This window comes from Hermetia illucens, chromosome 2 (genome assembly GCF_905115235.1).
Source record: "Hermetia illucens chromosome 2, iHerIll2.2.curated.20191125, whole genome shotgun sequence".
Taxonomy (NCBI): Eukaryota; Metazoa; Arthropoda; class Insecta; order Diptera; family Stratiomyidae; genus Hermetia; species Hermetia illucens.
In genome coordinates this window covers 15,506,304-15,576,843 of record NC_051850.1, presented here as the reverse complement: position 1 = coordinate 15,576,843, position 70,540 = coordinate 15,506,304, and the positions used below count along the sequence as shown (strand labels likewise).

Here is a 70,540-nt window from a genome sequence, read left to right as displayed (position 1 = left end):
GTTTCCCAAAGTGATAATGTTTTTTTCTTGTTACCAAATCCATAGAACAATGAACCGGTTATAATCAATGTAGCTCGGTACTTTGGGAAGTACATTTTCATTTTCCGTATTTATGTTTGCTAGTAAACGTACCGATGACGACTAAATTGTTTTTAACGCCTGTGGATCTTTTTCATTTGATACTATATGCCTAGCAATTCTGATACAATTGATGACGTTTCCAAAGGATTTAATTTTAGAGCTTTCGAATGGCGAGACAGCACTTCAATTGTGTGCCGTATAAAATCCCGGAATGAATTAACAAATTACTTATAGCGACTACGACATTTTCCACTTGGCAACTAGGTCTTAGGCTTCAGCATGATTGCCTCTAATAATTTTAATCTTTCAACGTAAAAGACAGTAGCTCCTTTAACTGACCCAATACCATAAACTCTACCAAATCATACCCATGGCTTCTGTACCAGAAAAATAAAAGGGCATTTCTGCGGCTTTGTCAACCATGCCGTCAGTACAAAAAGCTTTGGCATGGAGCACCTTGGTTTGACCAACCGTTTAACGCCTTTTTTGGTTCGCGGGTTCTGATTCGCCGAGAGCCAATTCCGCTCATGTCTCTTATTCAGCTCAAGGTGTAGAAGAGGTTACTAATATTGATAGACAAGGGTAGCTTCCTCCAAACTACAATTTTTAGTTTTCAATGTAAGTATATACTTCGGGAGCAACTTACCTCTTTCATTGGTACAAAGCTACTAAAAATAATTGCGATTATACGTGAACTTCGTGATAAACCGTTGTAGATTCTCAAGGCGGACAAGGGGAACAACGTCCTGGTTATGGACAAAGATAAGTATGACCAGGCTATTTTTTAGAAACTGGAAAGTGGAAACTTCTCCGAATTGCGAAAGAACCCGCTTCCCGAATCTGCCAAAAGGCTCGATCGAGCGTTGAAGGAAGCTAGTGCGGTATTCCCGAATATTGGGCGAATCCGAATGCCTAATCCAGCGCTTCTAAGAATCAGATTCCAACCGAAAATCCACAAGGAGGAGGACGAGATGCGGGAAATTATTGTGGACTCGAACTCACCGATGTACAACACCGCCAAGTGGTTGATCAATGAGTGCCAGGCCCTTGGGACGACGAATAGTAAGCATTTAGTGGCTAACTCCCATAAACTAATACAAAAGCTGCAACGCAGTGAGAGGATGGGTGAGGTCGAGGTGATGGTGTCATTCGACGTGAAGACTTTGTTTCCCAACACACCACTGAAAGAGTTATTTTTCGAACTCGAGAGATGGCTGAACCAGTTTGGATCTAGTCCGGAATGGAGAAGAAATGTTCGATTCTATGCAAACCTTGCCAAGCTCTGCATGAAGGAAAACTATTTTACGTTTCGGGATAGATTCTACAAAAATACTTCGGGAGTAGCTCGCTGTTACTCACCGTAAGGCTCATGTCATCAATCAAAAATGAAATTGAATCGAGGGGAATAATACCTAAAGTAAGGTTTAGGTATGGAGACAACGTATATGCTCTTCCTCGCATTCATGAACTTCACCCTCCAGTGTCCACAATCAATGCCCGTTTTCGGCTCACTGACCATGCCAATGAGTCCCATGCCCATACTTGGCCACCGGAGGATCGAGTCTCCACCATTCGACATTTTTTGTCCTGTACACAAATCAAAAGGTGAGATAACTTGGTGAAGCCATTTTGAAACAACGAACGGAGGAGCCTATTGCGAGAACCTCGATTAATTCGATTTGTTTTCCAAAGGAGTTCGTAAAGGATGGCAAATTATACCTCTAACTCCCGCAGCAGCGGTCGGATGTCAAGCTAGGGCTTCGTACATTCTCGGATGTCAAGCTAGGGCTTGTTCGTACATTCTCTTTTCCCCGCGTTGATGTTTCCACTCACATGGATGGGAACAGCTTTTTTTCAATCTTTCTCGCTGGTTCCTTCACCTCCTGGCACATCGGTGTCAGTTTTCCCTCCCCCGCTCCGCGGGAAGCATGGGGAAGTGGCCTTAGTGTGGAGCACAGCGAAACGCGTAACAATAGAGGCGAGTTGATCTTATGTTGTTACATCGCTATGCTTTACAGAAGCAAGATAGTCAGCTTGTCTAGCCAAATGGTGTCAAAAAGCTTGTCCTTATCATTCTCACCGGATGTAGGGAAGCTTCAAAGCCGCATTCATCACAAAGTTATTATTTTATATATACTGCGTTGCACCATGAGTGTCAATAATTTAAACAGCGGAGGGCAGTATTCCCTTATTATTGAGTTTAACTTTCAGCGCAGTTACTCAGAATTTCATGGGGAATAGTATGTACCTGGTGAAATGTTAGCTCACCTTACTCACATGAAAGCTCATAAATAGGTAGTCCAATTTTCAAGCCCTTTCGTGACTTGGGTTTCTTCATCATCGACGGCGTAACAACCGGTTTCCGGTATACGCCTGCGCCAGTAAGGAACTCCAGACATTCCGGTTTTGCGTCGACGTCCACCAATTAGGTATCCCTAAAAGCTATCTGGTGTCCTGACCTACGCAATTGCTCCATCTCAAGCAGGGTCCGCCTCGTCTTCTTTCTATACAATAGATATTGCCCTTATAGATTTTCCAGGCTGGATTATCTTCATCTATACTGATTGAGTGACCCGTCCACCGTAACCTGTTGAGCCAGATTTTATCCACAAGCAGACGGCCGTGGTATCGCTCATAGATTTGGTCGTTATGTAGGCTACGGCATTGTCCATCCTCATGTAGGGGGCCAAAAATTCTTCGGAGGATTCTTCTCTCGAACGCGGCCAAGAGTTCGCAATTTTTCTTGCTAAGAACCCAAGTCTCTGAGGAGAACATAAGGACTGACAGCAAGTGCTTTGTAAGTTTTTGCCGTTTTTATCAGCTGAACTAGGCTCTGTTAGGTGAAAACAACCGTGCGCGGATTTCATCATCGTAGCTGTTATCGGTTGTGATTTTCGATCCTAGATAGGAGAAATTGTCAACGGTCTCAAAGTTGTATTCTCCTATCCTTACTCGTCCTGTTTGATCAGTGCGGTTTGATGTTGTTGGTTGGTTCGTCTTCGGTGCTGACGTTGCCACCATATATTTTGTCCTGCCTTCATTGATGTGCAGCCCAAGATCTCGCGCCGCCTGCTCGATCTGGATGAAGGCAGTTTGTACATCTCCGGTCGTTCTTCCCATGATGTCGATACCGTCAGCATAGGCCAGTAGTTGGGTGGACTTGAAGAGGATCCTACCTCTTGCATTTACCTCAGCATCACGGATCACTTTCTCGAGGGCCAGATTAAAGAGGATGCATGATAGGGCATCCTCTTGTCGTAGACCGTTGTTGATGTGGAATGGTCTTGAGAGTGATCCTGGTGCTTTTATCTGGCCTCGCACATTCGTCAGGGTCAACCTAGTCAGTCTTATTAATTTCGTCGGGATACCGAATTCTCTCATGGCCGTGTACAGTTTTACCCTAGCTATGCTATCATAGGCGGCTTTAAAGTCGATGAATAGATGGTGCAACTGTTGTCCATATTTCAAAAGTTTTTCCATCGCTTGCCGCAGAGAGAACATCTGATCTGTTGCTGATTTGATTGGAGTGAAGCCTCTTTGGTATGGGCCAATGATGTTCTGTGTGTATGGGGCTACCCGGCCTGGCAAGATAGCGGAGAATATCTTATAGATGGTACTCAGCAACGTGATACCTCTATAATTGCTGCACTGCATGATATCTCCCTTTTTATGTATGAGACAGATAATGCTTTTTTGCCAGTCTTCAGGCATTGATTCGCTGTCCCATACCTTGAGCACAAGTTGATGAACCACTTGGTATAACTGGTCGCCTTCATATTTAACCAATTCGTCCGTAATTCCATCGGCTCCTGGAGACTTATGTTTTTTTAGCCGATGAATTGCACGGACTGTTGCTCCTAAACTTGATGGTGGCAGTATTTGTCCGTTGTCTTCATTTGACTGGACCTCCAACTCGCCGATGTTTTGGTTGTTCAGTAGCTCATCAAAGTACTCAACCCATCGCTCCAATATGCCCATTTGGTCTGAAATCAGATTTCCCTCTTTGTCTCGGCAGGATGAGCATGGTGGTGTGTAAGGCTTCGTCCTGCTGACTTGTTGTTAAAACTTCCGCCCCTGGTGCTAGCCCAACTATCCAGCTTTAAAGACACGCTGCTGATATGACAATTAACAGCTTCTCTGCGAACGATTGAAACTTATTATCATGAACTCGCTTGGGCACCTTTCCACGTAACCTTACTCACCATTTCAAAAAGCACCCCCATTTTTCAATTAATATTTTATCCGAATTTATCAAAAGCTTGGCGAGCGACGGCAATCGGCACTTTTTTGCTTGGAGGATCGCTAAAACGTGATTGGCAAAGAAAACCTTTCCCACAGGCGCATATGCTAGCTACCGAGGGCACAATCCGATGCAGGTTTATGTAGTCAGCACACAAAACCATATTCAGCACCCTTGCTTTATGTTAATGTAGGACAATGCGGATATGGAGTGACTTTCGGGTGCTCTTCCAAATAAATCTGAAGGTTGATCTTGGCACACGGGTCTATATTTGCGGATTTGCTTCGGTTGTTACTCGCTAGAATTAGTAGTGCAGATCAAATTCGACCCTCCAAGTTAAATATTCACCAAGTTGTAACATGTTCATACTTTCCTTCGGGCATAACTTTGGTTGCTTCATGTGGATATACTAACGGAGTTTATGGTATCGTGAGAGGTCCCAATATCCACTGCTGCAGCAACTCGGGCCGAAAATTTGCTTCGAATCAGCACTGGGCTGACACAATACTGCCTAAGGGACGTGACACCCTCGCAACTTTTTCAAATCACCAAAACAAACACTAATGATGTTTCTCCTTTTCCTGTACTACTTTCACTATAGTTTCCTCACGCTTTATATTCCTTGAAAAGTACAATAATTCCATTCCCCTTTGCTTTGCGTCACTAGTCACAAACAAAGGACCTTGTGAATGCCATACGCAATGACAAAAAGTAGAGGTTTCATTTACCTCCACGCAAATATTACCGTACATACTAATAGTCTCACAGTTGTACATAAGCAATTGGTGCCCTATTGACGGCAACCGACTGTTTAGTAAAAATGAACTCCATTGAATACTAACAGTGGAAAGTACATAAAATGATGATGTTGAATAGAATAAAGAATTGCATAATGATTAGGTGGTCTTTTAGAATTAAATTGAAAATACGTTTGATTAGAGTGAAATCGAAAAGGAATGTAGAAAACTGGAAAGAGGATAATGGGAGGGATGAAAAATGCTTTGTAGTAAAAAAAAGAGGAAATGCTGTTGCAGTCAAATGGAGTCCCCAAGCCCCAAACACCAGGAGATAAAGAAACGAACGAATTGCCATGGCCTATCTAGCCCATCTTCAAATGCTGGGAATCATACAGTAATGTCAATCTTTTCTGTCATTCTGTGACAGATTTCTACCATGACAGCTGTTTTTGAGATACGTTAGACTCTTCAGTTGATCATGTTGGATTTGAGGAAAAATATTTGAATTTCCCTGGTTTTACCGAATATTAATTTAAAATGCGGTTTCAAGGAAGAAATTGAGTATTCAATTAATTCATTAAGTAAAAGATTAAAAAAACTTAGAATTTATAAACATATCGAATTATTTATTGAATACTAATAAATTAAAGAAATTAAAATAAAAAGTTAAAATATAGCTACTTTTAGTTATTCAAAAACGATGTGTGAAAGTTAATCCACCGCCTACATTTGGCCGACTGTTACCATATGGGCCACCTAAATGTTGACTATAAGAAGCTGTTCCATGAAGGCTATTTCGTTGGTTTTGACTCTCCCATAATTTTGCTCGTCCTTGGGCATAGATGTCATATCCTTTTCCTGGACTTCCTCCACCTTGTGCAAAGATCTGTCGTTTGGCACGACCGGATTCTACATTGTCGATGAGACCTTCCGATTCAATTGTTTTTTGTAGTTCATCCAAACTCCTTGGAAGTCGAAGTGAATCAACCTCTTCATCTGACATTGGGATGTAATAGGCATCTTCAGTTTCAAAAGCTTCATCTAGACTACGGTGTGGCCGCTTATGTTTATGATGATGCTGGTGATGATATTCAATGTTTGGAATACTTCTTGGTAGCCTCAGCTGCTCGGTTTCCCAATCATCGCTTGCCTTGAAGGAATATTCTGACGTTAATTTAAGAATTTTATCTGCAGTTAGTAGTGTAGTGGAAATATTTTAACAAATCTCATCTCAATAAAAACATAAAATTGTCTTTAATTTGAAGTAATCTTCAATTTTATTTTGCATATTTAATAAATTAAAATAAATAAATGGGGAAGCAAAATAAATCCAGAAATAAAAATATAAAAATTTTCTTTTGTTTTAAAGAGCATTCACTTTAAAACTGACAAAACTACTTACTGTATCTTCCTCAAGCTGGGGTAGCCTCTTCCGGGGTATGTGGGAGCTTCTTGGCAGTCTTAGTTGTTCGGCTTCTACGTCGGAGATAGGAATATAGAGAGAGTCTTCAGTTTCAAACGCCTCGCGGAGATCGTCTACAGCTGGTATATTAACAGCTGATACGACTGCCAGGCATACGCAAAGAACAACAAACTTTAGATTCATCTTTGCAATTGATTAGATTTTGATGAACTTAACTGATTGAGAGACAGCAGTGTAAATGATGCTGTAATCTAGCCACCCTGGTGTTTATATAGGCAAACAATCTGTCTAGAGACGATGCTGGTGAATTACATTTTGAATGGAGTTTCCCAGACTGATAAGGCTGTTTATTTTCCAAATTAAAATTTTACTTTGCCTGATCTGATTGTCGCTACGTAACAGCGTACTTTGAAAATACATCTTATTAAATTTAGAGCGGCAGTTTTTATTTTTAATTATTTGCTTACTACACTTACTTTTAATATATAAATTGCGGACACAATTCGTATTCATCTTTAATGTCCCAGCGTTACAACAGACCTTTGCACCTTATAATAAGCTTATCTAAAATTCGTTGAAAGATCCAATTGGTAACAAAAACTTAGAACCTTTTTAGAATACCATTCGAAACATTTATTTCTGCTTTTTCGAAAAACCTGAACATTCCAACGGAACTCAATAAGCCGCGGAGAAAGATACCTTGTATGAAGAAAGATCGCTGGAAGATAAGACGGAAGGTTATCAAACGTTCCAAACGAGGTAAAGGCTCACGGGCTGACATGCTCAGCAAAGTTAAGACCCCGAACTCTCCAATTACACCGTCCCAGAAAGGAGACCAGCATAAGTTGGAGCTCAAGAAGTACGAGCATCTAACCGCGGACATATTTTTGAGCCGAATTGGAAAGTCGTTAAGACACGAAGTAGATATAAGGGGGAGTCTGGTGATCAATATAGTCTGCAAGGACGTGCATGTAATCACAGCAAAGGAGAACGCTAGCAAGGCCTTAAATAAGTGGTCTTACAATCTTATCAACTACAGGACTCAGGGGTGAAAACACCAAGAAAAGCCTACGGCCGAACACAAACCGCCATCATCAGTCTACCAGTGGAGACAGTACCTAAAATGTACTTACTGGGATAGTAAACATGGCTAGATTATGTGCCGGTTTAGGGAACAGATAGTACTATTCTTGATTTCGGAGACCTTGTCTTCATTGTCACATTGCGAAGGAATGCATCACACCACATGACAGGTCGGAACAATGTAGAAGATGTAGAGCGGTAGGCCATTATAGTATGATAAGAACTGTGAAGCTGACCCTAATTGTTTGCTGTGCAAAAGGAAGGAAGGTATGATGTTGCCAGGAATAAAGAAAATCCCTCAACGCAACGCCACCGACTTAATACGAATCAACCTTAATCACTGCTATTCGATGTAGTGTGTATGTGGCTATAGTTATTGAGCCATATTGAAATAACAGTAGTGGCATTTGGGTAAAAGACGAAATCAGCCAAGTGGCGCTATGGGTTTCCAGAGAACACGCCTTCCAGAAATTATTAGAATTAATAAAGGAATCCATCTACACAGCTGCCATGTGTATCGAAGCGCTACACTTGCCGAGAGCGCTTTGGTTCGGGATGAAATAGGACGTTGGCCAAAAATAATCGCTTGGGATTTCAGAGCGAGGGCTATGAATAGGATAGCCTTTCACGATGTGAAAGGAAGTGTTCTCTACGGGCTCTGTTCTCGGGCCGAGAGTTTTCGAGGGGGATACGTTTTCCGCAGCGTTGAAGCACGGCATTCCCCTGGATGGTACGGCTGGACAAAACGTTAATACTACTATGCCCAAAGAGCCAATCTAGCTCCTGGTGGCATAATCAAATCGCGAGTTTACAAGCCACTTGTATCCGGGCAGCAAGGTTTCACAAACGCTTAGAGGAAAGCCCGAAAACGGCCGTCGAGAGGAGACACACAGACAACTAGGTAGCAAGTTAAAAGAAGCTATTCGGAAGTATAAAAAGAACTATTTCAAGCAGTTGTGCGGCCCGATATAAACCTTTGGGGTGGAGACCGCAAGGCGGTACCAAATAGGCAGGAAAGATCAGATTGGGATTATTGCTACTTTGTTTCCTTAAGCGCGAAAACAGCAGCAGGCAAATGTTGGCCCAGCTCAACGAGTACATAATACTCCCAGTAACTCCGGAGGAGCTGCGGGAAATATGTAGTAGAATCAGTGGCAAAAAGGCCCCAGGTTTGGAAGGCATAAACTTCTAAACTTGCCTAAAAGAAGGGATAACTCAGAGTCAGAATAAAAAGCAAAAGTTGAGTTGTTTCCTAAATCCACCACCTGAAGATCCAACATTATATCATCCGATCTGCCTCCTGGACACAATGGGGAAGACGCTGGATATTTTGATGAATGGTGGTAAATCTGCTAAAAGGCGCATTAGTTTGTGGCCGTTGTTGTGTCGCTTTGGCAGTGAATGTCAAAAAAGTATTCAACTCCACCAAATAGAACCGGGGCCATGGGCTGACATTGTTGTTCCCGGATATTCAGCGAGTCTTGTCGAAAATAACCTCTCAAAGTGGACCCCGCCTGGTCGATGTTAATAACGAACTGTAGAAATATTAATATCGTAAAAATGAAAGTCGATGGACATGCGTCCGTCAAAAAGCCACCTATCGAATACGTAGGAGCAATGCTTGACGCCAGACTGAGCTCTAGGGGCACCTTGAAGACGCACACTAAAAGGCAGCCAGTAGTACAGAGGCACTTTTAAAAATGTTTGCCAATTATTGAGAGGCATAAACACTATCAGAGATCTGCTTCTAGCCAAAGTGAGAGATCTGCTTCAAAAGCGCTTGTGGTTCTTTGTACTTTGGCGCTGACGTTGCCACCATGTACTTACACCAATTGCCTCCTGCTCGATCTGTATGAAGGTAGACTATACACCTCGGGTTGTTCTCCCCATAGTGTCAATAACGTCAGCGTAGGCCAGCGTTTGGGTGGACTTCAAGAGGATGATGCCTCTTGCATTGATATCTGCATCGCGAATCACTTTCTCCAGGACCAGGTTAAAGAGGACGTATGATAAGGCATCGCCTTGTTTTAGATCGTTGTTGATGTTGATGGTCTCGAGAGTGATCCTGTTGCTTTATCTGGCCTCGCGCATTCGTCAGGGTCAGCCTAGTTAGTATTATCAATTTCGTCGGTATACCGATTTCTCTAATGGCTGTGTACATTTTTTTCCCGTAGAGAAAAATGTAATCTATGGCTGATTTGCCTGGAGTGAAGCTTCGTTGATATAAGCCAATGATGTTTTGGGCCTAACAAGATAGCGAAGAATATCTTATAGATGGTATTCAGCAAGGTGATACCTCTATAATTGCTGGACTTCATGATACCCCTTTTTATGTATGAAACAGATAATGCATCGTTGCCAGTCGATTCGTTGTGTCACACCTTGAACCGCTTGGTGTATTTGGTCGCCTCCGTATTTAACCAACTCTGCTGTAATTTCATTTTCATCTTTTTTCATGTTTTTAAGCCAGTGGATTGCACAGAATGTTCCTTCTATGTTTGGTGGTGGCAGCATTTGTCCATCGTCTTCAGTTGGCAGGACCTCCAATTCGTCGATGTTTTGGTTGTTCAGCAGTTCATAAAAATACTCAACCCATGGTTCAAATATGCCCATTCTGTCGGAAATCAGATTTGCCTTTTGGTTTGGCAGGATGAGCATTTCCCCTTTATAGGTGTTACTGGGACCTGTTTGTGCATGGCTTAAGTATTCACTCTCACCTCGTTTTTAGACATACTAAGAAACCTACTCCGAGCACATGATTTACTGGATAGCCGAAATAATAGACGGTCCAGTGGTTCTTATCCAGGAAAGCAGTTCCTGCCCAGGCCACCACTTGCAACGCTGTTACATAAAATTTCTATTGGGGATCGGCTAGCTGCTGAACAGCATTCGGTTTGTGCAGGGAGCGCACGTTCCATGCGAAAATGCACAAATAGTTGTTCCGTTTTCGATGCAAGGTTCGTCGTTGTAAAATCCATCCTGTCCGAGGTTCCTTCCGTGGCTTCGTAACTTCGGGTTTCCGTGTTAGGTTGTCAACCCTACCCAACCGCCAACACGGAGCCTCGCCTTCATCCTTCTCTGTCTGCGGTTTTTTGTTAAGGAAGAACTCCCGGCGATCACCACGGGGAGATGGAGATAGAGTTTAGTACTAGAGCTGTTGGTGTTGGTTCACCATGTGTTTCCCAGGTTTTATGCTCCATCATGGGTATCAATCCGCGTTTCACCCTGGAATCTTCGCTTCTTTCTCGTGGTAAAGTTGAACCAATCTCAACATGATTGCAGCGTCTGATCAAAATTAGATCATGTACTATAATCGTTATAAATGAATGAAGATGAACTAGGAAAATATTGGCCGAACTGAGACATTGACCAAACTAACCCAATAACGCTTGTCTTGTGTCATCCATATGGCTTCAAAAAACACTTATCATAGTCACCACATTTTCTACCTACTGATTACAACTCACAACTATTAAAATTGATGAACGGAAATATTGGCACTTCTGAGTATCAGAAAAGAGACTGAGTTTTATCTTTCCGGAAAAAAGCAACCGATACTCCTGTATCGTTGGGCTGAGTTCTCGGCGGGTAAGGAAGGTCTCTCCTCGATTGTGTTTCGTAGGGTAATTTGAAACAGCCGCCAATATTGTGTCGTGAGAAACCTAAATCAATTTTGCGTGTGGTTCATGTATGGAAGGGAACGCAATACGCATGCTGGAGTAATGGTCATGTTCAGGAGCACAAAACGCACAGTCGCAAAAGTCAAAACGGCTTTCTCTAGCCCAAACAAGTTTTCAAGTTTCCCTCGCAGTTACAGAATGTCACGCAACAATATTTAGTTGCCAGCGTAATCGTAACAGCGGGCCGCACTCCTCCATTATTTCAATCATTATTTCGGCATTATTTCAATCAATTAAAACACTGACGATAACGCTGACTAGGTTGACTCAGCATAGAACTCCTCGGGGACTCCGAACATACTCGTAAATGTCAGTAGCATTCTTTTAAACGGGATGAAAGCAGGCTTGTGCTGCTTCACATAGTGTACGAAACGCTGATGTTAATTCCAGATCATGACTCCACTGATGAAAATTGTCAAGAAACCTACGCATAAGAAAAACGAAGGCTTATATGAAATTCATTCCCGTCAAGCCTTCAACAACTCCACGAGTTCTATTTCCAGTACAGGTCCTGTTCATGTTGTTTTCATTAACCCCCACATTGAACTTGAAATTTAATGTCGGCGAGTACGTCGTAAGTCGTAATCATTCTGAAAACAAGTTCCATTCGCCCTAGTTAGAAGCAAACTTTGGGATTCTATATAATTATATGCAGCATGGGCAAGCTTATGTGAAAGCAAAAGGTCAACGAACATTTCGCAATATTAAATTGAAAGTTAAGTTCCTTAAATAAACCCTGAGGTATCTAACAAACAATAAATATTTTATTTTCAACATTTACTGAACACACACAATTAATAATTTATAAAGGAAGAATAACTTAGAAGCGATGGGTGAAAAGTAATCCACCTCCAAAGTTGGGTCGGCTATTACCATAGGGTCCACCCAAGTGTTGACTATATTCACCAGTACCGTGAAGGGTATTGCGTCCATTGTTACTTTCCCAAATCTTTGCACGACCTTGAACATTAAGGTCAAAACCAGAATGAGGACTTCCACCACCTTGAATATTCAACTGCCTTTTCTCACGCTGTACTTCGTCATCTGTGATCTGAAAACAGAGCAATATTTACTGGAATTAGATGATCTGAATGTGATCGGAAACACTAGAGATGAAAAACTAGCAGGACAATGTTCAACCAAATATCTTTTCAGGATAACTTACAATTTCTACATGATCCTCCCCATCTTCTGATAATGCGAGATCATCAATACTTCTGGGCAATCTGAGAAGTTCAGCTTCCTCATCGCTCACTGGGACGTAGTATGCATCTTCAGTTTCAAGAACTTGCTGAACATCACGACGTACACGACCATGAGAGGACGATGGTTCTTCGATCTCTGCTTCCGCAGCATCTGAAATATATGACTGGAATTGGCAAAGAACAAATTAATTCCAAATTTAATTTGCAAATAATGTAGAGGTCTCACCAAGGCAGATTCTTCTTCCAGCTTTGGAGCACTTCTTGGTAACCTTAGCTGGTTCGCTTCCTCAATGGAAATTGGAATGTAGATCGCATCTTCAGTTTCAAAAGCTTCACGAAGATCGGCTTGTTCTGGAATACTGGCTGCAGACGCTACAGCCAAGCAAGCGAAGAGTGCTACGAGTTTATAACTCATTTTGGAGATGTGAATGAAAGTTGGGTCTTTCTTTCTAAGATTGAAATTGAGATTGATGCTACGGATTGGCGACTGCGAGTTTATATAGTCAGAAATTTATGAATAGACAACTCGGGCACCTTGTGGACTGATAAGGGGATTTTGTAGAGATAAACAAAAAATCGTAATTTCCGATGATTAGGTGCGTGGAACAAATAAAGAAATTTCTCTAGGGGATTTTCTTCAGACCATTTTGCTTCAAGCAAGGCATTTAAGAGGGAAGCACTTTTATTGGGATTTTTAGATTTCGAAGAGACCATGTCATGAGCAGATAGAAAATGTGTTATGTATTTCACAGTGGTATATGGTACTATTGTGAGTAATTGGCAGTTAAAGTATTATTGCTGTGATAAAGTTTGAATTGGATCCCCGTCACAACTGAGAACTTTGTGTACATTTCAAAGTCATTGAAGAAAATCACTCAATGTCATTTGTTATGTTTACATAATAGATGCATAATTTATTTATAAACTTTGAGATCTATTGTTTGTATGCGGTATTTACGGGCAAAGAATGAGCAATTAGGATTCTCGATAACTTTATGATCATTTAGATAAGTTCAACCCAAACTTGTTACCTCAGGTTAAAATACCAAAATCACCACTCTATAAAACCCTTCAGGCAAACAAAATTTATTAAACTCCTCTACTTTGTTTTATCCTTACTCATAGTCCTTGCTGCGACAATTAAATTGGATTAGACCCTTGACCTGTATTAAAACACATCATTTAAGACCCTAATGGTGCACTACAGGATTACAGTGCCCCCAAGGAGGCAATGTAGTCAGCATTGCGGTCGCCCGAGATTATTATCCTTATTTAACTCAGGTACTTCACAGCTGAGTCGACTGGTATCAGACGTCAAATCACGATATAAATTCAACTGCCACCAGTGAGATGTGAGCCACGACCTTCCATATGATAGTCTAGTTCTCCTTATTACTTCCATTATTTGTTAGTTTCTTGAATCTGTATTTCTTCAGTGTACTGAAAAAGTTCCACTTTTCTATGGTATTGCAGAAAATAGAGTTCCTTTAAGCTTATAGTAAAGTCAACCATTACAATTTGTTACTCATTCAGAAGTCTAGAGAAAAGGCAAATCACGACGACCATATTTGTTGGGGAAGATTTAAAATGAACGCGTGGTAATCCTGGTTTCTACAATATTTTGTAATGGAAATTGCCGACCCTACCAATGAAATTAGGCGTAAAGTCATTAAAATCATAGTGACATGTCACCCTGCTGAATAGGGGCTCTCATCGAGGAATGGCAATTATCAAAGGATATCACACTCAGCGCCTAAACTTCACGTTCAGCCCCTCAATTTCGAATTCTGCAGAAGACAAAATGGCCGATTTATAAACGAGTACTGAGTGCCCGAATAGCAGTCCTTTGGAGCGTATCAAACCCACTGTTTGAATTCAGAATGGTATTTCTAAGTATGCTAGGGACATGCATCTGACGAACCCTATAGTCCAATCAAGGGCTTACCCTAATTGGAAACTGATCTTCTCTACCTCAATGATGTGTTCTGAAGCAGTTTGGTGTTCAGATGAATTTCGACATTGAGCAATACACCGGCAAAAAAAACTTGTAGATAGGGCTTTTTAAGGTTTTGTTTGAAGAATATAGACGTGTTCTGCGTCCTCTGGAATATTTAGACACTTTGGGCAATATGGCGAATCATCACGCCCAAATTGATACAGATATGCTCGATAGCCTCCGTGTCCGTTCAAGAATTGAGTTAGGTCGAAACCTACTGCGCCGTTTGGTCGCTCGATCCATTTCCGGATATCCCATATGATTTTGTGAGTCCAACGGCCTTTTTCTGACTCGTCCCACTTCCCTTGCCATTCCGCGACAGTTTCAGCTCGTGCGAACTGTCGCCGACGGGCAGGACATTCTCCGGTGAGGTACGTTCGATCGTAAAGTCATTGTATTTCTTTCGCCAGAATCTCAATCGGGACTATTCCTGTTATCACGCAAGCTGCTTCATTGGATATGGTTGTGTAAGCGCAACATGTTTGCAGTGCACTTATGCGCTACGCAGCTCTAATCTTTCTCTTATTTGCTATATTTTTCAGCGCATCTGCCATACTGGGGCTGCATACAGTAGGATCGAACTGACCACCCTCGAGATAAGGAGTCGACGGCTGGGCCTTGGGCCACCTATATTTGGTAGCAATCTTGCAACCAGCCCTCCGATGTTATATGCCTTGGTTGCTGCACCCTCCCCATGCAATCTGAAGTTTAACCTCTGGTCAATCATTACGCCGAAGTACTTAAGTACAGGCTTGGAATGAATTGTTTGCGTTCCAACTTTGATCTTCATGGAAGTGCAGTTTCTCCGCTTGGTAATAAGTACTACTTCCGTCTTATGCTCTGCGAGTTCCAGACCAGCATTCTCTAACCAGGATTTAATCTCATAGACTGGTTCATTTGCATAAAGCTCGACTTTTTCGAGAAGGCGTGCAACAACCGTCCCACCAATATAGTCTGCGAAACCAATGGAGGCCACACCAGTAGGAAGGTGTCACGTTAGTACCCCGTCTGTCTGTCTGTCTTTTACAGGCACTTTTCTCAGAAACGGCTCTACCGATTGACACGAAATTTGGTGAGAAGGTGGGAACTGTGGACCCTCAGATATGCAGTGAGTGATATCCTTTTACGTTGAGATTTAGGGGGAGGGGGGGGGGGGGGGGTCCCCATACATGTAAAAGGAGGGTGCAAAATTTTTTTCAACAAATATAGTCATGTGGGGTATCAAATGAAAGGCCTTAATTAGTACTTTTTGAAGCCGGTCTTAGTTTTGAGATTTGTTAAAAAGGCGGGGAGTGGTGATGATGATGTGTTTAACTAACCCATTCACAGAAACTACAGAGTTATACAAGTTGGTAGTAGTATAAAATATAATATGGAGCATATTATCTTCAAATTTGATGAAAATCATACTATTAGTAACAAAGTTACAGTAACTCAAAGTTGTCATTACTGTGTAAATTTACAACCCGAAGTACTAAATCTAACATGTTAAATGCATATACATAACGGGCTACGTTCTACACTCAAATATACTCACACAAGAAGCAAACAAAACCTTTCATACCTGAAGCGTGCAGCTTCTGGTTTCCCGACTTGTTTGTGACTATCTGCGTTTACTCAAATATTCTCTGCTTGCTTGAGAAAACAATGTTATATTTGTTACTGATAAAAACGAACTCATCTTCAATAACGGCATCCGGGCTTCCCGAAAGACCTGCTTTCCTGAATTTGAACAGGAATTTCATCGAAATAGGTTGAATATTTCATGCTTCAGCGAGAAAAAAAGGTAGGAATCTTGAGGAGATTCGATTCTATACAACTCCTTGATCGGTCCATCTTCCTAATGCTACTGGCGAAACTTAAGTTCAGCTACGTCAACTAGTGATTTATTACCAATATCTTTAAATACAGACTCGACAAAATCCAATTTGCATCAATAATATCATAGATCGCACAGCTCGTTAATATACTGAAACAATTGAAGAAAAGTGTGCCGGTACGCACCGTCAATTACCGCAAACTTATATTCCCTCCACCAAAAAAAAAATCTTCTGTGGCAACTACTAAGAAATTGGTATGATCCGCAGCATTCCTTTCAATGAAGCACCTAATCTAAATACATACATGCTAATCAACTGGGAAAAAGTGCGCAATAACAACCTGCCCCAAAGCATCTCCTCTCCCGAAAAAGCAAATGTCATTATGAACCATTCCTTCAAACCCTAACAATCCACACCTCATAAGGATGAACAATCCTTCAAAACCGAAGTCAATGCATCAATATCCTCTCTTAAATCCAGAACATCATAACCTGGAACTACCAGCCGGACTATGCCGGCACCAGCTTATCCTAACTCCTAGGTTCGATTTCTCCAATAAATTTCGTCGAGCCCAAAAATGTGGTGATCGCCATTCACAAAGTCTTAATCACAATCCAACAAAAATGCTATGCAACCATTTGTAGCTTTTTGTACTCTTACATTAATCATTATTTGGTGAGAGCTCACTTCTCTGTGTGCTCGAGGTGTGCATAAATCACATCGGTCCTTTGAAAAACGAAATTCGTCTCCTTCATGATAATTATAGGCCTATCTCTACCCTCGCATCACTTGTAGGGACCACCAAATTAATCATTTATGAGCACTGTGACAAAAACAATTCTATCTCATTCTACCCCAAATGAACAGATTACTCAGATAAACCCTCCTTTGTTTAAAGGCACCCCCTTGATATGAGGAGAGCTGTCAACTCCGTACGACAATATCGGTTCTTTTGCAGGCTGGAAAGCATTTTCTACTTCCACTTGCACCTCTGAAAGCTAATCCATTACTTCAGCTAGATGGGCGACAATTCTATGTTGAACAATACACCGTCACAAAAGGTATGATATGTCATCAGGCTCCCCTTAACAGTGGTCAGGCTTGTTTTAATTTACATTTAGATGAACTTCACCAACACTTCACGAAGCAGAAACGTGCCCTCAGTTCCCAAAAGTGTGGTGACAGAATAAGGATGACTCCTAAAAGGACTTCCATATCAAGAACCGGTCCCTCAATTCAATGTCTTTCCCGATTGTTAAATAGTTTCTTTTATCTAGATTTTACAATTAATTCCCCCCTGTCCAATATCCCACATGTCAACCAGGTATTAAGCCGTATAAATAGTGCTTTTAGGTCAATTATTACCCGATTTAACAAAACAATGGCCAAAATTATCTGCCACAAGCAGTCAATTTGACCTTTTGAAAATGATGATGGTACGAAGTACATCTTCAAACAGATCCTTTAAAATTCAATTCACACACTGGACGCTGCCATAGTTAAATATGCGATGAAATTTCTTGAAAGGTGTCTGTCACATCTCAACCTTTAATGACTGAGTGAACAAATTCTCGAAACTCCTAATTCACAACAACAGTGATAATCGTCGCTGCAACAGAAAAAGTGAGGAACTCAATTCATCGCGTCCACTCATCGGCAAAAGAAAAAGAAATATAAGATAAAGTATCTTCCAATACACTTCACTCTTCCATTGGAGTGGAACTCTTAATATAAACTCAGAAATATGATATAAATAATAAATAATTTATTTTCAACATTTGCTGGACACACACAAACAATAATTTAGAAAAGGAATATAATTTAGAAGCGATGAGTGAATAATAATCCACCTCCAAAGTTGGGTCGGCTATTACTGTAGGGTCCACCCAAATGTTGACTATATTCACCAGTACCGTGAAGGGTGTTGCGTCCATTGTTACTTTCTTTACCCGACCTTAAACATTATGGTCAAAACCAGAATGCGGACTTCCACCTCCTTGAATATTCAATTGCCTTTTCGTACGTTGAACTTCGTCATCTGTGATCTGAAAATAGAGGAATATTTATTGAAATTAAGTGGTCCAAATGTGATAGGAAACAGCAGAAAAAGACAATCTCCAACAAAATATCTTTTCAGAATAACTTACAATTTCTACATGATCTTCTCCATCTTCTGATAATGCGAGATCATCAATACTTCTGGGCAATCTGAGAAGTTCAGCTTCCTCATCGCTCACTGGGACGTAGTATGCATCTTCGGTTTCAAGAACTTGCTCAACATCACGACGTACACGACCATGAGATGACGATGGTTCTGTGATTTCTGCTTCCGCAGCATCTGGAATATATGACTGGAATTGGCAAAGAATAAATTAATTTAAAATTTAATTTGCAAATAATGTAGAGAACTCACCAAAGCAGATTCTTCTTCCAGCTTTGGAGCACTTCTTGGTAACCTTAGCTGGTTCGCTTCCTCAATGGAAATTGGAATGTAAATGGCATCTTCAGTTTCAAAAGCTTCACGAAGATCAGCTTGTTCTGGAATACTGGCTGCAGACGCTACAGCCAAACAAGCGAAGAGTGCTAAGAGCTTATAACTCATTTTGGAGAAGTGAATGAAAGTTAGATCTTTCTTTCTAAGATTGAGATTGAAATTGATGCTACGGATTGGCGACTGCGAGTTTATATAGTCAGAAGTTCGCGAAGAGACGCGGCTCACACCTTCCGTACTGATAAGGGAATTTCATGTAGATAGACAAAAAATTGTAATTTCCGATGATGAAATAAATAATAAAATTTTCCTCGAGGGAGTTGTTACGGAAAAGAAAAAAATCTTTTTGTCCAGACCATATGGTAGGAAAGAATTATTATTTGGTTTTCTAAATTTGGAAGAGAAGTTTGAGATGTGTTTATGGTTTTTGCAGTGGTCATTTTGATGAGTAACGAATAGTAAAAGTATTATTGACGAGATAAGGAATGTTTGGATCAGCTAAGAACATTGAAATAAGCAAAATGTACATTTTGACGTCATGGATATAAATGATTCTATATCCTTTATTATGTTTACATGATTGATACATATGGAATGGAGTTCGGCGTTGAGATCTCCTTTAAACACTGTAAGGATGCGAATTATAATTAAATTATCTTATATAATAAAGTAGGGGTCCGTGGACTAAAAAACGAAGGAATAAGTTGCTCTCCATTTGGTTCGGTCCTACATTACGTGAATGTGTACTTAGGATCCCTCATATCCCAAACAAGAACGTAGCTTCAGCCTAGCTTAGACTCAGCGGTTTAATAATAACAATAATTCGCACCCTCTTCGTCTCTCTGCGATTATATAAAGAACCGTTTTCCACCTGTTGCCACTTTCGGTCACACTGGCAGAGCAGAGGTGAGGCAGCATCTGATGAGTTGCATTTACCTTGGGGAAACCATCAGTCTTTCTTGCTTTTAAGATTTTCAGAATAAATGCATAATTGGTAAAAATTAAAGACTACAGTGCATTGCATTATTTAGTTGGTTTTTTACTAACTCAAATATACCCTGAATCTTCCGTGTTTTCTTTTATAATTGACCTTAACAGATAATTTTCCCTTTGCAATTGTCCGCCCCTCCTCGAAACCTGAAGCTGAGCTAGAATCCAATCTCGAACCAAAATGTGACATCCATGTCGAAGGCTGAGTACTCTCAGGGAGGTAAAAAGTGGGTAGGAGGTTCCCAGTCTAGACACAGACTCCTCGCATATCTGATTAGAAATTCATCCAATTGGTACACAGTCCTTAATGGATTAACCAAACTGGTCTCTTTAGAAGGAATTGCTAGCACGAGCCTCCAATCGGAACCACCTGCAAATATCAAAGTCTTATCAATTAATAACTTTTATGGTAAATGATGAAAAGGTGTGGAACAGATCACATAAGGAATCCTTAACTGCCATCACTCGACAAATGGTCTGCATTTGAGGAAGCAAATAGACTGCTTATTCATATTGAAGACAAAACCCGATTAAATTTGGTTCACTGTCTGTTTATTTCTCTCTGTGTCTGTCTGTCCACTCAAACTTTTCTCAGAAACGGTTGAACCTATTAGATTGAAATTCGTTAGAAAGGTAGACACTGTAAATTCCCCCACAAACAATGAAGTAAATTGCTGCACGTTAAACTGAAAGGTAAAAGCCTATAAAATTTGTTTCACTGACTAGGCTGATTGCGATCAGTGAATGAGACCTAACCAAAGAAGGCATGTCATTTTCGCCAGAATTAAATATCTGCGATGAGCAGCTCTGCCGTATGTCCTTTTAAGGTTTGCCGTAAAACTGTCTGTCCGTCTATTTGTCGGCTTGGCTGGCTACCACACGCACCTAGAAATGATTACTCCTATTTATATGAAATATGAACATATGGAAACCCTACTTATGAGTAACGTCATCCTACTTTTATTTGAAGGCAAGGCCATACGTGAGGAGGGGGTTTACTTTTCAACCTGCATTTGCAGAGCATTTGGCAATTGAGAACCGTCAAATCGTAAGCGGTTCCCAGGCGGCATCCAAAAACACAACCCCTTGTATCCTCGCCATTTCGAATAAAGACCCTAGAACACTGAATTCACATGGGTAGTACTCCACAAATTAGGAAGGGGATTTCCGAAGAAAAACACTCAGAGATGCCAAAAGTGCCTCCCACTAAACCCTATTTGTAGCGATTTAAATGCCTTATTGTGCTGTAATGGTGAAAACTACCAAGTATCAAGCATCATCCTAAAGAAATACTCTTCAGCCAGTATCGCTATTCACAGTGGAGTTCTCTTGGCCTACTCTCAACCAAATCTTAATAATAACTACGAGTATACTGATGATCGCATCATCTATATCTTGTAGTAGCCACGGGTTCGCAACGGGAGCGGGATTTCATTCGCCTTTTTCGGGATTAATTTGATCAAATAGTGCATTATATAATGTGCAATTGCCTTAAATTTCGCCGCATATTGCACATTATTGAATGCATTCGAGTGAACTGATCGTGACAGATGGCAATCATCAGGCCGATCGTAATGGCATCAGGACCTGTTCAAGGTGGACAGCTGATTAACGGCCGGTGAATTGTCCACCTCAAGAACGAGGAGTGAATAGTGACAGTAGTCAGAGTGTTGCACGTTCGTGGAGAGAGTCATGAAAATTATTGCCCATGAGAAAGCTGACGCTTTGGAACAGCTGAGGAACTTCTGAACTCTCTCTGAAGTGAAGCAATATGTCGGCCTGGTACAGGAATGTTTTGTACTCAAGTAGTCAAGGAGTCGTGAGGGTGTACAAAATCCTTTTTACAGTTCACCTTCGAGGTTAGAGAATAATTTCTTTTCAGCTATAAATGAGCAAAAAGAGGAGAAATGAAAGAGTGCCTACGAGCAACAGCGTGAGCCGAGTCAGCGGTGAGAGGGTGAGAGGTTCCTGCTAACTTTTGCATAAGATGTGAAATTTTGGATAAGAAAGAATCATCTGAAGACAAAGAAAAAGTAGCAACTGGTGCGATGAAAGCGAAGTAAGAGTGACGAGAGGATTGCAGTTTCGAATATGGAAAAGGTGCTATTGGTTCGCTGCCACCGTCCTTTCGTCAGCGCGGGAAACGGGTGGTGAAGCGAACATTTTTTTAGTCCACGGACTCCTCTTTTTTGGGTTAACCATCCAAGTTTTCAAAAAAGAAAAAGTTGACTGACGGTTTCGTTCAGGACAGAGGCAGCTCATCAGACGCTGCCTCCCAACCCAAAAAAGAGAAGTTCGTGGACTACAAAAGAGGAAGTAAGTTGCTTTCCAAGTGGTCCGGTTGGTCACCAAGTGGCTGCGGACTCAGGACACACATCATCCTCAACAAAAAATGAGTATTCATTTTTTTTTTCAATTTGATTCTCCTTGAATATACTTAATATAATAAATTTACTTTCTTCCCAGTTTGAGGACTTCCTTCTTTTCTCCCCCTTCTGAACCCCGAACTTACGGGCATCTTCCAAAATAATGGCCTGAGGATGTCAAGGAAGGAAGGGAACCTCAGAGCGCGCCTCAATAAATATCCTACGCAAAAGAAACAGGGATCGAGACTGTGAACGGTCGTGGATACCCCTCCCCCTCGATTGTGGCCCTCGGTTCCCAAGATTTACAGTTTAGGTTTTTCTTATTTTTCAGGTTTTCGCTTGCGTTTTGATTTAACTTCATAGGCTTCCGCAAATCTCCATTGTTTGTCTGAATATTTGCAAAATCCGGTGCGGACTCATGCATCGGTGTATACACATGAATTTTGTAGAATGATCCGTAAGGGATTGAAGCGCTCAAAGGGCCCTCCTCACAACCCAAATTCCTGAGCCTGGTTAGCACAGAGGCGTACAAGCACGAGTCAACAGTGCGTTTTGATGGAGTTTCATTATTTGCGGACAGACCCTCACCGTTAACTTTGCCAATTTCTTTCAGGTTTTGGGATAGTTCTCCCCTCTAGGTCGTCTTTGGCCACTCAGGATGGTCGTTTGATCATCACCATTCCTCATAGTTCATTACAGCCACAAAGAAAAGTATTCTGTGCTATCAGGCTCCTCTGAATTTATGTTCGAGCAAACTTTACCGGTACCTCAGCAAATGGAAAATTGCCCTCAACACTCACAAATATCGGATGGTTCGCGGGAAAAAAGGAGAATACCTTCCAATAACAGGATCCTATCCCTCAGCATTAATTCAACCCTTATCCCCACCGATAGGCAAGTTGTATGCTTAGATGTACAGTTAACTCCAACCTGTCTAATTTTCCAGACTTTAGCAAGGTATCATGCTTTGTATACGACGTTTTAAGTTTCCTACAAATCATTATCCGGTCCTTTATGATTTCGGCCAAACACCGCACATCTACACTGCCATGGACATGCATTGAAATTCCTTAAAAGGAGTCGGTTACATCCCATCTCTTAACTACCGAGTGATGAGAAGTGAAATCTGTGAGGTAACTTTTCCGGGAAAAACCAGTTCCGCAACTCTTAAGGCGCGTTCAGTTCGGCCTGTGAGTCACACCTGAAGAGACCGCAGTTGAACGATGGCCGCAACGTGGATGGCATGCAGTTGACCTGTAGGTTGGGACTATTCAGGCAGCCAGTGATCGATTGAAAAATGACTCGACCAACCGAACAGACGGGTTTGTTCAGGTTGTGAGCGAGAATTTTATGGGATCTTCGTCGCTAGTTGACATTTTTCCATGAATGCCCACACACAAAAATATCTCAAATTTCCAATTCAAAGTCTTGCATGTGCAGAGCTGAAATGAAAACGCCGCTTGGTTTGCCAGTACTTGAATGGTGCTTCTATTTGCAAGTGGATGCGATCTTTTCGGCAGAAAAGATAGAGTAGCGCTCAACACAGGTCGCTATTCCCATGCCTAGATCGTCACAAAGATAATTTTACGAAAAATTCCTGATATGAGCCAGGATAATATAAATCTCAGCAGTCCTCATGTATTCCTCGGAGACTTGGGTTCTTAGCAAGAAGAATTGCGAACTTTGACTGCGTTCGAGAGAAGAATCCTCCGAAGAATTTTTGGCCCCATACATGAGGATGGACGATTCCATTCCAAATCGTGGATAAAATCCGGTTCAATAGGTTACGGTGGGCGGGTCACTTAATCCGTATGGATGAGGATGATCCAGCCCGAAAAGTCTATAAAGCAATATCTATGGTAGAAAAAGAAGACGAGGCAGACCTTGCCTAAAAGGGAGCGGTGAAGTCTTCACGCCAGGCAGCTTTTATGAGTATCCAATTGGTGGACCTCCGCCCGAAACAGGGATGTCTGGAGTGCCTTATTAAGGCAGACCTAGATGATAATATAGGTACATAGACACCACTAGCCGATAAGCCTGTTTTTGCTACTTTGACGTATTATCCATAGTCAAGAGTGAGGACGTGAATTCTCATTATGTCCAGGCTCCGAAAAAATACAATGGAAATACTTATAAGCTAAAGTATCTTCTAAAATATTTTGAACTGTCTCATTGGGGTGAAAATCATCAAATAAACTCAGACGTATGGTATAAATAATAAATAATTTATTTTCAACATTTACTACACACAAAATTAATAATTTATAATTGGAACATCATTTAGAAGCGATGAGTGAAAAGTAATCCACCTCCAAAGTTGGGTCGGCTATTTCCGTAAGGTCCACCCAAATGTTGACTATATTCACCAGCACCGTGAAGAGTGTTGGGTCCATTATTACTTTCCCAAATTCTCGCACGACCTTACACATTAAGATCAAAACCAGAATGAGGGCTTCCACCTCCTTGAATATTCAGTTGCCTTTTTGCACGTTGCACTTCATCATCTGTGACCTGAAAACAGAAGATTCATTTGGGTTAAATAATTTAAAATAAGTGTGAATTACATGGGTTGAGCAACTAGCAGAAGAGGATAATGCCCAACGAAATATCTTTTCAGGATAACTTACAATTTCTACATGATCTTCTCCATCTTCTGATAATGCGAGATCATCAATACTTCTGGGCAATCTTAGAAGCTCAGCTTCCTCATCGGTTACTGGAACGTAGTATGCCTCTTCGGTTTCAAGAACTTGCTCAACATTACGACGTACACGACCATGATTTGGTGAAGGTTCTTCAATTGCTTCTTCCTCAACATCTGGAATATATGCCTACAATTGCAAAGCAATCAATTATTTCCAAATTCTTTTTTCGTAAAATTTGCAGAGAACTTACCAAAGAAGATTCAGGTAAATCCAGCCTTGGAGCGCTTCTTGGTAGCCTTAGCTGGGTCGCTTCCTCATTGGAGATTGGAATGTAAATGGCATCGTCGGTTTCGAAAGCTTCCCGGAGATCAGCTTCTTTTGGAATACTGGCTGCAGACGCTACAGCCAAGCAAGCGAAGAGTGCTAAGAGCTTGTGACTCATTTTAGAAATGTTAATAAAAATTAGATCTTTCTTCGTAAGCTTCAGATTTATAATTGATGCTACAGATTGGTGACTGCCAGTTTATATACAATATTATAGTCAAAAGTTCTCGAACAGAATGCTCATGCACCTTCTGTACAGATAAGGGGATTTCATGGAGATAAGGAGAATAAAACGTAATTTCCGATTATTAGGTGCATGAAATAAATAAGAAAATTGAGCTCGGGGAATTTTTCTTTCATTTGTTACAGAATTGAAAAAATTCTTTTTGGCCAAACGGAGAGAGGAAACCACTTTTATTGGGGTTTTTAAATTTGAAAGAGAGAATGCTGTGAGAGAAAAATTTAAAATCAAATTTGGGAGATACTTTTCTCAGTGGATCATTTTTGTGTAAATTATGAATTGACACCTTCATAGCTGAGGAAATTGCAATAAAAAACCTAATATTTTGGGTACATTGCTGTGCTATTGGCAGAAACTCAATATCATTTGCGATGTCGACATTACGTAGGTATGAACTGTCAATTTCATTGCCGAGCGCTTTAATTTTTCGTCATGATCCTTTGTCGCGCTTGGTACAATTCGTGCGATACCAGGTTATCTACTTAAGTCCTTATACAAAGTTTCGATAGACAGACTATATTTCCTACTAAATTTGATGAACATTTGGCAATTATTGTATACAAGAGCGGGGACAACCTATCAAACGTGGCCCCCACTCCGTTCTTGGAGCATCGTGATTTCGAGTAGTTGCAAGTTGCTTTTCGCTCCTTTGCATAGATTCTCCTATAGGATTTGGGTACGAATCATAGCCAAAATGGCAATATTTATGAATCTAGATAAGAGGGTGGACAATACCCTGCCACGTACTTTCGGTTGCTTCCGTTCACAAGTGAGCGTCTGATTGACCAACCATTGGTTCTCATTTATAAAAAAAAGTATGCTTTCCTCAAAAAGCAGGACTCGTGGGCAAAATAATAATTTCTGTCCAGTTGGTTCAGTCTGTTAGAGGTTCTGCGACAACATCGATCAACGAAATATTCCATTTGTTATCATACCCAGAACGCCTCTTTTTCTGATTTCAATGATCAGGAGAGGTCACGAATTCTCTGGAAACTTCTGGGGCTACAAAAAGGATTCCCGTAGCCAGACTATCAAGCGCAATGGCTTTGCTTCGCCTGAATACATTAAAAGCAGATATATTTGACAACCTGACTTAAACCGCGGATGAAATCGCAATTGATTCAGTCCTAGCTCTTATTCCAGACTCCCTCGTTTTGACAACAGTTTCGATTTTCCTTTGGTGATATAGATTTTGGGTGGAAAGGGGAAAGATGGAACTATGGTGTTGCTATATGTAGTCGATCTAATTTAATATTTTTTGCTGGCCAGTCGAAACCATTTCCGTATGAGGTGAACATACAAAATTGAGAAAGGGAAAGTGAAGTTTTTCTCTCTTAGTATATAATTGATCTGATTTAATGTTGTTTGGCTGTGAGTCAAAACCAGCAGATTGCTAATTTTCAAGCCAAGATTGCATTCCTTATGGATGCTGCTAGAATTAGTACGATATTGCTTCTACTCTCATTGAACCTACCAGAATACAAAATACAAAGGGACTGTGTTGCGGAGGAGAATGCTCGTTAAAGTCGATAAATATTGCTTTACAGATGAGATCAGGGAAAGAGATAAATAGAGTATAGTTGGAGTTATTCCACTACGTTAAATCCTACCTGATCTCTCTTGGTGACAGGTCCCGCGATAGGCCAACTAAGAAATTGAACACAATGTCGTTACAAACAAGAGGATCGGATTGCGTCACAAGCCTTGGAAAAATACTAGGGCGTCCATCCCAGTCGACGCGGCAGGACGGGCTCCGGTCCTGTCGAGAAATGGGCAAGGGTTCTTGATATAATACAAATACGTGCCTGAACGCTAAATCTGGCACCCTAACTGAAAAGATCGAGGAACTCGCAAAATCCCTTCGGAAAAGGCGCATTGATATCTACGCTCTGCAAGAAACCCGATGGTTTAGTGCCAAAAGCTGCGACATTGAACCCGAACGCGGTAAAAATGGCTACAAACTTCTCCATTTTGGTAACCCACACACTCAATATGGTGTTGGCATTGCCATCTCAGAGGGTTTCCGTGATGCCATTAAAGAAGTCGAACGATTTGATGACCGGCTGATGAAGCCCACCATTATATCAGCTGATCGCACTATTCACTTCTCCACCGCGTACGCACTACAGACAGGTCGACTTGATGCTGAGAAAGATGCCTTCTGACAACTTCTCAATGCAAAGGCCTGCATCCGGTAACGGGTGGAATTAATCGATTTTGCGGACCCCCATGACCTTGTCTTGAGGAATACATGATTCATCAAACGATTGTCTCATCTTCCTACATTTTATAATGGGAATAGTAAAACGCAAATCGTCTATATTCTCATAAGACGCCCACATTTTACCACCGTCACTGTTCACTATGAGAACATCGCACCTCGACATCAGCCGTTGATTGCCGTCCTGCGAATCAGGCCAACGATAAAACAACGTGAAGAACCCACTGGCCCGCCACGTAATAAATAGCCGTAATTTCGCTTACGCGATTACCAACCATTACAAATGATAGACACAATCCGCAAAGCGGCCTCTGCAACCCTCGGGGCCACCGAGCCAGGTAAGCGGTATATCAACCGAGATACTTGGCTTTGGAATGATGATCTTGAAATGAAGATCCGTGAAAAGAAGCGCCAATACCACAAATTTTTCGACGATAAAACAATGGCCAATTTGCAAATTTATAAGAATGCCGACCAGGTAGCAAAGAAAGCAGTCGCTGTCACCCGACCGGACCATTACAAAAATCTTTACGATAAACTGGACACTCGGGATAGGGAAAAAGATCTATATCAACTTGCCACAAACCGTAACGAACGCACACAGGATATCGAACACGTTTGTTACGTTAATGAGAAGAACGATACTTTGCTTACCAACCATCCAGCCGCAACGGGTAGATGACGAGAATACTTCGAGCAGATTTCATCTAAAGAATTTGATGAAGACGGGGCGGCAATCCTGTCGGCCAAACCAAACCAAGTGACGGAGTGGTGACACCGGGAGACGCTGTACTAACTTTTGCTTGCCGGACGTGATGCAGTAGGCGAATGCTCCAAAGGCTTAATTAGGGCGATCAGACCCGATTCTGCATGGGGACTCATCTGAAGAGGCAAATTGGTCACGAAACCTCACCAGGGAAATACTGGTATCATGGGAACCGAGATAGCCCCTGAACTCGCATACTTCGGGTAAACTCCCGTTGTATGTGAGTATAGCTCGATTATTTGCGGTTGACCCCTTAGTGGGAGCTCATGGGGGCTGTTGGTAATGTTCAAGCGAGAAGAGACCTTCGGGCCTCGGCGTGGTGTTGCGTTTCAACACGGGCGCCTTACTTCTTAGTTCGGTAGAGATTTTGGTAGGTTTTGCATCCACCAGTATGAATGCTAAGCCATGCACTTGGTATAGACTGGTACCGTTGTTGCTTGTCGCAGCGGGGCTCTGATTGTGGTCACTTGGGATTAACTCTTCCAGACAGGTGCTCACGTTAGACCCTCAAGGACTAACATCCGAAATAAAGATATCTCCTATCAATATGAAGTTACACCGATCGTAGAAAAACTGCGGGAGAGGCATCTTCGACGGTATGGTCACGTAAATCACGCTAACGAGAATTCACTTGTCAAGATTGGACTGAACAGCGAAGTCGAATGTTAAGCGACCAAAAGGCCGAGCGAAACAACTTTGACTTGATCCGCTGGATGGGGATTTGAAAGTCTCGATTGAAGCTTAATCGTAGTTGTAAATTAGGGATATCAATACGTTTGTTCGAAGAAAAGCAGATGACAACTTTTACCGTGAAATATAGTAAACCGTCCTTTGCCGAGCCAGCTATTCTAGAAGATATTCCTCTATAAGGATGAAAACTTTTAAAATAGACGCCGATATGCCACGCAGATAATAATTTATTTTCAACACGCATAATTAATACTTTCCAACCAAGTATTTAAGTTAGAAGCGATGAGTGAAAATTAATCCACCTCCAAAGTTGGGTCGGCTGTTACCATAGGGTCCTCCAAAATGTTGACTATATTGACCGGTACCATGAAGAGTGTTACGTTTGTTATTACTTTCCCAGAGTTTTGTTTGCCCTTTGAAACTAAGATCAAAACCAGAATGTGGACTTCCACCTCCTTGAATATTCAATTGCCTTTTTGCACGTTGCACTGTATGGTCTGCAACCTGAAAATAAGACATATTTGCTGAAGTTTAAAGTTCATGTGGTTCATCAGTAGGGTTGACTAGCAGGAACAGAAGACAAAATGCAACAAAATGACATTTCAGGAGAACCTACAATTTCTACGTGTGCTTCTCCATCTTCAGATAACGCGAGGTCGTCAATACTGGGCAATCTGAGAAGTTCAGCTTCCTCATCACTCACTGGAACATAGTATGCATCTTCGATTTCAAGAACTTGCCCAACATCACGACGTACACGGTCATGATAGGACGCTGGTTCCTTAATTTCTCCTTTCTCAGCATCTGGAATATATGCCTACAATCGGGAAGCAATGAATTATTCCCAATTGCTATTTGTAAAAAATGCGAAGAACTTACTAAAGAAGATTCAGGTAGTTCTAATATGGAAGCACTTTTTGGTAACCTCAGCTTCTTCGCTTCTTCAATGGAAATTGGAATGTAAATGGCATCCTCAGTTTCAAAAGCTTCACGGAGATCAACTTGTTCTGGGATACTGGCTGCAGGCGCTACGGCTAAGCATGCGAAGAATGATAAGATCTTATAACTCATTCTGCTAATGTTCATGAAAATGATATCTTTCATAAAAGTTTGGGATTTATGATTGACGCGTTGGATTGGTGACTTCCAGCTTATATAGTCAGAGATACTAGAGCAAAATCCTCACACACCTTCTGCACTGATAAGTGGATAGGTTGTAAGGAGACAAACAAACAAATTGCAATTTCCGGTGACTAGGTGCGTGAAATGAACAGGGCCGAGAACATTGTTTTCTGGGGGGTTTTCTTTCACCTATTATAGAAAAGATCGTCAGTTGTGTTGTGCTTTGTTCAAGCTATGGCGAGGGAAAGTACTTTTTCCGGGATTTTCAGACTTCATGGTGGTGGTGCTCCAAGTAAGCAATTAATTATAAGCTATAAGCTAATAAGTTGTCTCTGTGTAATAGAAGATAGCATTTATGAGATGATAAGGCTGGGATTATGTTTCATTTAGCAAAACGTTATTGAAATGAAGGCCTTAAAGCGATTATAAAATTTAGTTTCTACTTAACTCCAAAGGTACATTCTTGTTTTGTATGTATGTTCCGCTGATAGTAATGGTTTATGATATCATTTTAATATCATTGGAATTTAGAGTTTCTCTCACTGGTCCATAGTAGGTATTGCACTATAAGATCAATACCTAATGTAATTAGCGCAAACATTTTCCACGACTTTAGCAAGTGATAGGAGAAAATCGTAAGCCAGTTTTTCTCGGACCTCAGTAGTTCCGCAACTAAGTTCTTCGGCTCACGGTCCGGAACAACACTTGGCTTAGGCTCGTATTCTCTATTGTCAATCTTGGGCAGTGAAATATCATATGCTCTGGATCATCCGGCATTTCACCGCATCTAGGACAATTCGGAGAATCATCCAAGCCAAAGCGGTTCAGATACTGCCTGTAGCAACCATCGTGTCCCGTGAGGAACTGGGTAATGCGGTAGTTGGTCTCTCCATGTTTCCGCTCAAGCCACACCCTTATATTGGGAATGAGTCTGCGCGTCCACCGACCCTTCGTGGGCTTGACCTATTTGCGTTGCCAGAGATCATGCGACTCTGACCTTGCCGCATTTCTACGATCTGTGTGCCCCTTCATACGTCTTGTATGGTACAACACACTCATTTCTTTCGCCAGAATGTCGACAGGGATCATGCCTGTCACCACGAATACTACCTCATCAGATGTGGTTCTGAATGCACTGCAAACCCTGAGAGCTAGCAGCCATCTGCCCACACAGGTAACGAGTAAGGCAGGGTGGAACGCACCACTCCGGCTAGAAGCAACCTCCGACAGTGTTTACCCCCATCAATATTCGGCGACATTTTTGCAAGTGCCGCCGTGGCACTGGCTGCCTTTTGGCATACATATTCTAGGTGTTCCCTAAAGCTCGATTTGGTGTCAATTATCACCCCCCAGTATTTATCCACCGATTTCTACTTATTAGTATTATATATAAAATGTATTATATATATTAAGGCTTTCGTAACAGTATTCAGGTATATGATAATTAGTTTTTCCGAAGGGGTAGCTCCCTCCAAATTACAATTTTTAGTTCTCAATGTAAATATATATTTCGGGGGTAACTTGCCCCCCTTCATCAGTAGGTTTCTACTGATGAAGAGGGTAAGTTGCTCTCGAAATACATATTTACACTTAAAACTAAAAATTGTAATTTGAAGGAAGCCACCCCACAAATAGCAGACAAAATCCAATCTCTTAGCCTTTTCCTTTTCATTTTCATTAAAGAGCTCTAAAAACTATAAGTTCAGATTTGAGTCTTTTGTTCTTCTTCTCCGTCATTCTCTGATGCTAGACACCACCCTAGTTGCAGTCGAATCAGCCTTGGTACGTTATCTAGCTTTTAATTCAAGTGACCTTTGAAGCTCAACGTTGAATCAACCCCTGAACTATCGTAGATATTTAATAGTCGAGGCGATTTCGGAGTAATGTGACCAATGTTGCTTTTCCAGGAGGTGATAATACTGACTTCAACCATATAGCTAGTATTCTCTGTCGTAATTGCCCTTTTCTTCAGATTTCCGCTCAAAAATGCATTGGTACTGGTAGTAGTTGCGAAACACCACCAGGATGTGAAACTGTATGGAAGTGAAACCATTCATGCCATCAAAGCATGACCCCAAATGGTGAAACAGGACGTGTAGGAAGATAAGACGGAGGCGGTCCTTATTACCTATTACAGGAAAAACAACACCGCCAAAATCCTGTTTAGTAATCACAAGGTCGTTTCAAAATCGATCATTAGATAACTGGGGGTAGTAACCGATGCCAACTTGAGCCTCGCGGGCTACCTGGACTACCTGGCGCATGAAAAGGCAGCAAAGCCTAACCCATCTCTAGCAAGGATAATGCCTAATATTGGACGGCCAAAATCTACTCGCCCGTCGCTTATTGCAGGGCTGGTGAAATCCATCCTGCTGCACGTGGCTCCTGTCTGGGCATGTGCATTGGATTACACAGTGAGTCAGCGAGGGATAAGTTCGGTATACCGGCTAATGGCGCCGAGGGTTGTGCAGTGTATGAAGTACGGTATCTGATGAGGCAGTCTGTGTCATGACGGGGGTGATTAATTTGGATTTTCTAGCGAATAAGGCACACTGCTTCTACTGGAGGCGGAGGGTGAATCGGACTGCAGTGACTGCGGCCACTAGGAAGGAGCTGTACAGGCGATGGCTGCAACGGTGGAATAATTCCGAAAAGGTGGGATAGTTCCGAAAAGGAAGGAAATCCCTCCCCCTCGAAGTAGAGGAGTACCCAGATTGTCCCGAATTCGCCGTTCCACCGGAGGGCCCGAAGAATGTTATGTTTTAGTGTCCGAAATTCGCGATTGAAAGATGGAGGGTAAACGATGCCTTCAACGCAGGAACTGGGCTAATGCTGAGGTTCGCAACAAATTGGAGTTCAAAGCTGGCACTCTTAGAGTACTCATTGAACAGGTCGAAAATCACAAGGCAGATGGCTTGAGAAGTCCGGAAACGAAATTATTGGGCATTGAGTTATTTGACTTTAGAAACCACACTGGATTTTGAGAATGTGGCACACCTTTTGTAATTTTCTAGAATTTTGCCTTAAAACAGGCTTCAAACCAATTCATGCATATACAGAAATTCAGGAGCGACCTATAAAAGCCGGACAAAGCAAACACGTAGAATTAAGACGAATTGCTGAAAAAAATTGGTGAAAGAGAAAAGGAAATTCATAAAGGAGAAAATCTGCAACAAACGACAACTTCAATAGGCATAATTTAAGATCTGCCTAGAGCCTGATGGAGAGAATGACAGTTAAGCCCTTGGGTGTTTAACGTAGGTACCTGTCATAGAGACTTAATCCTACGGTCCTCTTAAGACACGGATTGATTTTGTGACCACAATCAGAGCCCAGCTGAGACAAGCAACAACGGTACCAGTCTATACCAAGTGCATGGCTTAGCATTCATACCGGTGGATGCAAGATTTACCTAAATCTCTACCGAACTAAGGAGTACGACACCCGTGTTGAAACGCAACACCCACGCCGAGGCTCGAAGATCTCTTCTCGCTTGAGCACAACCATAACCGCCATGAAACCCCCACTAGGGAGGCCATCCGCAAACAACCGAGCTGTACTCACATACAATGGGAGTTCACCCGAAGTATTCGAGCCCAGGGGCTATCCCGGTTCCCATGGTACCAGTATACCCCTGGTGAGGTTTCGCGACCAATTTGCCACTTCAAATGAGTTTCCGTGCAGACTCGGATCTGATCGTCCTGATTAGGCCTTTGGAGCATTCGCCTACTGCATCACGGCCGGCAAACCAAAGTGAGTACAGTGTCTCCCGGTGCCACCACTATGGAGGTCCTCCTCGGACACTTGGTTTTGGTTTGGCCTACAGGGTAGTCGTCTCGTCTTCCTCCCCGTCACCTCTGAGCACCTGGAAAGAATGACAGCGGGATTTCAACGCAGAGCCATAACACATATTGTAAAAACCCAGCCGGGAATCTTGTTGAAAACGTGAAGTTGATAAAAAGCTGCTGAGACCAATATTTCGACAATGGCTCAATTCAATCTCCGCATATTGAAGGAGTAAAGACCACACAGGAGAGAGTGCGAACAAGACCCTAGTGAAAATTGACGAGGTAACAATAGAAAACAGAAGAAGCACGCAAATTAGACAAAACTTCGAATCAATCGAGAGTTTTGTATACTTAGGCATCACTCTCACAAAGGACATAAACGAAATAGACGAAACCAACAAGCGTATCATGTTTGCCAAAAAAAGTATTTTACCTCCTATTGCCAATTCTGAAAAATAAAAGTGTACACAGGAAAACAAAATTTGATTCAGCCTAGGCTGTGGATAATCAACCACGATAAAGAGTAACCGATCAAGGCATTCGAGCGTCCAGCCTTCAAGAAATCTCAGGACAATGAGAATAGGCCACCAATCAAATACATACAATAATGAATTGTACCTTTTACCATATATGACGAACCACAAGTCGTCATCTATACTAAGACTCGAAAGCTCTAGTGGACAGGTCATACAGAGGGGTAAAAATAATTCTCAGGCGCCTACTCAAAGGCAATGGATATGCTCACCAAGAACATCCCGAAACGGATGGCAGGACACAGATAGATAACGCAAGTTACACGCCGCCCGGTTTCCCACACTGGAGGTCGTGATATCTGAACAGGGAAGAATGGTGGTGAAGCCTTCGACAGGCCAAGAACCAACATGGCATTATAGCACCGTAGAAGTTGGAAGACGTCAATTAAAGACATAGAAGAAATCAACTCAATTATCGTCATGCCAGTCGATGCTGAATCTGAAAAAATAGAACTGACACACCACATGCTTACCTTGATCCTAGGAGTCTCCTTCTCCTGCCGACTTTACAAGAGAAAAAAAGCCGAGAATATTTGGCTACACGATGGTTCCAAGTATACATAACATAGTGTATATATGTTGAACATACCAGATATTCAATTCAATGTTTTACTGACATTTTATCTCTTAGGTAGTAGTAATTCGACGAGAAAGAGGCAAATTGGTCCTACTATAACTTTGTTAATATTAGTAAGATTTCCACCAAAGTTTCCAGTATGATCCTTCCTATTAGATCCTATCTTACAGTAGAATCTATCTACGATCAACTCAACGATGGTTTGTAGTAAATTTTCCAAATATAAAGATATACTATTATTAACTTCATTTGAGCAGATATTGAAACGGAGAGTATTTTCAGGTCTAAAAACCATACAGGACCGCCATAATTTTTTAAAATTTTTCGGTTGGCTAGCTTCTGAGAACAGGTCCTTGAAATAATTGAGTCTTTTGGCTCCCGCACTCTTCCCCTTTGCAATCAATATCAAAATTAATATTTTGTTCGTTAAGTGCTAATCAAAACCCTTCATTTGATACCCTACATGACTATATTCGCTGAAAAAAAAATTGCACCCCTCTTTTATTTATATAGGGATCTCCGGTTAACTTCAACGAGCAGCAATATAATTCATCGCATGCATGGGGGTGCACAGTTGGCACCTTCCCGCAAAATTATATGCAAATCGGTGCAGTTGTTTCAAGGAAAAGTGCGTGTGGTACACAGATAGACGGTCGCATTAGAATTGAGGCTCCATCATCACTTCCAAGCCTACCATCAAATACTTGGTAGTGATGACAGATGCAAAGGTTAGTTCTAAGTATCACATCGAGTATATTTGTGAAAAAGCATCCACTGCCAGTGCGGGTCTGGCAAGAATGATGTCGAATGTGGGAGGTCTGCAGCATGCTCATACTTACAGACTTCTTGCAGCCAGGGTGGTAAGTTTCAGCAGGGTGTATGCAGTCCCAGTTTGGGGATCAGCGCTGCGCACATAAACTGAGTGTGGTCTACAGAAGAACAGCTCTAAGGGTGTGTTCTTCTTTCCTTTCATCGGCCATGGAGAATATCGTCAATACCTGTATAGGTTTAAATTGGACATCTCACCTGATTGTCTAAACCGCGATGGGGCCCCGGAGAACCCACCACAGCTATCGTTGAGGTTCATCGAAAAAAGAAGCAACTTAGAGGAAACTCTAGCTAAAATGATACCAACGAAAAATTTCTTTCGGGAAAAGGTACCTTCCAGGAGGATTGGGATGCCATCAACTCCATGAGCGCAGCAATCTAAAGTAAACTATTATACGAAAAGCATACGAAGTGAGAAAGGTCCGTCTACGATCGTCATTGGTTGACGGAAGATCTATCTAGAGTAAGTTAACTCCGCTCGTGATGTAATTCCTGAAGATGGTTCTACAGGGTAGTAGGGCAGTTGGGCAGTCGAAAAGAAAGGTGGACAGACAGACAGACAGATAGACAGCGAACCAGCTTTCAAAAAAACAGTACATATCTATGTTGGTTTCTTCGGTACCCCCTTGGTGTTAATTTCCTATATACACATGTGGGATAAAATTCATAATAGAATTTGTGAAGATTATATCTATTCTAATCTACCTAATCTACAAATTGCCCTAACAATTCCTTCTCTATTACATATCGTTCGACGCCTCCATCTTATGTTGCTTATTATGCATGGGCCGTTGATTATCAACGTAGTAAATCGGGACATCACAAAATTTGCATTCTCATGTAACTTTCAGTCGCTTCCCAATTACTGGAAATTTTAATTTTTCTTTATCTCCCTGAAATTTTCTTATCAATTTAGATGATGCACGAGAAACCTACTTGAGAACATCTACTATATAAGCTTCGAACTGACAATTCAGAGCATCAATCACAAATCTCAAACTTATTAGAAAGATCTAATTCTCATCCATATTTCCAAAATGAATTACAAGCTCTTATCACTCTTCGCTTGCTTGGCTGTAGCGTCTGCAGCCAGTATTCCAGAACCAGCTGATCTTCGTGAAGCTTTCGAAACTGAAGATGCCATTTACATTCCAATTTCCATTGAGGAAGCGAACCAGCTGAGGTTACCAAGAAGTGCTCCAAAGCTGGAAGAAGAATCTGCCTTGGTGAGTTCTCAACATTATTTGCAAATGAAATTTGGAATTAATTTATTCTTTGTCAATTCCAGTCATATATTCCAGATGCTGCGGAAGCAGAAATCGCAGGACCTGCGTCTTCTCATGGTCGTGTACGTCGTGATGTTGAGCAAGTTCTTGAAACCGAAGATGCGTATTACGTCCCGGTAACTGATGAGGAAGCTGAAGTTCTGAGATTGCCCCGAAGCATTGATGATCTCGCATTATCAGAATACGAAGGAGTGCACGTAGAAATTGTAAGTTATCCTGAAATAGGATTCTTATTGCCATATTTTCTTCATTGAATTGCAAATTTTCCATATTTTATGTCCCTTAGAACTTCCAATCAAATATAAGTAAATATTTTTTGTTTATAGGTCGCCGATGACGAAGTTCAACGTGCAAAAAGGCAACTGAACATTCAGGGAGGCGGAAGTCCACATTCTGGTTTCGATCTTAGTGTTCAAGGACGTGCGAAAATATGGGAAAGTGATAATGGACGCAACACCCTTTATGGTACGGGTCAATATGGTCAACATTTGGGTGGACCCTACGGTAATTCTGAACCCAGTTTCGGTGGTGGATTAATGTTCTCACATCGTTTCTAATTTATATTTCTTTGAGTGTAAATTATTAGCTATGCTTGGTTTGGAGAGAATAAAATAAAATAGTATATTTATATGTAACATATCGGAGTTTACATTGTTTCCACGATCGGAGTCGAAAATTGTACAGAAGATTTTCCCATCTTTCGCCATCGTTCCACTTATAAACTATTGAATAAAAATTACGTTTCTTTTCCTCGGGTTACCAGTATAAACAGAGATATCTTTATGTGAAGATTTTAGTCGAAAATTCCACTAGTCATCGATTTTGATAATTTTTCGACCCAAATTAAATCGGGCAGTCCGGAGAATCATCATGGTCAAATTGGTGGAGCTATCATCGATAACCACTATGTCCGCCTAGGAACTGCGTCAAATCATAGCCCACGTAACTATGTCTCCGTTTAATTATATCTTCAACACTCGGTATCAACGTATCTGTCCGTCTGTCTGCCCAACTTTTTATTAATTTTTTTAAGGAGGTGGAAATCTTCGGAAGGCTCTGTCCTAGGCACGCCAAAGCGTGGAATTTTTACCCATTAAAACCACCCCCTACTCCCCTCTATCCCAGGGAGTACCTTTAGGTATTACATCACGGAAAGGAGTTAGCTTACTTTAGCTACCTCTCTCTTCGCTTACCCGTGGGGATCATAACCGCGCCTTCCTCACTTCTTCTCCTTTCCGCAGTTTATCCTGGATTGTTGCGATCGTGGAATTGATTGCATCTCAATCCTCCTGGAATTCGATGGACAAATGTTGTGGTGATAGCACTTCACCTAGAGTTTCCTCTTAGTTCCTCGTTTCTTCCACGCACCTAGCACAATGGAAGAATATGTGCGCTTTGTCCCCTGGGACCCCGTTCCAGTTGGGACAATTAGGTGAGGTGTCCAGTTTAAACCTGTACAGGTATCTTCCACGCCGTTAAAAAACTAGGTGAGATTATAATTGATCTCCCCATGCTTTCTCTCCAGCCAATCCCCGATGGATGGATCAACAAGTTCAAACGACTGTTGCCATCTCTCCCTTTCGGTTTTTTTTTTACCTGCAATAAAGGAGAGATGGACCTGGTTTTATAAATGCTCATCATCTCAGTTGGCAGGATGTCAATCGGTATCATTCCCGATATGACGAACGCTGCATCATCTGCGACGGTCCTTAAAGCAGAACACACCCATAAGACTGTTCTTCTGTAGACCGCATGCAGTTGATGTGTATTGCCTAAAACGTGCACCGGTGGACCAAATTAGGATTGCATACAGCAAGATAGAACTCGGTACCCTGTTTATGAGCAGCCTGCAAATATGCCGCGGTCCTCCTATGTTCGGCATCATCCTTGCCAATGCTTGAAATTGCCAAATATTTTATGGTCGGTTTGAAAGTGAAGATACGATTTGCAATTCTAATACGGGCGTAATTTTCCTCACGGCTCTTAGTGATGAGGACCGTTTTCGTCTTTTCCGCTGCGAGTGCACTCTCTAACCAAGCCTTAACAATGTTGATTGCTTCGCCTGAGTACAACTCAGCGTCTTTGAGATGCTTTGCAATCACAACCATGCCATGCGTTGGCATAAGCCACCACCGTGGCCTTCTATGGAACCGGAACGTTAAATACATCATTATATATGATGTTCCACAATAGTGGGCTTAGTACAGATCACTGTGCGACACCCGCAGAGACAATGCACTCCCTAGGTCATCATCGGTATTATACCAGAGCGTCCGCTCTTGCAAGTGGCTATCGGCAGTAGCAGCGAGGTTGGTGCGAACACCAATCGTCGCCAAAGCCTTTCGTATAAGGTCACAATTGATCGAGTTTAATGCATTCCTCACATCCAGGGTAATATCCACCCAATATTTGCTGATACCACTCCTTCCGTGAATTGCATTTTCGGACAAGCCAGTAACCATTTTGACGGCATTATTGGTTGATCTGGCTTTATGGAAAACATACTGCCAATCTGAAAGGCCTCCTTGGCTCTCAACGACCGGTAGTAATATATTATAAATTACCCGCTCCAACATTCTCCCCTTAGTGTCTAGAAAACATGCGGGTCTATAGGAGGGCGGTTCCCCTGGAGGTTTGCCAGCCTTAGGTAACAGCACCAGCATCTGCCGCGTCCATGGTGCAGGAAAAATACCGTCACACATGGACGCTTCCAACAGCTCCGCAAACGAATCCGGTCTATATTTGATGGCAAATTTGCCTTTCAGACTCAGGGCTTTGCTGTCACCTATTTGGCTGCAGATCTCCAGTCCATGGTGAAATCGGCGTCACATTTGGGGGGTGCTCTTGCTGGGGAAATTGGGGGAAGATTCCGCTGAAGAAGGCAGCAAGTGGCTTCCAGAATGTGTATACGGAAAGTAAACGGAACACCATTCACATAAAGGGAAATTAGAATTTGTTTGGACATGAATTCTGTCAATGCAAGCATGTCGGGTGCAACACGCAATTCCCGGATTATTTTCAACAAGAAAATAGCCTACATGATCTGTGGAGATGAACGACCTTTGAATCGTCCTGTCACGATTTTAGAGTTCTTTAAAAGATTCCCCCTTATTCCGCTGGATGGCGAGCTTGTTGTTCTTGCGGGCTTCCCTACTTTGGTCACATACGCCCGCCCCCCCCCCCTCTCTGAACTTTTAATTCGTTTGTTGGACTGGTCAAGACGCCTTTTTTCCTTTTTGGTGCCTTCTGATTTCCTAAAGCTTCCCCCTTTTTTCCCGCACTTTTTTATTTGATCGAAGGTCGATGACCTTGTGCTTCAATCCCACTTAGGTCGCCTGTGACATTGTTCGGGGCTGGGATGTCCGGCTTTTTTAGGCTTCCTTCCTTCCTGCGACCTATTGTCAAACGCCTTAATGGCTCTCACCATGTTCTTAATGGCTTGGTGCACGCTGTGCTTGTCCTTGGTGAGTTGGGACGGCTCGACTATTTTAGCCCCAAGCTGCATAAAAGGTAGTTCTTCTGGGTCAGAACTCTGTTCTCGGTGAGTCTTGCCAGATTATTGCTTTTACAGACCCCTTCACCTTTTCCGATTGCTACGCTCCCATAAATTTTCTCTTTTGCCGTCTTTGGTATTGGAGGAGATCGTAACATTGATGAGTTTCACCTGATTGGATCGATTTGCTGCTGGTGTGGAAATCGTTTTTTGGCCAGCTATCTCCTTTCTGCCTTTTCAATTAGTATTCTTGGCAGAATTGTTCCTCTTCCTCTCGTCTTCCATGGTAGTATTATGTGCTGGGTATCCATCCCACAGCCATTTTTACCCAGGCACCAGAGATGAGCAAACACTAGCCCATACACAGTCAGAAAAGAAAGTGCATGAACACATATTTACACATCAATAGGTATGCCCCTATCCGCCAACTGGTGTCACGCCTGGTGGGAGGTCTGGCAACTCCTCATAGAACTATCTCTTTGTATGTCTATCACAAGCGGTTTACTCACGAAATTTGGTGAAAACATGTGACCTGTGTATCCCTTTACGTGCGGCGAGTGACGCCATTTTGTGTTGAGTTTGACCATGTGCAAGGGGGTGTACATTTTTTTCCCAGAATATCGTTATGTCGGTTATCAAATGAAAGGGGTGGATTAATATTTTTTAAAACTGACGTTATTTCTGATATTGGGTGAAACATAGCTCCAAAATGTGTGACCCGAATAGTGAAACAGGTCTCGGTCTCAGAATCTATCCAAACGAAAAATCTGAAAAAAATCACAATGATGGATCTATACGAAATCTAGTCCCCAAAATACATCCCGTTCCGATATCTGCACAAATAAAATTATTAATTGTATATTACCGTGTTTTAGAAATTTACCGGACAATCCCCCTTAAGCTCACGAATAAAGAGTTTCTCACGTAAGATGAACATGAAACCTTTATACCTGAAGTACCAGCTTCCGGTATTCAGACTTGTTTTTAACTAGGCACGACACAATATTAAGCTCTTCCCATTTGCTGAGAAATGAAGAAATTTGTCTGAGGTTCCAAATTATAAAAAATTTGAAGTATTTCACTTTGTAGGTGATAAAACGAAGTGACTTTTATATAAATTTGATCCGAAATTTCTTCTGCATTCAGAAATTGACGCAACTCCCGAAATAATTCCAGCAATTCTTATTTTTTCAGCAACAATGGAAATATAAGACATAATATGAGCCTATAATTATTATTTCACTTTCATCCTTGAGTTTCATTGCATAAGTTTTCGTAGGTATGATCTCAGCACGTGTAACTCTAATTATGATTGGGAAATGTAGCTCCGCGTCTTAAACAAAACCACAGAAAGACGTGGAGAATTTAATAGCATTTGGGTCAATTTGCAGTCGAATTTTCAGTGAAAGTGAAACAATATGCATGTGCACATGCAAGTGTTTTCAACTACGTGAGCACAAAGAGGGTGATTTTAATCGCAATTTATTTTTTACTTGAGATATTATAATAATAATTTTTGATCCAACTTACCTCACACAAGCGCAGGATGCGCATTTGGATCTAATCGCTACTTATGTTGGGTAGGGTAGGTTAATGCATTTGTTGTTGGACTCCCGGAACAGTACGCCGTTGGATTACTAACTAAGCACATGCCCATCGTCAGAGAGCCAGCAACGAACCATTTGTCACATTACTTTCCCCGAGTTCTCCCGCCTTACGAAGCCTTTAAATCAGGGAACTCCTTTCACAAAATGGAAAGCGAGAAGAGGAAGGGAACTGTTAGCTCAAGGAACCCCCTGCAATCCGGCCGCTCAGCTGGTTGAGCTCTATCTTCCTTGCATTGAGAAAAACGTAATGCGCATGACTGCACCTGTAAGCGCTCCTCAGCATCTCCTCGACAATGTTGTCTGGAGAGAGATCCCCTATCATCAAATCACCGAACGATATTGGACGCAAGGTCCGAATTCTCTTTTTAGTGAGAATAACTACTTCAGTTTTTTCCAGTTCAAGGTTGAAACCATGAGCAGCCATCCATCCGCTTACCCGCCGCGTCAGTATGACAGCTATGCTTTGCGCCTGTTCGACAAAAAATACCGTGACATAATCTGCATAACCGAACAGGCGCTACTTTTCTAACATGTCGAGTCTAGGCAGACTATCATAGGAAGCGTTCTAAAGGCCTGGCCATAGGATGGACCGTTGCGCTACCCTCGACGTGTCCTCTATCCTCATTTGACCCTCTAGCGTCTCATAAAGCAGAGTCCGGTTCCTCAGATAACCTCTCCATATCCGTAAGATATAGTTTGACACGTAGAAAGTATTGACCAGTGTGCCTAGAATGTTTTTCCATCTTACGGCGTTAAAGACATCCGCGACTTGCATGACAGCATCAACTGTAGATCTTCTCGCTCTAAAGCCGAACCGCCTTGGGGATAAGTCTCCGACAGCACGTACCGCTTTTCGAGCACTTCCCACGCAGTGTCAAGCATACAAAGTGGAAGCCACATTCCAACCAGATGGGAAAATGCCCTCTTTCAAGCAAGCGTTGAATGTGCGGAGCAGTAGCTCTGGCCGATGTAGCAGCACCAGTGTGAATACCTCTGCTGGGATTCCATCGGGTGCTGGAGCCTTCTTGTTTTTCAGAGAGAACACCGCCTCTTCCAACTCCTTTACAGAGAAAAGCGGGTCCTCGGCGCCCTCCGGACTGCCTCCGGACTGGATCATCCCGTACGGGGTGCGCAGGGAATAGTGGCCGTACATCTGTTCCGCCTTAAGTGAACAGGGTTTCCGCTGGGTCCCCATTTTTCGGGTAACAGTTTGTAACAGAGTCCCAACGGCTCTCCAGTCGCCTTATCGATCAGATGCTCCTAGCAACAAGCTTTGCTCCTGTTAATTGTACTGCGGAGTCTCCTTTTGGCTGATCTGCACTTCATTTAAAACGACAATTCCTATTCTCGGCGCCATTTCGAAAATTCCTTTCCCTTGGTATTGAAGTCACTCCGAGCAGGATCGGCCCCTCTGTGCCTAAGATATCATCCTCCGGAGCATCAAGCCTGCGTCGAAAGTCAGACATCGTCTTATACATTAGATAGACACTGAAGAGCGTTACCTCCAAGCACCGAACCTAGACAAAACCATCTTCTCGGCCCTAGGCGAGAACCCTAAGGTGGGTGCTGTTCCGAACGCAAATGGCGGTGGTACTAGATATGTCGGAGTGCCATGAAGCGGCATTTGTCAATGATGATCCCTAGATCACCTTTGATCGCCGAATCAAAACGAACTGTGCTAGCAATTCGTGAGCGGTTGTACTCCGGTGCATATTTTCTGTATGATGCCGATCATGTTGATGGCGTCTTAGCTCTTTTCAGTTGTGCTCTAAAAATTGAACATTGTCCTCAGTCCGTAGTGGGGCAACGCTCTCCCTAGATGCGTCATGATCCTTACATAAAAGGCAATTTTCCTTTTTGTTACAAGTATTCGCCTTATGGCCTACAAGACCGCATATGCGCCTGTTGCCTTCCTGTCAAGTTACTAGCGGGTTGCAGACGTGTTCCCACAATCCAAACATCTGTACCATTTGGTTGGGGCCTGCATTCGTATCCTACATTCCACCGAGGCAACTTTAATTTTCCTGGAGCTAAGAAACTTCCTCGGAAATTGCTCCGCAACTTCGACCACATTCATTTTTTGACCCTTGGAGTTCGCAGAGGTGATACCAATTGAGACATTGGTTACCTCCAGACATTCGCGCTTGTTGGCTCCTTCTACTTCGTTCTTTTCTATCAGATAGTCAATTAACTGTTAGTATGAAACAAAACTATTGTTCCCTTTCTATTGCCTTTTTCTCTTCCCTTAAATGTAGGACTATTTCTAGCATTCTCTCTGCATTATAATATACAGTCGTTCTAGGGACAAGTTGCGCAGGACAATTGAGGAGGAGTGCAAACACCTTCCCACATTAAAAAATTCAATGGAGGTGTTGATTATATCGAAACATCCATCTGCTTTTGGCGTAGCTGATTCTTGGCTTTTTTTATTTGATACCGAATAATCAACTCCCACGCTCGGGGTCCGCAAAAAAATCTTGCAAACCAAAAAGCTGAACAAAGGCTGCAATCTCGAAGCTAGACTTACTTACTTATTTCTTATCCGCGATTTGCTGTAAAGATCCCGTTGCCTTCCACTAAATTTCATTCGATTGTGACCAAGTCAGAGGGATATGTCGGCCTCCGACAACATTCAAGCGACAAAGTGCTGCTTGTCAGAGACATAGATAGGGCAAATGATAAAGCTAAGTGATCGTAAGTAATATCGCATTGATTCCTGGTCGAACATGCGACATGCGAACCGGGCGACAGCCATGCCTGCAGCAACAGTGCTACAAGAACTGTTGTGACTTACCTGTAAATCAAGTTCAATCGTTACCGCGCGTGGGATGATGGACACAAAGTACAAATTCGTGTCGCAAACTGCTGTCGATCGCAACATCGCGACTCTACATCAAGAATGTCGCCGGTGTTGCATCTGATCTAATATTTCCCAACGGCAAGAACGCCTTTCCCTCTTACCAGAAAGCAATCGCTCTACATCCATGCATGCCTCCAAAAGAGGCGATAATTCATGGGAAGCAATCTACTTTGTTACTTAAATGAGACATAAATGTCGTGTATATTTGAAGTTGTCGCTAGGATTAATATCATATATCAGTTTAGCGCAAAATCTGAACATGCATATCCACATTCGAATTTCGCATACACATTTTGAAATGCATTGCTTTGATGAAGTAAGATCTCAATAATTGTCTCTTCTCTTGTTAACTGTAGCTCAAACCTACGAACATTTAGCTGACAATGATGCTTCAAATGCTTAAAAGTTCATCGACGCGCCTACCTATACCTCCTCATCGGTCCCCAAAAATTAACTTCACTAATTTGTCAGCCTTTACTACCAACAACAATAGTTCCTTTCAATGACATGGGAAGATGCTCTCTTCCAGACAGACATCAAAAGTAGAAATGGACCACTTTGATCCTGCTTTTATCGCCGCTATTGGAGTCACGTTAGCTATTCCGTTTACCCTAGTTGTTTCCTTGCCCCCTAACTTTGCCCAAGCAACTCGTCTTCTGTCACAATTGGAATGCCCTCCGCAAGATGCTTTCTTACGACTGTAATAGTGTATTCGCTTTCCTATGGGAACAGGGTCGTCACTATCTTGCTTAATGAAACTGGTCACTTGCAGGGTCTACCCTTCTGTCATTTCAGTCAATACCACGTTATGGGCTCGCTATTAAGGGATGATATAAAGTCTTTTACAGAGTTCCCTAAACGAATTTCATTTGCTGTCACCGATTATCTACCGTAACTTTCTTCATCAGGTTTTGTATGCCCCCATCCCCCTGCTGTATGTGGTAACCTGCTCATCACTTTTGCTTGAGAAATTCATCCTTGAGTACAGACATTCATCACTTAGTTGCCTATTTTTGACACTAAGGTTTCGCCAGTTTCTATCTTTCTTAAATATTAAAAGATTTCCTCTCTCATGACTTAATATCTCCCGAATACTATACATCATTGCCTGCTGTTCATTACACTAAGCAGCCTAGTTCGCTGATCACTATGCGTATAGTATTCACTAATACCCCAAGTAATTTCTCTCATCAGCACACTACTTACGAAAGTAGAATCTACCACCGAACCTATCCCCTCTTTGCGTAAGGTGTAGGTAGGCCATTAATATGATGAATTTGGAGTTCCTGCAATCTACAGCTATATCATGAGTTGTTGGCACTACCCTCATAAGTTTAACAGGATCAGTTGATGAGTTCTAAGAGAGATTCCCCTTTTCGCACTCAGCTGGTTCTTGATATCCGGCGAATCTCAGCGTAAGTCAGGGCTGGGTAGCAATCGCGTTTGACTAGGCCTTAAAAGTAACCAAAACAATTAGTTCCAATTTTTGAGGTTCGCTTTACAACCCGACGTTCTTCTTCTTCCAGTGCTGCCTCTTTAGAGCTTCTGTAATTTGTTGCTGTTGGAAGTGTTGCTTAATATCTACCTTCATTTCTTTGCTCCTCTTCAGCTTTCCACTTTGGGTTTGTTTGAGTAGCTCTCTCCACGCTTTTCTACCAATAGAAAAATTTTATGATGAACACCTGAATGTTTTCGGGGTATCAGCCATCTTCTTCAGGCAAGTGCCTTCACTAAGTATTTTCGTTGACACTTTAGAATCCGTTATGCCGAGGAGAGCTGGTATCAATACACTTGAAGGACTCCTGGTTCATTCTTTTCAATTTTTCACTTGTAGAGTTATCAACTGAGGTGCATATTTGCTCCAAACTTCAGTACTATTTCTATGCTCCACTAGAGGTCCTATTTCTTCAGCTGTCATTTCCCTGAGTTGGTGCAATCTTTTTATGGCCTACTATCTCAATTAAACTCAATTAAGCCAAAAGCGTACATCTACGTACCTCTGCGGTTCCTTTATCGCATGAAGGGACACGCCTCATGGGAGATCTGACAGTGTAGCTGTCTTTGTGGCTTTATAGCGCATCCATTTGAAGCATTGGCTTCCTGAATATATTGTCAATCCTTGTAGATAATGACTGGCAGTCGGAATCGGCTAAGTCTTCCCTCGCCATTTTCTTAATTTCCTTACCGATCGAGCGACATCAACTTTCCCTTCGAATACTCTTTCGGATATTCTAGAGCCGCATATTCGTGGGACGTTATCAGTCTATTAGATGTTTGACAGTTTCATCTCCTTTGAGACTTCCGGATTGCCAAATATACTTTACGGCGCTATGTTGTATTTGATTCGCCATCCATCACCCTCTCAAACTACCCCAAGGATTTTATTAAGACCTGTCTAGCTGGTATCTATTTCCTACTGTTCTTAATTTTTTTACCAGTAACCAGAAATCTTACCTTCTTCGCTGCGTCCTCGAACTTCATGAATATTTCTTCGACACTGAAAAGCAAGCGCGATAGGATATTGATTACGTGTTCAATGAATTCAACCTATGAAGTTCAGCCCTTCATGGTTGCTTTTGTAAGACGATACCAAATTAGAGCGTAACCCGTGCCGACTGTCGGGTGTTCGTTCAAATTCGACGAATATTTGGTGGACGTCGACGTTGAACTTCTATTATAGAATTGCATGAGCATTCGTATCGCACTGAAGAGCCGATATGTTGTCGAACATTCACCTATGAAATCCTTCTGTTAGGTAAGTTTCAGTGGCAGCTGCGAGGGACCCAACCAGCGCTATGTTGCGACCTTTTTATGCCACAAATTCCTTAAAGCGTGACTGCTGGGGGAAGAGCAAAGGGGGCAGAATCCAACCCAATTAGATCTTCAGAACCAGCCCGTAGTATTTACGAAAGATAACAGCTCTCCTCCTCTATGGTCCTGTAACCAAGAACCCAGAAGTGGACGACTTTGAGCGTGACGCCCAGTCTGCTCAGCGCGCCACTTTACTGCCTACCAACCTGGTAGACGTCACCACTGAGTACGAAACGTTAATGTCTACCAAGCTTTCGTCAAAATGTCTATATTAGGTTTGGGGCTTGGATCGTGTCGCAGGCCGCCAGTACCACTCGGCTATATTGTGTATATCCTAAAAAATCCCACAGCGCCTCCGCAAATCACCTATGATCCTCATGCGAAGAATATTGTCACATAGTTTTGTGGCGTAGCGCACTAGGGATGCCCAGAGTTTCCGAAATACTTCATCTATGTTACTATGACCTTGGGGTTTCGGTGTCCAATTTGGGAACTCACGTTTTTTGACATTATTGCACACTTAAGTGTACTTAATTTCGAGGTGCAAGTGGAGCAGGCGCTGCAGCCCTTAAGGCGATCTGTTGGGCAGGGTTATAGAACCCCAGTAGCACCTGCACACCCGGTTCCTCGGATCCTATTAATCAGGGTTCAATTGTACTTCCGGCTTGGCGCCTGCCATTACACAGTAGAACTGTACGTTAGGATGGATCATTTCTTTACAGAGGTCATTTTCCAGGCGCAGAATGCTATCCAGACCTTCTTAACCGACCAGGATAACACTCAGATTGTTTAGATTGGAGGAAAGTGTCAATCTTTGTTCATTGAAATTCAAGTACTCTTGTCGTTATGATAAATATAATCATCTCCATTTTGATTGGATATATGCTAGGTCTGAGCAGCTTTCCCAGTGCGCTCTCTGTGATTTCAATTTTAACGAAGGCAAACGATGCCAATATCATCCATTCGTCAGTATACGCCACCACCAAGACGCCAATTTAATATTCGTTGAATTTCATCCACTACTATCAACGAAACTACCGGAGAAATGGCGTCACCTTGAGACGTACTCCTCCTCATAGCTCTAGTCAAATGTTATCTTACAGATGAGGTTGGATAGTTCGGTCGTTAGTTGGATATTTTCGAATGGGTAAGACATTCCTCCATGATGACTTTGGTATTAAGGTTGTTTAAAGCTTTCTCTATATCCAGCCGGACTAATTACCTCAGCAGGAGGAGTTTCTGTTTTTTGCCCTTGCAGTAAGCATGTTGGAAATTGGAGAAGGGCGTCTTCTCCATGATTGTCGTTAAGTGGATCTCCAAGACGCGTTCTACGATATTTAACACGAAATACGTCCTACTGTTTTACTGACAGTCCTTCACTTAGTCATGGCCATGCCCGGCCGTCCTCTATATGAAAATACAAGACGGTTACGTACGGGAGCCCTATACGGATCTGAATAAAATACACCTTTAGTAAATCCCCACAAATCACTGCGCAATCTTTTTTTCCTGCTCCTGTTCCTGTTCTTCTGAAGCTCAGCTTGCTACCGTCTAGGCTAAAAATTTATATGTGGGGAAACTTTTTATGGCCCAGCCGATTTTATCCACGGTAGGTATCCTGACATGACTAGCGAATATCCAGCAATGTTCTGGCTTATAGTCCACGTCGCTGGTGGGAGAGTTCGTATGGATTAGCAGTTCCAGGGTCTCATCAGAAGATTTCGTCTAGAAATCATTCCAACTTTTTAAGAAAGGATAGGATCCATTGTTCCTTGGCCAACATTTTACTATCTTTCGTTAACTAGCTGACGCTTTCAATATTCTGAAAATAGCTCAGTTGAGGCCGTTAATAGTTGACTTATACCTTTTCAGCAAGTCCTTACCTAATTGGCTTAATATAGTCAAAGAGTGATTTGCCATGTTCGTTGACTTTCGACCTGCGTCAGGGCCTATACCTTGCATTGGCGTCACAGTCTATCAACAGGTTAACCTTCTTTGTTGCGATAATGGACGCCAGATGCCGCAATTTTTCTAGTGGGGTTAATTGGTCGTAAGTCATATAAACCAAGGGAATATGTACATCCTTCCCCAGCACCTACTCCGGTTTGATCACGGCTATGTCTCCAGAACTAAGGACTCAATCAATGGCCCCTTTGCTGTAGGACAAAGTGTAACATTTTCTTTATCATGTATCGATACGACGTCATCCTTCCGGAGAAAGACCAGCAAGTTAGCTTAGGCGGATTTCGTATGTTGCATATTAATGTGCGCTACTGGCAGGATGATCTGCTTGCTTAGGGGCCGTCAGTCTTCGTCCCACCATATAGCTCCATGTCTTCCAAGGGCTCCCTGACGACGTCAACTGGGTCCAGGTTGTCATAATTTGTTTCGCATAACGGAACACTTTCACTATTGCCTTCTTGACTCCGATTTTGACTGTAATTTGCCCTTTTCACTGACTACAGGCACTCTGCATTTATGCAAGGTAGAAAGGTAGAAACCTTTCGAAATTGGAATCAACGTCTTTGTCCCACGAGTAATCCGGCAAAAAGTATCTTCCACCTTAGCTATTCCTGCCATCAGGGTAAGGGTTTTACTTATAACTGACTGACTTTAGACTTCGCATACTATTGACGAAAGTCCCCTTAGACATGCAGCCTTCAGCGAATGCTGTTCCGTCTTTGCTTGGGTTCTTATTAGCACAAGGGAGAACGATTGTTGGGTTATTACTTTAATTCATTCCCCAATGGAAGTACTTGCCCCTAAAGTATGACCAGCAAGCAAACGACCCTTGCCAGATGAACGTACCTACTCCTAGTCCGACCTTGCACTCTTTGGACAATTGAACACATCTAGCGTAGGAGCTGCTCTACCAACCTGGATAATATCATCACTGCGAACTAGGATCTCACGGCCACCAGGCTATCGGTCAGAATCTTATGCATGGGGCTCGCATTATGTATCAGCCTAGCAAGGTTTCCAGTATCGCCAGTACCCCCGCCTCGAACATACAGGCTAATCTTGGAAAACCGTATGAATCGGCTACATTGATACAATTTCGGTAAACCTCTATAAGCTATGGCACAATCCTTTCTTTTCCTTTCGGCAGCACGGATTATTATGATGCCTGGATCCGAAGAATCATATGCAAGGAAGCAGTTTATGACCCAGCTGATTTTATCCTTGGTAATTACAGTCCACCTCATTGGCAAGGAGGTGCGCATGGACTAGCAGCCCTATTTTTTGACAAAAAAAAATAATCCAGGAGCCTCCCAACATTTAAGAAATAATGGGGTCCTTATGTTCCCTTCGTAAAAATTTTACTAAATCTCGTTGATTAGTTTGTGCTTTTAATGTTCTGAAAATAGTTCAGCCAGGGCCACTTCCTGGCAGTCTTAGTAGATGGCTTTTACCTCTTCAGGCGGTCCTCAATTGACTGCCCCTATTTGTACATGTAGCAGATGTTCAAAATAACACTGGTCAGCTTCCTAAGTTGGACAAATCTTCTTTTCACTTCATTTTGCACCCTACGAAGCTTTGAACCTAATTCTGAATGTTTTTTCCAGAGCCCCGATCTTTGAACCTAGTTCGTCTGTTCCGTCAATGTTGCCTTTATGATCAGCGAATAGTTCGTTCTCGATGACTTGGTCAAACTTTCTTCGGTATATCCTCCTCGGCCCCTGCGGCGTGATTTTGGCTGACAATCCTTCTCTGAAAGTTCCATTGTATAGTAATATGATAAACCTCCAACCAACTGTCGCAGTTCTTCAGGGTGAGGAATTGGGAGATGTGTGCACTGCCACTGTTACACACCAATTGATTAATTAGTTAATAATATAGTCTGCGAGAGAGCCGCCATTTTCTTCGATTTGCGAGCTTCTCCAGAGCGTATCTGTTACATTGTCATTGCAGTCTATTAGTAGCCTTCTTCGATGCAATGACGGATGACAAATGGTTCAGCTTTCCTGGTGGAGGTGATTGATCCCTCGGCTACTCCCAGCATGATCTGCTTGTGTAGGAAGATCGTTAGTTAGTGTCTTCCAATAGGTTGTTGGGGACGTCAACGCACAGAAACACTTTCACTTCCGCATAACTGAATCCGAGCCGCAATTGAAATTCTCCTTTTCCGGTGACTCTTGGCAGACAGCGTTTGTGCGAAGTAGGAAAAGTTGGCTGTTCACCTGGGTTCCTCCTCTTTGATCCATTGGAATTCTGGAGTTTTGAAGTATGGTTTTCTGAAATGTGGTTCACTTTCTAATCGATCTTCTTATCAGCACTTTCTGGTTGATGAAAGAGCGGAAACCCCTAGGCCGTCTGCTGCCTCGCTCCCAGAGGACCCTACTATTGGTTTCGGCATAGCGATGGTACGGCTGGCACCGATTGTACTTCCCTCAACGGCTACTAGCCAATAGCTTGTCTTGCAATGATGATACTGGTATTAACATATTAATTTCCTCTTCTCTCGCCTATTTATTGGTTTTGAAAGTACCATAATCCGAGAAAAATGTTCACCCAGGCTAGTCCGGTCAACAGGTTAAGCATCTTACTTGAGACTGAAGGTGCCCAAAATATTCAGAGTCTGCAAACTGGAGACTAACGGTTTTCAGCGTACACTGTCCCCCTTTCCTTGAGTTGCTGTTAGTATATTTCCCATGTCAGAGAGGACGGTTCCCACGCTGTTGTTTCTGTTCATCCCCCAACAGGATCACTTGCCCTTAAAACATGACCAACATGCAAGCAGATCCTTGACAGTTGGATGAACCTACTCCCAGCCAGGCCTTGCACACTCTTCACACTATCCTGTTGAAAAATATCATTTTTATCCTCAGTTTTTGCAATATGGCACTCTTTCCTTACTTGCTGGGTATTCGTTTAAATCATTAAAATGTTACCTATGAGGAGCTCCCTGGCGTCCATATTAACACAAATTTGAAAATTGGCAAAACCCTACTTATCCAGATGAAAGCCCAGTAATTTCCCAACTTATGTTCCCACCTGCCCATATGTGCTACTGATTAAAAAGTGTGTCAAACTCAGCAAATGTCTCCATTCCTCATTTCTGTGACGAACGTTTACACAATTATTTCCCTCAAATATGGGTCTCTAAACACCAACGTGGTTTTATCTTCTGGTGTAAACATTTCATGAATAAATCATGGAAGCATTCGCTCGCCTACGACATAGAAAAGTAGCGACTGAATTGCCAAGAAATATTTGTGGATACAGTGCCCTGTTCAAGTTCATCCTTGTTCGTAGTTCTGTTCAGCAAACATACCTTCTCCTACGGAAACTTGAAGCAGAATACAATGGAGCTGGGAAGTGTTCGATCTTGGGAACCAATCTCTGTTGATTCCTTAGCTTCATGAGAAACTTTCTTTTTTCATTGGAGCTCTTTAGATAGTATTCAGAATACTTTCGAAGCGACCAGATTTCAGCTCCAACTGGAATGGAAAGGGTCGTAAACTACAATTGATTGGACAAGTTCTCCTGTCAAACAGTGTACACATTAGAGTTATCCGATTTACATCAGCACAACACAAAGTGTCATTCCCGAAGATATGTGGCATGTAGGAAGGATCGAGTTTCCAAAGGCCGTTGCCAAACGACAGCTCCGTAATGTGAAGCTGCATATCAACATTTCGCGCATAACTGCGACACCTCAGCTACATGATCGATATCCGTTCTGCAGTTGTAGTGCATGATAGCTTATAATTTTTCTGTCAAGGGCGATGATCGATGGCGCCCCGCGATGAGGAAATATTGTATTTATCACTTGGTGCCGGCATAGTAATGTTTCTCCTCTCCTGTATCTTACATCTTCTGGATTACCACATTGCGGTGTTTGTAGATCGGATCTATCGCTTATCGATCGGTCATTGAGATTCATTTCTACGCGAAAAGGTTATTTCATGGCTTGCAGGCATTCGGTATCAACATATCGAAAATGTTATGCGATGGCGAATCGAAATCTGCTCTGGTTGTAAGGAGAGACTCAGATGCTAAATTATTTTTAATACGAATGACGGAGATTTTAACAGCGGCTCTGGCAATAAATCCATTTTATGGAGAACATCGAGTGGATAATTTTGAGAAACTGAAAGTGATAGTTGTCTGCTGGAAGATTAGCACTACTTATACCCTTCACGAGGGAAACCTTTGTGTCGGTACCATATTTCACATTAGTGGTAGCAAGGATACTTACTACGACATAATTTTCTCACCATATTGTATACAGTACATTGCCTCTTTAAAATGCCACATTAATCGCAAAAGGGCAATTATATATTTCAGTGAAAGGGTTGGTATTGCCAAAAACTAGCTAAATTGCAAGCAGGAATAAGTTATGAGCCTAAAATTTGGCAGAAAAAATTAGCAAAAGGACTACGTGGATCTAAACACCTCTGCGGAGAGGCCAACATCTAGCCATGGGGAGTAGCCTCTAGAGCGATGGTAACTAAACTAAATTAAAGCTAGTTCCCACAGATTAAGTGCTCAAGATGGAAAGAATTTTGGTTCAACCACACGGCAGATGTACCATTGCAATCGTAAGCGACCAGGGTATTCCAGCTGTGACTGAAGATGAGCTTATCATTACCAGAGAAAAGTTGAAAGTTAACGTAACTCTGAAGGCATCCACAAAAGCTATACTGAAGTAGTTCACTTCCACTTTGTAAACCTATTTGGAAGAGGGTACACTCTCAAGACACGATGGTCCTGGAACTTTTTTTTTTGTGCGTACACGGAGGTGGAAAATCTTAGAAAGACACGTCCGCCGCCCGAACGGCGGAACAACAGCGGGCGCGTGTGGGATTCACACCCACTAAAAACCACCCCCGGTCTCTCCAGCCCCAGCCCCGCGGGACCACCATTGAGGTATTACTGCGCGGGGTAGGTTTGCTCTGAGGCACTCATCCTTCTCCTATTTGCAGCTTTCCTCCTTCTTTGTTCCTTCTGCAACTCCTCCTGCATTTGGATGATTGCGGAGCCAACCGCAGCCACGTCTCCTCGGACTCCAGCATCTCAGTAACCAAGCTCTCCGGGGTCCCGCTCCTGCCCAGCACCTGGTTTAAGCTCCTTCTTTCCATCGCAAATCGTAGGCAGTGAAACATCACATGCTCTGGATCCTCCGGTACGCCATCGCATCTGAGACAGCTCGGAAAATCATCCAACCCAAAGCGGTGCAGATACTGCCTATAGCAACCACCATGTCCCGTGAGGAACTGGGTAATGTGGTAGTTGGTATCCCCATGTTTTCGCTCAAGCCACACCCTAATGTTGGGAATGAGCCTGTGCGTCCACCGACCTTTCGCAGACTCGTCCCATCTGCGTTGCCAAAGATCAAGCGACTCTGACCTTGCCGAATGCCGAATGCAGAATGTCAACCTGGAACTTAAACGTGAGCACTTGCCATGTAACCATAATAGAAGCTCTGCTCTCGATATCGGCAGGACGAAAACCACTATAAAGCTTCCATAAAACGACCAACCGCAAATAATCAGGACGGACAATTTCCCCCATGAATTCTCCCAGATAATATGCTCTCAGAGGGCCATCCCGATTCCAAATGACTTCCGATGAGGCACCTTCAGATGAGCTTCACTTCAGACTCGGGTCTGACCATGAGTATGTGAGGGCGGCACTACTCTCGAGACATCGGATACTAATGCTGCTCCCAATGGGGGATGAACTACTACTACGGTTCAGCAGAACCGCTTTCGCAACGCTCGGCTTGTTTGGTTGCCATTATATGAAAACTGCTGGGGAATGTTATATGCAACAGGCTGCTTAGATGTAAAGCGACAGTACGGATTTCGCATTGCCCAAACAATAATGAGTGTTATCAAGGCAGTGGACAGTTGGGTAGAGGAAGCAGTTGCAGGCATAAGGAGCCCGGGTGCTTTCAAAAAGTACTGAAAAATCATTTTCTGTGCAGAGTGCGTCATCTCTACGTAATGAGAATCTAATATCTATCTATCTATCTAGATATCTAAATCAGCTGGATATTCCCACGTATAATGAACAAATCACAAGGGACAATTCTTTGTACAGGAGGCTCTTCCGCGGCATTTAGGTCGACCCAATTGAATATTTAATTGACCATAGAGTACCTAAAGGATCGGTACTAGGCACATTATTCTGAATATATGCTACAACTATATCCTATTGATGAATCTCCACTGGTAAACTGCACTTAATTCTTTCGACGCATTAACATCGGAAGATGCACTTTTGCTGTTTTTTTTTAAATCAGGATATGCAAGATCCACGCCAACATCAAGTTGACAACGTTCGGTCTTAATGTTCTTTCTATTTCGATTCAATCTCGAAGTTCGAACAAAGAGCCTGGGTCGCCCCTTAAAAGTATGCAGTAGAACAGTCTCGAGACGATTCAACATCAACAACGGTCTAAGACAAGGGAATGCCTTATATTGCGTCCTCTTTAACCTGGCCCTGGAGAAAGTGATTCGCGATGCCGATGCAAAAGCAAGAGGCACCATCCTCTTCAAGTACATGCAACTACCGGCCTATGCTGACAATGTCGACATCATGGGAAGAACGACCCGAGATGTACGGTCTACTTCCATCCAGATGGAGCACGCGGCGCAAGATCTTGGGCTACACACAAAGAAAGGCAGGACGAAGTATATGGTGGCAACGTCAGCGTCAAAACCAAAGCCGAAAGAACGGACAACGAATCGCACTGGTCAAACGAAAACAATGAAGATAGGAGACTATAACTTTGAGACCATTGGAAATTTCTCCCATCTAGGGTCGAAAACGTTCCGATCGGAACAGTTTTTGTAAGCTGAAATAGATTCGGTTAGCTGCCAACAACCGTACGCGGATTTCATCGTCCCAGCTGTTATCGGTTATGACTTTCGACTCTAGATAAGTGAAATTATTAGCTCTCTAACCTTGCGGCAATTGGCGGACACAACATGCGAGTGAACGCAAGCGACCATCAGATGGTGATTCCTTTCGAGGCCGATTTCAGCGCGTCTCTTATTACGCACATCCAGCAGACAACTCCCAAATCTATTGTTAATGGCGAAGTGGTCGATCTGGTTGCAAGCACAGAAACGGTCAGTTGAAAGCCAGTTGACCTTACGACAGGTACCAACGACGACGGGGTTTAAATTGCAGAAATCCTCGAATTTTCCACCATTACCGTTAAGGTCGTCAAGACGGTGTTACCCCATCATATGACCGAGCAAGGTGTTGTAGGATCCCACTTTGATGATTGCAATGTCACCGTTGGAAGGCCTTCCCTGAATTGCGTGTAATTCTTCGTCAAAAGTATCCTCCTTAACTACATCAGAAGTCTCCGTTTGGGGGTAGTATTGTACAATTTTGATGCTCCTTAACTTGGACCTGAATCTTTCAGTTAAAAGCCTGTCCGATACCGGCTCCCAAGAGAGAATACCTTTGAGCAGCCGTCAGATGCAACCCGACACTGGATTCAGGGCTGCTGGCACTTGGTATTCCAGAGAACGAAAGCACATTGCCTCCAGAGGGAGAGAAGTACTCTCCAGAGTCCCATCATTTTACTTCGTTTTGGCTCAGAATGTCCAGCTGATTTCGTTGGAATTCCCATTCAAGTTGTAGAAAGCGAACTTTCTGAGAACCCTCGCTACCGTTGAAGATAACGCAAAGGATCGAAGTCTATTAGAGGATTTTGACCGGTCAGATATAGTTCTGGCCAGTGATGGTAGTTTTGGGTCAGTTGTAAACCTGACCTTTGTCAGCCCTGCATTGACACGCTAGCGAGGGCAATATCAACAGCGATCACCAGGAACGATGGGGACTGCCACACGGGAAAGAAACAGCACACGCAAACCCGAGAAGGACATCAGGCTGGTCTTCGCAGGCACTGGATTAGCAAAGCTTCATAAAATTGTGGCTGGGCCAACTTATTAAGGCGCGGAAAAAGTTCTCCATGTCACACAATGCATCTTAAAGGCAAGTGATGCTCAATGCCTAGAAGGTGCACATTCTCCAGTAGAACATTCAACTACTGATGGGATGGTGATCTAGCTGCTCTTCGATAGGTCGTTCGCCAAGAGATGGGAACGGCTCAAAAGGCGGTACGTAGGACCGATCAGGTTCAAATGACAGACATCAAATCGATTCTAATAAAGTTTTGTTTAACACAAATCTTAAAAGGGTTTTTGAACACGCAAATTCATCCTTGCCATCGCGGAATGGTTGGAGAGAAAACATGGGCAGATCAGTTATAACATTATCCAGTTTCTCAACGGTCATGGTGAATGCCTTTAATATAGGTTGAAATTGGACAACTCACCTAATTGTCTAAACTGCGATGCAGAGGACCCAATGCACGTATTTTTCTAATGCCCGAGGATCGTGGAAAATAAAAGAAACTTAGGGGGAACTCCAGGCGAAATGCTATCACCGGAAAATGGTGGTTGGCCAGGAAGATTGAGAAGCGTCCAACTCCATCTTCGGAACAATTCAAGGCAAACTGCGAAAAGCAGAAAAGGTCAGGAAGACGAAGATAGCAGAAAAGGCACCTAGCTATAGTAAGATAGCTCCGCCCCGTGATGTATACTACGAAGTAAGTGGAAGTCGAAGTAGTTTTAGCGAGTAAAAATCTCCCTCATGTCCGGATAGCTGAGTGGTTAGAGCACAACGCTGTCATACGGATTCGACACTTGTCTAATCCAAACTTCATCCGAATATCACGGCTAAACATGTCTATTATTCGCAAGAGACTTCTAAGATGGTTGTCAATACCAGCATACAGCTTGATGCCATCTAAGTACATCAAGTGTGTCAGTTCGCAATTAGCACGTAGGCCATACTTTATTGCAAAACCCTGCACTCTAGCTTCATTCAGTAGCCATGAAAGGGAGTTCAGTGCCATACAAAACTAAAAGGGACTCAACGAATCCCCTGGAAGATGCCCCTCCGTATGCGGATGGGTTCTGTGGTATTAGCACCCTCAGATGTACGCACCAATAAGGCGGTATGCCACCCTACCATGACTGTCGCCAAAAAGTTTATTAGTTTCGGATCAATGCGATACAGATGTAGGATATCGATTAGCCAGGTATGCAGAACGCTATCAAAAGCCTTGGCATAATCGATATATCAACTGAAGAGGTTTCTTTCGCCTCTAGTTGCTTGTCCTACAACTACCGAGTCGATAATGAGTTTCTCTTTGCAACCCCTTGACCCAACTCGACAGCCCTTCTGCTCCTCGGACAGAATGTTGTTGGACTCGAGGTGCGCATTGATCCTTCCACTAATAATGGACGTGGTGGGCTGGTAAGCAAGTAATCGGTCTTGTGTTTGCGGAGTCCTGCACCGGGTTCTTCTTAGGGATAAGGTAGGTAATCCCCGTAGTGAGGAAGGGTGGAAATTCCTCCGGCTGGCCGACATTTATACTACGTGCCAACCGACTGTATACGCTGGTAAATTTCTTATACCAGAAATACTGCACCCGATCCAGACCTGGGCCCCTCCAGTTCTTCGAGCTGTTTATGGCTCTTCGAATTTCCTCTTCGGTAACATCCGCAAAATTCATGCCAGGCGTATTGACATGGCGGGTGCCTCGGCGGTGATTCACTCAGCATGCTCAGCATGCCGGGCGGGTAACCCCCAAAGTCCACCCCAATACTCTTTCGGTTCCGTCACCGAGAACTGTATTGTCTGGGCGTTCTGTTGGGATTCGTTGAGAGATCTGAAAAAACTCCACTGGCTCCTCGCGTATGTTGCATTCTGGACACGTCTGGAATGACTTTCGCCTTACCGTCGTAACCGACTGCATATACCAAACTTTCTGTTTTAGTGTGTCCAGAATTTCAACTACGGATGTCTCACTGGGGATGGCATATTTCCGGTAAAGCTTCTGCACTTTATTTCTTAGCCATCTGCTGGCATTGCCAGTGCTGATCTGAATCAGTCTAGTAATGTCTTGCCTTAGTAAGTCCCACCGACGGTCCAGATCCAATACACAAGTGATTGTAGTTGCAGCAGCGACATATCAGCACACAGCCGAGATGCAATTTCATCATTGATTTGAGGTAGAATTCCCGGAGTTGCTAGAGATGCATAGATCCTGGGAATACCTGGTCTATGCAAAGGATCCATATTCGAGAATTCTATACACGCTCTTTGGAATTCGTCCCGAACCGTGGCGGAAACTTCAGCTGGACGGTGAAGAGGAGTGCTTTGGCGAGTACTGAACCTGTTACCTGCAGTGCGGCGTGGTGTTGTTGATGCCGCCGCCTCTGCCCCCATCGACTCTCGGTCACCAGTTTCCCCGATGACCTCAAGTCGAACACGCTCCCTGATGGTGGCCAGGATTGAGGATTATTATTATGATTATTAAAAATCTCACACACTGGTGGGTACAAACCAGTTCCACCTCCTCAAAAAAGGCACACAGACATTGAATCTGGTTTAGTAAGGTTTTATTTTGAGATTGAGGTTCATTCTAAGGGACGCCGGCTCCATTTCGAAGCTGGGGAAAGCACACCTTTTTATTTTTCCTTCTTTAGCCAGAAAAACGCAGTTTCTCCAGCATTAAGATCGAAATATCTGTAAATAACAGAGGCTGGAAGTGTTAATGTAATAAATCCATCATTTTGTGTTCTTTACTTGATTGTCTACTTTATATCAAGCCAATTTCCAAATGATTCAGCTATACTTCAGGTAGTAATTTAAAGGGGATTGGTAGGTAACCGTACACATCTTCTGTTTAAGTTCACCATGAAGAATTCAACAGCTCCTGAATAAGATGATTGCTTAATAGTTCTTCTTAGGTTAGGCTAGAGAAATCTAAAGACGATATCTTATGTGAAAGACTTGGTATCATATGAATAACTGCTACCTCTAGTGAACATTGCCAAGCCTTCCTTCAATCAATTGAAAAATGTCGGGAATTACACACATCAATCCACGATTCGGACATTTATGAACATTTACAGGTCAATTGTCGAAGACCTTGGAGTTTAGCGCACCTGATTCACGACATGATCTTTACCTACAACTGCTGAATAATTCTGGTAAAATGCAGGTATCTCAGCATTCAGAATGTGGTGCTGTAATTAAATGTTAACATTTAAATTAAACTTTGGTGGTTGCATGAAATCGTAGGCCACTTACGATATCAAAAAAAGATAAATCACAGTTTGATAAGGGGGTGGTTTTGATTGTTTATCTTTTCATTAAGTCCACTTATGTATTTGTATCTGTTACCCGTTGATACTAGCTTTCGGGATTCAAAGCATAAATCAGATAATCCGTTCTTCTTCTTAGCTTCTGCGCAGAATGTAAGGTACCGATGTGGTCTCTTCTGCCATTGGTTATCTACAGTTTTTCCTTATGATGATCAGGCTATGCTTCACTTTCATTGTTTTTACAATTAAGGTCACACAAGGCTACTGCAGTAAGATGGGTAAAGAGACTCAAGACCAAACGAGAATTTGAATTCTGAATTAAATTCAAACGAATCTGTGGCTCAACTCTCCACAGGTACAGCTCCGTGTCCGCAAGAAAATGGTACAAAGAAGCTACAGTGATCATCCTGTATACGATACAGCACATACCAAGGTACCGATTTGTCCCAAATTAAATTTCACATCTCGTTTGTACAACTATAGCCAATTTCCCAGCACTATCTTCCAAAATATCTTTTCCACTTCGACCGAATATCACGTCCCCTTAAGCTGAGAACATTTTCTTGATCTTGGGAAAATGGGTCAAGTTATAGTTCACTGGCTAACCAGATATGATAGTACCCGTAAATTGCAAGGCGGATATATTGGGTGTGAAAGTTGACTTTTAACGTTATTTATTCCGCTTCTATCACTGGCATCAAATTACTAAATTGGGTATTAGGTTATCAGTTTCTGTATGTGAATGAAAGATAGATACTCGTACAATTGCGCGAAAACTTGTGAAACCAATTAACGCTTGCAATCAAGTTGGTTTATGGGCAGTAATGTGGGAATATTTGCAGACTTTCGTTAATTGAGCGAATGTAGGAAATATATTTGCTGATAAACGCAGGCCATATGAGGAATACGGCGGTTACTAATTATGTGTATCTTGGTGGATTCATAGAAAGGAAACAGACTTAGTTGGTGATAGCCTTTTATGCTACTGTTGGCGGAAAGTATGCGAATATCTATGAATTTCGTGGGCAAGTACTTGAGCGGTTTTCACTATTACATTACGTTGCTCTTTTATATTTGGGTCGTGCTTGATTATTATTATTCGACATTACGATATTAATAAAGGATTTTTCAGCTTTCCTTCTTAAATCTCTTGTTTGTTTGGCTGCACTAGCTACAGCCAGGTCTTCGGCAAAGTCTACAATTCTAGCCTCCTCTGGAACACGAGACAGAAGCACTCTATTATACATGACATTCTACAGTAAAGGACTCAGTGCCGAGCCCTGTGGTACCCCCGCTGTGACGGCGTACTCTTTGGGACCCTTATTCGTCCCGTACCAGAGAGTTCTCTCTGAAAGATAATTTTTGCATCCAGCGCCACCACGACACAGCAACGACCAGAATTCAGTGCGTCTTTTGCCAGGTTCAGGATGCTTGTTGCATCCATCGTAGAGTGGGAGCATCAAAGCCCGTACTGGCGCTGGTATAAATGACTCTCTCCCTCATTTTTCCCATTATATTCAACAGGCAAATTGCATTACATAATGCTGGGTCACCAAGTGGCTTACTGGGTTTGGGAAGCAATGCCAACTTTTTGTCTTTTCCAGTGAACAGGGAATATTCCTTGTTTTAGGTACGCCTCGAAGGTTTGGCGAAAAGTTTAGACCTAATTGGAATGCCATCCAAAACCGTGGCCTTATTGTCACCGATCCCATCACATATTCCGCGTAGTTCCTCCTCAGTAGCCGGAGATGTTGCGCACTCGCTGACCTGGACCAACGTTTGTTTTTCGATATTTTCATGGTGAGGAAACAGACTGTCAAAAATTTCTTTAAGGAGGCTCGGATAAGTCGTGTTTCATATTTAACCTTAATGCAACACGTTATATTTTGTCGAAAGCTTTCTGCAGAACAGATGAAGCGAAGATGCGAATTCCACACACAGCTCCAAAATGATCCAGAGGGTGTTGAGTGGTGAATCCAGAACGGAAATTAGCTTCCAGAATGTTTGTTGATAGGTTCAGGAATTACTTTATCTCCGATTTTAGAGATGGCAGGAAGCATGCAAATGCTCCTCCAAATATCACCCTGACGACGGGTTCCCATTTTCGGGATTTTAACGATTACACTCTTCTTTCACTAACTGGGAGTAACCTCGAATTACCAATATTAAAGAAAGTGTGCAAGTAACAGCTCTGCAAAAACTGAAGGAATTGCAAGGAAAAGTTCAGAAGCGAGATGTCAAGACCGGCCGCTATATTATTCAGGATACCTTCTCTTGCGAATACCCAAACAAATATAAATTATTCTTCTCTGTTCACTCCTTAGTGGATAATAGAACATCTCCTCAGGGGTTGTCCTCTCAGGGCATGTCAGCGACCTATAATGCATTGCTTACGATACGGTGAATGACGTCCCCGAGGTGGCCGAGTAAGTAGTTCTGACCCTTACCTGGTAGTATACCTGCATCCTGTAGCCTTGTGGAAGCCTTTCGGTGAGTAGCGAACCGCGAATCGCCGTCTAGACACACTGCGAGTCCTCAGAGCAGTCAACAGCTCTCTATAGCGTTCATGGGGTGATACGACCTTAGCTCTGCCAAGGTGATAGTTGTGACGTGTATTAGGAGCGAGCCCCTTCGGGACCCTGGTCGAGTGGTGTGCATTGAACCGGTGCTAGTAGACCGCGTTGCTCTGAGCGAGTGCTGATCCGTCCGTGAGTTCCGGAATCAGTATTTCGTAGATCAGGCCTCAGAGAACTGGGGTAGGCGATGTGTCCCCGAGGGTACACTCGTTCCTGATTAATGGACAATTTCTATAGTGTATAAAACTAATTATACAAAAAATCTATAAAATAGCAGGGAAGGAAGAAGAGCTGACAGCATTTGAGGGCAGAAAGAAAATGCATCGCTCACCACGAAAGAGGCGGAGAAGGCTGAAATACCCGATGTGACACCGCGACGTCCAAATAAAGAGGAAGCCTTACGAAGTCCCCCGACTGACAGTGTGGGGACGGCAACTCCATTACCCTGCAGTATCCCTGTTCCGGAAAAACCCATAATCGCTAGTCCTCAACAGGTGGGTTCGGGGACAAACCGAGTAAAAGTGCAGTCGACCGTCCTAGCTAGAGCTGAAGAGGAGAAGCTCATCAGGAAATGTGTAAAGAAATGTCAGCAAAGGAATGATGGAACTGGAGGAACTACATCTCCTTCTTCAGCCGAACCTGGAGAGCAGCGAAAGACGTTTGGAAAGCAGAAACAATCGCACTCCCCTCTGCTAGCGCCAAACGGAGCCCAACAGAGCCCAAAACAAAAGAAGTCAAAGAAGGATAAAAGGAAACAACTGGCTACGGCACCAGAGACCCATCTTTTCAAATACAAGGAGGCAATGAACCGAAAGCCAATAGCAGCAACCCCCAAAACAACGGAGAAGAGTCTTCCGTGCGAAAAAAAAGGGTGCCGAAGTCCTCGGTGGACGGAACACGAACACGACTAGCAAGAGTACGTTCTACGAAGGTCAAAGGGTTACTGGGAGAGAATGCTTTTGAAAGCCTATGTGTTATCTAGAAATATGAGATCTTGACTGCCTCATAGAAAAGGTGACCAATTCCCGGTTAAGTATCACGAGAAGCTTACCGCGGTCAAAATTAGATGGGTAGTATACAAGGTACGAATACGAATAATCCCCACGACTGCGTTCGACTTTACGTTCGTTAATGTTGTTAACGCAGAAAGGGTCGAGGATTGGCCCCTTTCGAAGAAGCAGTTTTCACCATGAAAAACAAAAAGGCGCCAGGTCCTGATGCAATCCCGGCGTAGTTTTACAAACTGGTCGCGACTTGAGATATTCAACGCTTGCTTGAAAGAGGGCATTTTTCCGTGTCGCTGAATGGTAGCCAGACTCGTGCTGATCAGCAAGGGAAACGGGGATCCGAAACTGCCGTCTCCATACCGACCGCTGTGTATGCTTGACACGCCCACAAAGTCCTCAAAAAGCTCATCAGGAGTAGACTCACTGATGCGATCCTCACTACCGAGGACTTATCGCTAAGGCAGTTTGGGTTAAGAACAGAGAGATGAAAAGTACTCCTCATAACGCTTGATGTCAGAAATTCCTTCAATACTGTAAGATGGGTAGATATGCTTGCCATATTAGAAAATTCATTGCACGTGCCAAGCTATCTCTGGCGGATATTGAGGGATTATCTGAAAGACCGCTCTGCCCTATAAGACGAGGGGAGTAGCACATGGCCTAGGGCCGGACCTCTGGAACGCTTCCTACAATAGTCTGCTCGTTATGCCCGCTGCCGGATTTTTGGCCGGGCGCGGGCAACAGGCGCAAAGTACACTTGGCATTTTGATGCGACGGATAAGCGGATGGATTACTGCGCATAGTTTCAGCCTTGGGCTGGAAAAAACCGAAGTAGTTATCTTGACCAGAAATAGAATCCAGACCCCGCGTCCCATATCGATCGGCGAATTGGCTATAGAGTCAAAACCAGCTGCTAAATACCTTGGTTTAATGTTCGGCTCGAAGCTCAGCTTCTTGGAGCAAATCAAAGAAACAGCGGACAGGGTTGCGGCTGGTGTTTCGGTCTTGCTCTACGACGCGGAGGTATGGGCTGATACCCTTGACAAGGAGGTGCATCGTAAGCGCCTTGCTCAAGTGCAGAGACGGAGAGCTTTGCGAGTGTCGCCTGCTTATCGTATGGTCTCAGAACCGGCCGTGATGGTGATCATGGGAGTGATCCCCATTGCATTCCTCGCCAATGAGCATAAACCTCTCAACGGCAGAAATTGGGCGTGAAGAACGTCAACGCACCTTTACCGAGTAGCAACTCTTTTGGAAAAATGAGCCAAGAGGCTGATGGACTGCGCGGATCAACGACAGTTTATATCCGGACCTGAACCAAACGGACGGTGAGATTGATTACATCCTTGCCCAACTTCTAGGTGGGCATAGAGTTTTTCAGTGTTACCTGCATACGATTGTGAAGGCGAGATATCATGATTGTGTGTTTTGAAATGGAGTGTGAAAGTTGAGATGGTGGTCAAAGGGTAGTATAGGTCCCAGGGCGAAACGTGGACTGATTCCCACGAACCAACAGCTCTACTACCAAACCCTATCTCCACCTCCACGTGGTGCCCGCTAAGATCTCTTACTAAACGAAAAGGCTGAGAAGCACCATCGCACGCCTAACGCGATTTCGTGCAACTTCTGCTTCCCACCCCAGCGCAATGGTGCAATTCCTTTCATCACAACCCATGCTCATCTCCATTCAAGGACAACAAGAAAGCTCTCAGCTCCTCAAGTTAGTTTATCCGCCTCCAAGTTTCTGCTCTCAGCCAGGTACTGTAACGTCATTTTAGAACATGGCCGACAACTTCATTCGCATATGAGGCAAAGGCATTTTTGATGGGGGCCCAGTGTTCATCAATATTCTTGGGCGGATTTGGTTTATGTTGCTTTCGTACAAAGAAAGTTTTCCTATTGCTGAACGTCAGGCGAATCGCAGAGGTAGTTCATACTAAATCTGGGGGATGACACGGTCTGATCTAGCACATGGAGTATCGATACGGAAACGAAAACAACCGACTATCAGATGATGGTTCCTTTCGAGGGCGATATGTGCCACTTTACTTAGGCCCAGAACGGCCAGGTTTTATCGCTGGAATTCTCGCCCGAGCTGGAGAAAACGAGGATTCTGGAGGCCCTAGATACTTTTGGCGAGGAGCCCATGCATATTCTAGATAGACCAAGGGTATAGCGGTGAGGTTATTGCGATAGCAATAAAATTTTGAAATTTTAAGGTCGCTAACCTCTCATTCTCCTTTGATCGTTATTCTTGAACCCTACTTGGGAGTAGATGTTCCGAGGGGAGAAGTATACAAAACACAAGTGACAGTATCAGATGATCCCTTTTAGCGGTCGGTGTTTACGTTTTTGAAGCCCGTACATCCAAAGGGTAACTCCTAAGTTATTGGCTTAGCTCAAAATAGGATATACCACGCAAATCAGCTGAAAGATCAGCATATGTGCTGTTCTAAAAGATACAAACCTTCCGTTTTTCTTGTCCCTGAATAAGGTATATTCCGGATAAACGTCTTATCCACAGTTTAAAGGATGGGTCACTATGAACTTACAAATGTTGTTCGTTCCTCATCCGCTCATTCTTATTGCCCAATAGAATTGAATTCGGTTCATCACAAAACCACTTTAGATCCATCTTTTATGCGTCAACTCCCATTTCTTCTATGAAACTTTCGTTAACAAGCGCAAAGTTACAATAAACATGGAAGAAATTCACCCATGAGTGTATCAAGTATGGCCAGATACTTAGATATGCAGCGAATACATCGTTCATAAATTCCAGAGCAATGAGCTAACATTGTATGCAAACAAACATAAAGATTCATTTTTGCCTTACGTATAGGCTTACAAAGTATCTTAAACCTTATACGAGTATCAACAGATAAATTATTATTGGCGTGAGAATATTTTCGAAATGAGTGATGTCGGAACTTTTTCTTCACTGCAGATCTGTCGGGAGTTAAGGTAGGTAACATATCCTTTATATCGAAATGAGCAATCGAACCAATTTGTTACACAAAAAATCTGATCGTGCTCAGTTAAAAGATCGTGACCAAGTTGAACATTTGCAAATGCAATTTGGCCTCTATATAAGGAACGTATAAAACAAATAAATACAAACTGGGTCCCATAATGCGCAAACGCCACAATAAAATCCTCAAATGAGTCACAGCAGCCTGGCCTGAAATATATATGTACATGTGCTGGGAACTTTTGCACAAAGCGCCACTAACCTAAATTCGAGGGCTAAGGCTCGATTCTGGTCTTGTTTCTATTTGTTACTCTATACCGTGTAGGGTAGCTTTCCCAACATTGGGCGGCTATTTGTGAGGAGGTTTAATGTAGAAGTGATTTCCTACAGGAGACCTTTTTCTGAGTAGAAAATTTAGCTTCCAAAACGGGGTCGATATCTTCGAAAAGATAGGAATTTAGCTCCAGATTAAATGGAGGATCTCTAAACAATCGATATTGAAAGTAAGAGTCAGAACTTCCAGTTTAAAAAGTAGTGGAGTCATGATTCGCCTCATCATTGGGGATTTTGCCCTAAACGATACCTAGTAGCGACTTGGAGTGTTGAAGTGCAAAGGTACTATACGCTGCTACCAAAGACACCTGGACATTTCAGGTCTCGAAGATAGCGACACTTTGGTGCATATCGTCGACTACTCCATAGAGTTCGACCCCGTAAACAATGAACTTCGATTTCTTTTCCATTTCAATGGCTGGCGTGATCTTTGCTCGATCTTTCTCATTCCCTTTGTGGAAGCATAAATTGCGATAATCGGATATTTCATTAACTAATAAAGATCGCTTGCAAAACTAATAGCAAGATTTAACCTATTGCCCTAGGATCACTGCCGTAACCCAATGGAAGTGCTTTTGCAACTTTAGGTAGGTCTAATTGCGTGGTTATGGGTTCTCAATTGCTAAGTAGCAAACCAAGTGTTGGATTGAAGTGGAAATATCTATTTAGGAAAATGGTTAAAATCGGGAAATTTATCAAAATAATTTAATCTAATCTAATATCCGAGAAAACCGTTTGTCAGGTGCTAGTTTGCCGGAGCAAGTATCGTCTGCCGCATCACTCGACCCAACCAATCTTGGCATATTCGTGTGGCTAAAAGGTTAATTAAAAGTAGTTACTTCCAAGGAGTTCCTGGTTGGTTCCTCGTAAATGGAAAGTATTGTTTGACGCAGCCCAGATAAAGATGAGGTTAGGCCGATGGTCACCTAGCTACAAAGAAAATCTGACCGTTTGGAAAAGCTATATGAAGCGCAAGGAACGCATGGACTGGCAACAAGTGATCAAACGCTTTCGCTGATTTATGTTATCAGATTCATCGCTCGATCGTTGAATAACTCCGTAATATACATCCCAAATGATTTAATTACTTTCATGCCATTTTGCGAAGCGTGTGCAGCAATTCCTATCGTGCCAAGTCTCGAGAGCTGGAGGTTAATAAGCGATGGCAATTTGACTTTCGATAATTGCTAGTCGCATTGCAAGCGATAAATCAAATGAACATTTTCATTTTGGTTTTCCATGCAGCCCCGGTGTAAGTGAGTTGTATTGGTCAAAGCCAAATAAGGGACTTTATTAACGTAAGTGTGAAACATTAACAATCACACGTTGTATGTACACATGTCTTGCCACTTAAAATAATTTGTTGCGTTTGGAAAAGCTGGCATGCACTTGGGTATGGCTAATAGGTCATTTTTCTGCTAACGAAATAATAATGGTTGGCAATTTATCCGTAATTTCGATAGCTCATAATGTTTAGATATTTCCATATGTGTATATGGGGCTCATACACTGACATAGAAATCAAGGTCTAAAAGAGGATGTGGTCCTGCGACGAAGATGAGCTTAGCACTCAACTCAGGAGAGTCCTTTTAATTGTTTAAATTGAGTCTTCATTAAAGGACTAGCAGCTCCATTTGGAATTGCACTTTTAATCAAATATTGGATAAACCGTAGCTTCCGATGGTTTCTGCAATACATTGCCTCCCGAGGTTCACCAAATCCTCCTGCTATATACATTTCCATGCTATCGCGCTATCAGATGCAATTTGCCTAAGAAGGTCAGCCCCAGCCAGTAGTTCGAAAAACAGTTGACTCTCTCTTTTGAACGATCGGCAGATCACCAGGTCGATCGTCGAGAAGACAATTTTCGGATCTGGAAAACATGGGCACGACACAAGAGTTTTTGAAAAAGTCCCGTAAAAGCAGCGAAGGAGGGAGAGCTTCACTAGGAATGCCTGATCAGTTTCTGGGCGTTTTGAATAGATTTTGTGTTTTACGCGAAATTTTAACAAATTTCTGTTCCAGTTGAGCCGTGCTTCGAAAAACTGTATATATGGTTGCCAATATCTCCTAAATGCAGGACTTTGTGAGGTTTGTCGTATGGTGGCTGCAACGGGCTTTACGAGGCGTTGGTCTTTATCAAGATGTGCGTGCAAAACTCGAGATTGCTGAGAACGCTCGCGACGTTTTCGCATGGTTTGCGAGTGGCGGTGGTTGGTTGGTTTTATGCTCGACCGCACGTTGAGAACTGGGTCACTGGGCAGTCTCAGGTCACCCGGTATAGAAAATCTACAGGGCTTGCAGCAAACTCCTCGCGACTCACTGCCTGTAGGCCAAGTAGAACGAGAGGCAGGACTTGCGACCAAGAAGGATCGTCTTGCTTCTTCTGGCATCTTTCGAGCATTCTGTTGGACTGAGGATGCTAGGCAGTTGTACGGTGGCGTTTGAAGCGTAGGGGTTTGCCTAACTCCGAGAAATGAGGGTATTCAAACTGCTGGCACACCAAAGCGTGGAATCCACTCTCGATTGAAGGTCTCGGCACATGATAGTGTCATAATGTCTTTTAAGGGAATTGCCTTAGGCACCGCGTGAACCTATCGATGA

General features: G+C 42.7%; 5 protein-coding genes across 7 annotated transcripts; 1 reads left to right on the top strand and 4 right to left on the bottom strand.

The window, feature by feature from the left end:
• Nucleotides 1–5,660: 5,660 nt before the first annotated feature.
• Nucleotides 5,661–6,711, bottom strand: LOC119648914. Its single transcript, XM_038050820.1, has 2 exons — nt 6,461–6,711; nt 5,661–6,208 (listed from the first exon to the last, which is right to left on the bottom strand). Exons 1-2 carry the CDS (start codon nt 6,662–6,664, stop codon nt 5,750–5,752), a joined length of 663 nt encoding a protein of 220 aa, XP_037906748.1. The 5' UTR covers nt 6,665–6,711; the 3' UTR covers nt 5,661–5,749.
• Nucleotides 6,712–11,986: 5,275 nt separating this feature from the next.
• Nucleotides 11,987–19,035, bottom strand: LOC119648354. Of its 3 annotated transcripts, none has more exons than XM_038050066.1 (3): nt 18,679–19,032; nt 18,413–18,616; nt 11,987–12,295 (listed from the first exon to the last, which is right to left on the bottom strand). In XM_038050066.1, exons 1-3 carry the CDS (start codon nt 18,865–18,867, stop codon nt 12,065–12,067), a joined length of 624 nt encoding a protein of 207 aa, XP_037905994.1. In that variant the 5' UTR covers nt 18,868–19,032; the 3' UTR covers nt 11,987–12,064. The 3 variants fall into 3 exon arrangements, with proteins under 3 accessions (XP_037905994.1, XP_037905993.1, XP_037905995.1); XM_038050065.1 differs by lacking the exons at nt 18,413–18,616; nt 18,679–19,032 and adding exons at nt 12,410–12,613; nt 12,676–12,924; XM_038050067.1 differs by lacking the exon at nt 11,987–12,295 and adding an exon at nt 18,064–18,310 and having other exon boundaries at nt 18,679–19,035.
• A 5,316-nt stretch (nt 19,036–24,351) lies between these two features.
• Nucleotides 24,352–25,249, bottom strand: LOC119649297. Its single transcript, XM_038051391.1, has 3 exons — nt 25,008–25,249; nt 24,740–24,943; nt 24,352–24,623 (listed from the first exon to the last, which is right to left on the bottom strand). The coding sequence occupies exons 1-3, from the start codon at nt 25,197–25,199 to the stop codon at nt 24,534–24,536; spliced, it is 486 nt and encodes a 161-aa protein (XP_037907319.1). The 5' UTR covers nt 25,200–25,249; the 3' UTR covers nt 24,352–24,533.
• Nucleotides 25,250–29,214: 3,965 nt separating this feature from the next.
• Nucleotides 29,215–30,110, bottom strand: LOC119649734. The gene is made up of 3 exons (XM_038052016.1): nt 29,879–30,110; nt 29,616–29,816; nt 29,215–29,503 (listed from the first exon to the last, which is right to left on the bottom strand). Exons 1-3 carry the CDS (start codon nt 30,101–30,103, stop codon nt 29,273–29,275), a joined length of 657 nt encoding a protein of 218 aa, XP_037907944.1. The 5' UTR covers nt 30,104–30,110; the 3' UTR covers nt 29,215–29,272.
• Nucleotides 30,111–36,833: 6,723 nt separating this feature from the next.
• Nucleotides 36,834–37,731, top strand: LOC119649023. Its single transcript, XM_038050978.1, has 3 exons — nt 36,834–37,073; nt 37,136–37,339; nt 37,460–37,731. The coding sequence occupies exons 1-3, from the start codon at nt 36,885–36,887 to the stop codon at nt 37,688–37,690; spliced, it is 624 nt and encodes a 207-aa protein (XP_037906906.1). The 5' UTR covers nt 36,834–36,884; the 3' UTR covers nt 37,691–37,731.
• Nucleotides 37,732–70,540: the final 32,809 nt, after the last annotated feature.

What these genes read in the sequence shown, in the direction of transcription:
- LOC119648914 (XM_038050820.1), bottom strand. Translation starts at nt 6,664, where the DNA reads ATGAATCTAAAGTTTGTTGTTCTTTGCGTATGCCTGGCAGTCGTATCA. An exon ending in CCCAGCTTGAGGAAGATACA is followed by an intron (nt 6,209 to 6,460) that starts GTAAGTAGTTTT and finishes TATTCCTTCAAG; the next exon opens with GCAAGCGATGATTGGGAAAC.
- LOC119648354 (XM_038050066.1), bottom strand. Translation starts at nt 18,867, where the DNA reads ATGAGTTATAAGCTCTTAGCACTCTTCGCTTGTTTGGCTGTAGCGTCT. An exon ending in TGGAAGAAGAATCTGCTTTG is followed by an intron (nt 18,617 to 18,678) that starts GTGAGTTCTCTA and finishes TGCCAATTCCAG; the next exon opens with TCATATATTCCAGATGCTGC. An exon ending in GAGAAGATCATGTAGAAATT is followed by an intron (nt 12,296 to 18,412) that starts GTAAGTTATTCT and finishes CTCTGTTTTCAG; the next exon opens with ATCACAGATGACGAAGTACA.
- LOC119649297 (XM_038051391.1), bottom strand. Translation starts at nt 25,199, where the DNA reads ATGAGTCACAAGCTCTTAGCACTCTTCGCTTGCTTGGCTGTAGCGTCT. An exon ending in ATTTACCTGAATCTTCTTTG is followed by an intron (nt 24,944 to 25,007) that starts GTAAGTTCTCTG and finishes TTGCAATTGTAG; the next exon opens with GCATATATTCCAGATGTTGA. An exon ending in GAGAAGATCATGTAGAAATT is followed by an intron (nt 24,624 to 24,739) that starts GTAAGTTATCCT and finishes TTCTGTTTTCAG; the next exon opens with GTCACAGATGATGAAGTGCA.
- LOC119649734 (XM_038052016.1), bottom strand. Translation starts at nt 30,103, where the DNA reads ATGAAAGATATCATTTTCATGAACATTAGCAGAATGAGTTATAAGATC. An exon ending in AACTACCTGAATCTTCTTTA is followed by an intron (nt 29,817 to 29,878) that starts GTAAGTTCTTCG and finishes TCCCGATTGTAG; the next exon opens with GCATATATTCCAGATGCTGA. An exon ending in GAGAAGCACACGTAGAAATT is followed by an intron (nt 29,504 to 29,615) that starts GTAGGTTCTCCT and finishes TCTTATTTTCAG; the next exon opens with GTTGCAGACCATACAGTGCA.
- LOC119649023 (XM_038050978.1), top strand. Translation starts at nt 36,885, where the DNA reads ATGAATTACAAGCTCTTATCACTCTTCGCTTGCTTGGCTGTAGCGTCT. An exon ending in TGGAAGAAGAATCTGCCTTG is followed by an intron (nt 37,074 to 37,135) that starts GTGAGTTCTCAA and finishes TGTCAATTCCAG; the next exon opens with TCATATATTCCAGATGCTGC. An exon ending in AAGGAGTGCACGTAGAAATT is followed by an intron (nt 37,340 to 37,459) that starts GTAAGTTATCCT and finishes TTTTGTTTATAG; the next exon opens with GTCGCCGATGACGAAGTTCA.